This window comes from Clytia hemisphaerica, unplaced genomic scaffold, assembly GCF_902728285.1.
Source record: "Clytia hemisphaerica strain Z4C2 unplaced genomic scaffold, Clytia hemisphaerica genome assembly, whole genome shotgun sequence".
In the NCBI taxonomy this organism is placed as follows: domain Eukaryota; kingdom Metazoa; phylum Cnidaria; class Hydrozoa; order Leptothecata; family Clytiidae; genus Clytia; species Clytia hemisphaerica.
In genome coordinates this window covers 59,378-122,627 of record NW_027103394.1, presented here as the reverse complement: position 1 = coordinate 122,627, position 63,250 = coordinate 59,378, and the positions used below count along the sequence as shown (strand labels likewise).

Sequence of the window (63,250 nt, the reverse complement as noted above, 5' to 3'; positions counted from 1 at the left end):
CCATGTTTAAAAATTTTCAAAGGAATTAATTGTTTGAAACATCTAAACATGATTCAAATTAAACAATAGATTCAATAACAAAGGATTGTTAAGATATGACAAGATTAGAGATCATATGGTCCAAAGGCGATTCCAAAGCTATTATCATCGAATTACAGCTTCACGGAAATAACAATTAAAAACATAAATAAAATCTAAATCTAAAATATTGAAAACTGTTTTGTATATATTTTTTATTCGGATCTGTAAATTTTCAAACGAAGCCAAGAAGGAAGATTAAATGGCGCCAGTTCTCTTGAGAAGTAACAAAGTTCAGTACCTTTGGAAAAAAGGCTATTGTGGCTGAAGTTCGAAAGGAATCTTAAATTTTATTACATGGAATCGTTGACAAGATGTTGTAATAGTCATTTCCACATGAAAACAGGTTTCAGATTTCAAAAGTTTAGGCAAAAAGAGGTACCCCATAACCTAGTCCAATTGGCTATCCCATTGGCTACCCTGCTTTTTAGACTAACCCCTTCACAAGTTATGAATGAATATAATATATTATATTATCTGGTGTGGTGTCGAAGGTTCCACATACCTTAATATTACGATACGCTTTTTTCATATTTAGAAATTCTCTATTATGTTTGAACTTTGGCATTTCTTGAAAGTTAAACTTAATTTTTTTGGTAGACCATTAAATCAATTCAGACACAAAGAACTTGTTTTCTCTTCACAGTACCAACAGACTCAGGCTTGAACGAGGAACTTTCAAAATCTTCTGCTCCGGTTTGGTGGGAGGACGTGGAGGATAGAAACAGTGCCTTTGAAATCACAACAATGTGGGGTATGACAAGGTGAACTTATTGTTTGAAGTTGAAAAAGAATAGAATTAATACTTTTTGTGCTTTTTTATACTTTTTTAGCACCCATTTATGTAGCCCCACAGTGGGTTTTTTTTTAAGCTTTCCGTGTGAGGATTTGTAACGTCGAGACGACTTTCTTGTTCATTAGAAACCCCAGAACTTCATTGGTTTCATCACTTAGACACGTTTGTTAAAAATCATTGACGATTGTCCAAATGAAAATGGACAGGCTATGACCTTTAGCAGAATAAAGTATTTGGTTAAATTATTTGAAAAATTGAAAATTGAGGCGTGGATGTTCTTCACTAAATTGGATTTTGATATAAATATTCATGTTTAAACCCGTTGACGCCGTTGAACTTGGTAAATTTTAATCCGATACATAACAAGAGAGATTCAATCTTTAACTTTATCTCAATAAACAACGATAAAAACAATTTTGTGTCTTATCTACAGAGTGCCAAGAAGAAGAAGAACTCCCACGAAACGGCGAACACTGCACCCATTTGCTTTTCAAACGGAATTTTCTTTAAAGATTACGAGGGTGTTAGACTGAAAAGGTAATGAAATTACAAAGACCGAGCGATGTGTATAATTACTTCGCAGCAACACAAGCTTTCCCAAGAGATGATGTTCTCTTAATCAAAATGTTCATCTTCGCGGCTTAGGCAATCCATGGTTTTATAAAACAAGAGGTATATTCATCTTTCTTCACTTGTGTTAATTATCTATTCAATTTGTTTCGGTCTGTTTTATTTTCTTCTTCGATAAAAACCAGAGGTATATTCATCTTTCTTCACTTGTTTTGGACATCGACCAAAGGTTAGCCCCGACGGAATCGGCAAAACCTACCAACTTAAGAACAAAATACATTATTTGTCTCGATTCCCGGCGAACTTTCCTTCTTTATATGTTTTTAACCTTCAACCTTGCAGACCTGTCTGTAAAATTATAGTCCGTATTTCAATTGTTAACGGCGTGTCACATGATCAAAAACTAATCTTATCAATTTTGTTATTCTCAAAGAAAAAGTTAATAAAAAGTTTACAATTGACTTTTTATTATGGGCTATGGTAAAAATGTAAATACTCTTGGAACCCCCTCCAGAACTCAGGAAGAACTGAAGCTTTTGAATTAAGATTTTGACCAGTGCATTGAGCCATTAAGCATTGAGTACTGAGCATCTAAGAAAGTGTGCGAAATTTCAGTTCTGCATGGTTAATATTTTACAGACTGGTCAGTGTTTTACCCGAAATGCTCACTTTATGCATAACAGTTCTTCAAATTGTGCTGAAAATTTAACAGGGGGTAAAAAAGCTGTTTTGCTTGTTACTTTAAGTATCCATATAGCTTTAGGTAAGGTCACCAGATGGAAAATTGGAGCAATAAAAAAAATATCCTAATTATATTGTTCCGCAGCAATATAAAAGTTTTAAATGTGATTTCTAAGCTTTTAAAACTTCATGCTTATAAAAAAGTTGATCGTGTAAAAGGCAGTTTAAAACACTATACACACTACCATATAGAGAAATGCGTAATTTGTCGTTCTTTAACCACATGTAGTTAAATAGCGTGTGGTACACGGGTGGTCACTTTCGGTCGGGGTTGTGGATAACGAAATTTGTAGTTCTTTTTTTTTTTTTTTTTTAATGTTGCGAAGTAGACACTATCCTCCTATCCTTCCCATTCCTCATCACTTCTATCCTCGGCTTCGAAAAAACTTTTGTGATTATTAGAAAAAGTTTACATTTCGTAAAATTTCTTACTTGGCAGAAACTTTCGCGAAAAAGAGCAAAAATTGCGAAAGTATCTGCCCTAAAAGTATGCAAAAATTTTTCTATCTTTGAATAGAGTAAACCAAACAATAAGATGGATACCATACCAGAAATCAATCACATGTAAAAAATTAAAAAGTAAACATACGAAAAAGCACAAGGGTCTTCTCTTGTATATGCCGTGCAAGAGTGAATTTGTTGTTAGACTGGAGTCGTTTATAATGCGTGTAATACTAATAATACCAATACTACTAATAATAATACGGGATTTAGTTTGTATAAACGACTGGAAGAATCCGGTGTTCCAGCCTTATAGATACAGGGGCTAGCTACGCAGAAACTTGCGTAGCGAGAAAACAATTTATCAAGCAATAACAAACTCTCAAAACAAAATCAACTCAAATGAAAAACTTTCAATGCCAAATCCACATACATGTTTTTCTCAAGAATTATTTTGAGCGGGAAAAAATTATAATTGCAAATATTGACACTTTTCTTTTGTTTGGAGTGCACAAAGGTTTCTAGACGACTAAAATTGTTCACTTTATTACTTTTTGCTTTATTTCTACTATGTATGAATTAGTCGTCTAGCTTGCTAGACTAATTTGTTGTTCTTTTAGGTTGAAGAAACTTATCATTTTTTATATCAAATTTGATGAAGACCAGCAACAAAGTCCAGAAACAATATAGTTGACCTCGTAGTTGACGGTAAATTTTCCACCGGACAATTTCCACCGTCGGGGTGAGTATTCTGGCGGCCGATTTTCTGGCAGCAGGATGACTTTTTCACTGACTAAACACCATTTTGGCGGTCAATTTTCCCGCGGCCGGAAAATTATTCCGCCAGCCGAACAACCATTTCGCCGACCAAACACCATTTTGACGGCCAAATAAGTTTACTTACCTTATATTTTATGATTCCGTCAATATTTTTGTCATCAGGTGTCAATCTATTGCATGTCAATTTACCTGGTCATTTGCAATTTTAAAGAGTTTTTTCTGCTGTCTGTTCAGTTTTTTTTCCCGCGATTTATTCCCTTAATTCTGTCATCATTACCCTTAATGCATTGGGTGAATTGCCCAAAATGCATTTCCCGCCATTTTCCAGGTCCGTATGGGGGTCTATATTGGGGGTCTATATTGGGGGTCCACATGGGGTCCAACGTTTGTTTTCTCCCCGCGGTCTCAATCCCTAAGAATAATGAACTCCCTACTTTCAAAATATTTTAGTGGGATAAATTTCCACGGGAAATAAAGTTCACGGATTTTAACCCCCGAAAACAAGTTCTGGAAAGGACCACCCGCGAAAATAAATCACCGTGAAATTTTGGAAAAATGTCCTTTTTTAAAAGAAAAATATATTCAGAAACGTTACGTATATTACTTTTCAAAATATAAGTAAAGAATTGTTCATCCACGAAAATAAATCCCGCGATATTTCAAAATAGCTCATCATTCGAAAATTAGTTTCTCCCTGCGAAATTCTCAAAGATAATACCTGCAAATAATTATGCTGTTAAAGTATCTCATAAACTGTCTAAAATCTTATTCCATGCGACTCACAAACAACGCCACTAAACACCATATTCAATGTTATAGAACACACAGGTTGCTTTTGCAGTCCCATGTGGTTTGAGAAAAAAATTTAAAATTTGGTAACAGGGGGTTGTTTTTGGATACTTTTACTGTATTTGAAGAATTAGAATAGCACCTTTATTCCACAATTAAACATAAAATTCATTCATCTTTTGCCAACTAAATAGGCTACGTGACCCCCTAAATAGGCTGAAAATATTCGTTTCCAATCTCCCGTCTTTGACCTTTGATTACAATATTTCATTTTTAACGATTTTATTAACCTGAGAACAGATTGTGTATCTTGCTCAAAAATGTGGCTCGTTGGAAGAGTAAACAGAAAGCATGTGTCCCGATAAATTAAAAAGAAAACCAATTCAAACGTAATAGCGTAGCTCTATTTTTTTAAATTAAAATAGCTATAATATTATTTTCTAAACTCAGAAATCCAACAACACACTGCACAAAACTTCTAAAATTATAAAAAATACCGGATGCATTTCTGAAACGTTATATAGCGTTATAAAAGAAGTTCTTATATATTTTCGATTCATTAAAAAAACGCATGCCACAGAAAGAGAGAAAGAACCGCTGACCAAACGCACGCTGACCGCTCAGAAAAATCGACAAAGAAGATTGTGAGGGAAAAATAGCTTAAAAAAAAACAACCGCTGGCCAACGCACGCTGACCGCTCAGAAGCGGTCTGTGAAATCAAATTCACGGTCCATGTTTTGTATGGATTTTTGTTCGTTTTTTGCTACATAAGGTTGATTTTGTTTTTTTTGTTTTTTTCGATAAGTAAGTATAGGTTTGAAATTTTTTTTACACCACTTTAATCACCAAGACTTGCTCTTCGGATCATGCTAATTATTTTTCCAAATTTCGACCTACAACCTGTAACCTGTAACCTGGACCTGTAACCTGAAACCTGAACCTGCGTTTCATACTAGCCGTGGATTTGTTTCGTTCAATATAATGTCAGCGACAACAAAACTTTTCAGAAATCTTGAATGTGAACACGCAATTCTGGAAGCGTTCTTAGGGTGCTCTTCTATCAACGAAGACCAATTTCTCAATGCCCTTCTCGAAGGGAAGGTGTCCATTACACTGGAAGAAAATATAGTCAGTAATATTGAATCATTTGTTTCAACAACTAATGTTGCTTCTTCAAATGCATAACATGTTTTCAGATGCTTATATTTGCCTAGAACAAAGTTTTGAATTTCTTTTTGAAGCATGAATTTTTTGTTGGATATTACTTTAGTTTGTATTGCTTAAAATTGTTTTCAAGATTTCGTTATTTGCTTTTAGAGAACTTTTGACATTACCTTGTTTGGGTGACTGATTGCCTTTATTTTAGTGTTTGATTGCCAATGTCAGTTATTTATATTCAAAAAAAAAAGAAAGTGAACTTATTTTGACCAGTTAAGTTTTGGATTTCAAAAAACATTTTCAGCATTATCTTATTTTGCTATAATCTTCCTAGAAAATTGATCTTAAAAGCCACAAAACCTGACTTTCTGGTAGATCACTGTCTTCATACGTGTACATACACCGTGAAAAGCACAGGTCGAAATCATATATCGACGCTGTGCCGACGAATAGAGATTCTATTCAGCGCGCCATCAACGAAGACAAAAGTAACCATGACGACCATCCAAGATCTTGAATGAAGCTCAAAGTTGATATTTTTATTCCCGTCGTTGAAAACACAACTAGAAAATGTTATGCTTTTTAAAAAGAGTCAGTGATAGAGAATCATAAGGGGGGTTTCACTTTTACGGTATGACGGTATTGGGCCTTTTTACCCCCGGTAAATCGGTATTACGAGAAAAAAACGACGGGATTACAGTATTTCATTTTCTACCGGTATCGGTAAATTGTTTTTTTGTCGGTATTTCGATATTTTTATCAATAAAAAACGGTAATCCGGTATAAACCTTTTAGTTTCTTCATGAGTTTCATGCAGAAAAGTTTTCAAAAAAGATAAGTCTATTCCGCTATTTTAACCAGTAAAATTTTCTTGCTCGCTTCGCTCGTACAATCTTGGATGTCCTATTGACTTATTGTCATGGTGAGGTTATTCAAAATAAGCAAAACTTCACGATATCTAAACAAATATTTTCTTCTTTTTTCTGCGGGCGCATTTTTTTAATGACAACTTTTGTGATGCAAATACTGCATCCAACGAATGAGTCTAGATAAAATTTCCTCCGTCAGCACTAAATGATATTGTTGTCTATCCGTATTCACTTATATTGCTACTACAATACAATACACTGATACTGTAGTAACTCAGAGACAGTAAAGGCGGTATTTACTCCTTCAATGATTAGTAAAAGTAGGCAGTTCTAAAAACATCTTGTGCAGCATCGAACGATTAAAAAGTAATTCACATCATGATCCATATTTTTGCCAACAAATGGTCAGTGTTAAATAAAATCAAAAATTGTGTGACCAAACAAGGCATACTGGGCTAACAATAGCGTATTAGGGTCGTTTTTCAATAACAAAAGAGAGCGGAAATTGTCGAAAATTTTTCGTTAATTTTTCGGGTTAAACGTTAGAATTCGCGTCCTCTAGTTGCACCACAGCACCACCTCTATGAGTGTTGAAATCTACGGCTTCTCAGACCATGATTGGCCTCGATAAAACCTCGATTTTGAATTAATTCTCAATATAAAAGACATCTTACGGGTCTGCGAGGAAGAAATTATTGGGGAAAGGCTTAATTTTGCATTTGCCTCCCGTAACAAGCAAGTAATTTTGGCGCGGCAGACCTAAAATATTGCTTTATGAAAGCTCAAATTGCTGTAAAAGAGGCCTTAAAAAGTCGACGATATCGAGAATAAGGTTAGAAAACTAGCAACAAACTTTATATATTGGTGAAAATGTTTGGTATAAGAATAGGTCAATCTGTTTAAAAGAGACCATAAAAAGGTTAAATTTAGCCCAATAAGGTCACAATCGTTTAACCAAAGATGTAAAAGCAAAATTGGTGCGTGAACGTGAAAATGGTTTTTTTCGCGCGTGAATACATGAATTGGCAAAAATTTGTGCGTGAATACCTGAATTGAGGGTTGACTGGGGGGTCCTCATAAAGTACAAGACTTGTTTGTACAGTTTCTAATTTGTTACTACACAATAGATTTGATAACTGAAAATTCATTATTTTCGAGAAAAAAAACATAAATATAATATCGGTATCGGTATTAGGCTTCCTTCACCGACGGTATTACGGTATTTGACCCAAAATTTTGTCGGTATGACGGTATTTAAGACCCCTGCTAGACATTAATAAGGTAATATTTGCTCTTCATCTTTGATTCTTTCTACAGTGATTAGATTGACACATGCGTGATAAAATTTCTTTTATTGGTCTTCGGAGGTTAATATATTCTTTGAAAACTTAACCTCTGATACTCAGGGTAACGTGTATACGTCTTTTATTACATTCTGATAAATAACGAGATTGCTCACGGGAATTTCTAACCCGCGTGAGCAAACCCGCACCTGTCAATTTTTTAGACCTGCCAATCATTTTTTAGCACCATATTTAGTCAGTTTCGCTTTTCTTTTCGCTTGTGGTTCTAAAAAAAGTGTTTGTAAGATAACAAACGAACAATGATTAATCATACAATACTTTTATTTGCCATGACCTGTATAATTTCACCCAAAGTATTAACTTCTTAAAGACGTTATTTTAGATTATTTCCAACATGCGAGAGCCGATCAATCATCGAGATTTTCAGGACTCTTTAGTTGTCGAGTGACTCGACTCTTATTCCAATTCAGTAAGAGAACTGCAGCTGTAAAGCTAGCCAGGAATAACTGACTAAAATTTTCCTATCTTCAAACAGACAAGGAAAATAGTAGCCAGGTCCAATTGACATATTTGAATTTTTTAACTGTCACTTTTTTTAACACTTCAGTGATTTTCAAAAACAATAAGAAAACTTAATTCGCATAAATCAAGGATTGCAGAAAAAATCAAAACAAAAATCGAAATGGCTGACTTTAAAGTTCAAAAGCAAAAATTGCAATATTCTGTTTCGTATCATGTTTTCAAAAAGAAAATAATGCTGATTCTTAGCTTATTAAATGTTTTCTTGTTGAAAAAACATATCTCAGCTCTAATCTAGGCGCAAGAAATATTAAACAAGTGAAAACTAGTAAAATATTACGCGCTTTTGAGAGTAAACAAACCTTATGAAGATCAAAAACTGAAAGTATCTTTACTTGAACTTCTACTTTTCCTTTCGGCCATCTTGTATTCCCCATCGTCCTCTACTTTCGTTTTGAAAGAATGTTTACATACCCTTGGTTGTCTTGCCTTAAAAGTTTATTAGGTTGTAAACAACAAATTTTTTTTTCAGAAAGTTTGAACAATGTTCCCGATCTAGACTGGAAATCCTTGGGAAATTAAAGCCGAGGCGAGGCTACCTTTGTTTTGCTCTTTGAAGCGATGGAATAAATTTTTATATAACAAAGTACATTTTTTTAAATGCCAATTATTATTATAATGATCGTTCTCTTATGGAAATTACTCGTTAATTAACTGAAAAAAGTTTTTATTTCTGTTTTGATTCAAATAACATGTTTTAAGAGTTATTGTGGAGCAAGATCAAATCTTTTCTATCAAAAATAATTTAGAGTATCGTATCTGCTATGACGATGTCATTTTCGCGGGAAATTTTTTCTATCCACTTTCGTTTTCATAAAAAAATTACAATCACACAACATGAAACCACAAATCGCATTATGATGTCATCATGGCTTCAAATTTCCATTACATTGAGCGTCCTGTAGACAATAGTAATTATTGTAGATTTTGTGATAAACCCTATAAGATATATAAAAATGATAAAACAAAGAAAACAACTCACGAATCAAGAACAAACCTTTTTAAGCAGAAAAGTAGTGATAAACCGTCCTTAAATCAAAGGCTCTTAAATGTTAATCTTATGATCGAAGATGACCCAGGACTCTCGAGCACAATATGTAAAAACTGTGAATCAAAAATTAAAAAGTTAGAGGAAGCAAAGGAAATTAAAGATGGATGGTCCGGAATCAAAAGGAAAATACAAGCAATAGACAGTGAAGAAGAAAACGAAGATGAGCCAGATAAGAAGAAAGCAAGAACTGAAGGGAATATTAAGGTTTGAAATTCTTTTCTGCCTCTAATGAGAACAGGCTCCCTCCCAGTGGTTTGCGTGAATGCGTGAATGGGCTTTTTTGGTTGCTGCATGAATGGATAAACTTTTCAATTTTTCGTTCTGGACAGGGTCATATTTTTGAACTCGTGAATTTTCCCTTTTCACCCAAATTTGTGAAAATTTCCCCTATTTTTGACAATTTCCTAAGAAATCCAAAATTCGCTGATCGGATATTTTTCATAATTTTCGCGGATGGCCCTTTATTCCAAATATTCGCGGTCAAAGTCCTTGAAATTTAATCCCCGCGAAAGTTTATCTTATTAAAGTATAGAAGTTTGAAATTTCTCTTCTTAGAGAATTGCAGTCCAGCTAAACGATTTAAACGACATATCCAAATCATGTTATGACGAATTTGCGAAAATGAAAGAGCTAGATGCAAACGATGTACAGGCTGTCGTAAATTTCGATGACGTAGAGGCATGCAAGAAAATTGATACGCTTTGTCCTGTTTTGTCAACTGCTTTAAAGGGAGCCATGCGGGGAAAACATTGTCAGCCGGATGGAGAGTCACCTTCGGATCATGCTGTTCGCACGTTATGCCACGGTGCTATTCTGAAGGCTAGGTATGTATAATATGTTATTTCCGTAACTTTGTAATAAAGCATATCGAGATTGCGATCTGCGGAATGGTCAAATTCAAATTACTATTACTTATTAATTAGTACTTGTTGACCTTTTTTCATGTCCTTAGCTGGTTATATGCTATTTGGATTATAAAACGTTATTGATGAATATTTTCTAAAAAAGTTTATTTTAATTAAAATATAGACATCCAAAGCAAAAGAACACGGTTGCAACACGAAACGACCAGCTATTGGTTTCAGCAGGAGCAAGCAAAAATTCATTTGCTTGGTTCAATAAAATGGGAGTATCGAATAGCTACAGTACTTTGGAGCGAATTTTAATGCAGAAGCCTTACGTTGGAAACGTGAAATCGAGATCGACTACAGTAAAATCAAGAGTATACAAAAAGAAAATGATTGTTCGTTCAAAGAGGCAACAGAAATACGGAGGTTGAAAAATCCTTTACCATTTCTTTACAAGGTAACTTATTTTTATAAGCCACGTGTACTTAAAATGTACAAGATTACTTTTGCTTTGGTATGTAAAGGGGAATGAAATTCCCTGTTATATTTTTCCTGATCTATATATCCTAATGTATTCCCTAATCTAAAAAAGTCTCTCATGGTAATTTATATTTCTCACTAGATCATTGGCGATAATCTAGACAGAGAAAAGACAGCCAGACACCAGGGAATCAAAAACAGAAACACGAGTCTGCACTGGTTTCACTATATGGCAATTCTACATAGATTACATTCTTCGCAAGGTAAAAATTTATTCAGTTAATACTTAAGCAGGGTTCAATTTTTTTAACCTAATTTACAAAAACGACTTTTTCATTATTTAGCTAACAGAACACTTGTAGAATACAGTAACATACCAATATTTCCAAACCTTCAAACACAAGACGTACTGTCAAAAACCTTCAAAATATTGATTGCACGAAGTATTGTGACATATCTACCAGCCTTCGGATTCCTCAGAAAAAATGTTTGCTGGCATATACCACATCCCTTCACGAAAGAAATGTCGCAAAAGTCACGAGTTGTAAGTTTTATTGTGACCCTTATATAAAAATAGGGCTTTTGAAAACACAATTTTCTTTCGTATATGTTTCTAACAAATTAAAAAATATTACATTTAGTTAACAAATACTTTCATAATTTACCTCAGGTACCACTTGGATTACTATTTCATGCGGAAAATTCCACTTCAGAAATCATACAAATTTTACGGAAGATTCAGGATGCTTATGTACCTATGGCAGACGAGGAAGATGATTTAGGAGTGATCATCAAGCACATAATCCAAGCAATTGCATTTGGTGGTGATCAGTTAACTGAGGAAAGAATCTTCAATGCGCAGCTAGGATTTAGAGATGGCCACAATGATTATGAGATGCTAAAAGGACTCGAACCTGCCTATGAAGACTGGCACTTAAAACGTACCCTGTACGAGGTAAAAACAAAAATGTAGGAGAAATTTACAAAATCTAAGTAGTAAATAAAGCTAATAAAACATTCAAAACTAAAAAAGTTGTCCTCAAAATCAAATACTATTGAATATAGATAAAAACCCAAATACAAAGAACCTACCAAACTATATTAGAAACACTCAAAAATAATCCTAAAATCAAATACAAAATCTTTATAAAATCAATTATATATCTTATTTTTCAGGTTAAAGAAATTATTTTCCGGAAATGAGACTCTGGGGCCCAGCATGGTACGACCGAGTGGAATATGAACGTCACACATTCCACAAACGCAAAGAAAGGAGCAAAATAGGATTTTAATGCTTCTAAAGAATTTACAGACATCGAAACAGACTCGCTGGTTGTCTCGGCTTCAATGACTCACTTTGGAATGAGCAAAACTGATGGTAGGGTTTTGAAAAATACAGTAATTAACCTATATGTACACATAATATAGAACGAGTAATATAAAAACATAAAAACTATATTTTTAGTATAAAAAATATTTTTAGTATAAAAACTATGCTGTTTCTACGTTTTTATATTGTTACTTCACCATTGATTGTTTTAGCTTTGATTCACTTTTTTTACAGATGATATCATCCCAAACGATATTAGAAAAGGGACTGACAAGGAAAAGTTTGAATGGTTGGAACAAAATGTAGATGAAATCTTCGATAAGTAAGTGTTTTGCCCAGTAGGAAAAGTAGTATGCTGTATATACAAATATGTAGGGGAAATGAAAATTTATTGTATTCCCATCCAAATTATGCCTTAAATTTCAAAAATAGATCAAAGCAAGAAAAATATTCAATAGCTCAGCTCCTACAAACATTCAATATCTACATTATGCATTATTTATAAAAGGCACTGGTTACCTTTTCAGATTTACTGCAACATACGATATCAATATGGCAGCTGGAAAAAAAATTAAAGAACCTGATAATCAGCCTGATGAAATTAAAAAGATGACACTTTATTTCTGTTCAATATGTCCAGAGGACCAAAAGTTCAAGAAACCGTTCAAAACTTCAAATGGACGAAATAGCCATGAAGAAAAGAAGCACGCATACAAAAGGTATATTGCTTTTTAAATTCTAGATAGAGTAAAATATGTTTCAAGACTCAAAACTGCTAAAAAGTAGCTGGTATGAAGATATCAAATTCAAAAATATATAGAACACATTTTCAATAAAAATATCAAATAAATAAATTCTATTTAATTTAGGTGTGATGACGAACCAATGGAAACTGATGTAATCGAAGAAGAGCCTATCAACCACAGGCTCCAGTATCAAAAGGCCCTGTTCACCTTCAATTTACTACTTCGGGCAATCAATGACGCTATTAGAGAGGGAGATGGTGAAAGTTTGTTTGAATTTTATCAATTTACTACTTCGGGCAATCAATGACGCTATTAGAGAGGGAGATGGTGAAAGTTTGTTTGAATTTTATCGTGTGGCATTACTGTACTTTAAATGTTATGGCCGAACAAAGTATCGGTATCATATCAATATCAGAAAGTTCACTTTCTGTCTCACATTTATCTTTACTTGAAAAGAAATTTGAGATGAGTTGAAAAATACTTTCTGCCAAGTTAAATTCCAATATGGATACATTGTTCATTAAATAAGCTGGTGAATCAATAAACTCAAGTTGATTCACAATATCATTCACAATGGATTCAGTCAAACCAGTTACAGATGATGAAGGTAAGTGCAAATTCTCAGTGCATCTATCATGGTGGTATTTAAAGATCATAGACGAAATAGCTTCCTTGTCTCCAGTAGAAACATCCCGTATGGCTACTTTTGGTGTGTCTTCACAGAAATCATTTTCTTTTTCAAAATCAAAAAGAGGCTGATGATCGATACCACAGTCACACGAAGTTGTACAAAAACTACAGCAGTTGTGCCCAACAGTAAGTGAGGGAACATGATTTGTTTCACTGAAAGGTGAAAACAACTTAGTACGAAGGCATTGACCATCAAGAACGGTATAGTCTTTCATTTTTATGTTGACTACTTTTTTTGATGCAGCATATGAATACAGGATGGCATGGCAATCAGATTCGTTATCTCGACCAGCACGGCCAATTTGCTGGCAATAGTCAACCAGAGAATGGGCAAGTCCAAAGTGACATACATACTTCAATCCCTTAACATTAATACCACAACCGATAGCACTCGTGGCTATGACAACTCTGGGTGATTGAATTTCATGACTTGTTAAGGAATCCAAACATCGAGATTTCACGGAATCAGGGCTGTCACAGTGAAACATATTAACTAGAAGGTTTTATGGATTCGTAAGATTGTTATTGTACATAGCATCACCTAAAACTGCCTCAAACTGCCCAAAAAGCCAAGACACAAGAGTTTGGGACTTGCAATATATCAGGACTTTAGGACAGTTGATTTGATCTTCAACAATGGATTTAAAAAGCCAATTAAAACATTGAGCTGATTTATTTTTCATTGAAACAAGTGACAACCGAATGTTTTGACGGTCGCTGCAAGAATGAATCAATTTTACATACTTTGATAACCCACAACAGGCTTTAAAAATGTCTGAAAAATCTATATCAATAGTGACACTAAGTGCTAGTATGGGTACTTTTTCTGCACAGAATGATCTTATTTCCCCAATGCGCCCAAATGCCTCACGAAAAATCTTCTCCGTTGATGACGATGAACCAGAAACACCCCTGAAAAAAACAAAACAAATTTATTAGTCTATGTTAGCCAATCTACATTTGATGAATTAAACTATAAAACTCCCAATCTCCTTATTATTATTACAACACTGGAGAAAGAAAAGAGAATATGACATATGAAACTCTTTGAAAGAAAGAATTTTTCCTGTTTTTTATTCCTTTAAAAGTCTCTGCGATACATTATAAAAAAGATTAATGTACAACAATTCAAAAATATATACCAGGATACTTTATGAGCTTCATCAACAACAACACACACCAAGTTTTGTCTGAAGAAACTAGAAGACAACAATTCTTTTACGGTCGTAGACAACCAGATTTCAGGAATTCCAAAAATTATGTTGAACTTTCCGTTCTTGATCGACTTGACAGTAGAATGATCATCCAAACTGCAACCTTTTAGGTGAAAATATAATTCAAGTTCCTTCACTTCATCTAACTGGTTTTTGATTAAGGCTTTCAATGGTGAAATGACAATAATGATTGGATTAGATATTTTTTTTCAGTTCACGAAACAGTGATGGTAGCATTTGATATATCAAACTTTTACCATAGGAGGTAGGTAAAATTGCCAGTGTGTCCTTCCCATTTATAATATTTTCGATGGCTTGAAGTTGTTTTGGCTTGACTCTATACTCTGTATTCAATTGTTGAATAATTTTATTTGAAAGTTTCTCAAGACTTGTTTCTTCTTTCTGTTTCTGCAAGTCAACTTGAGCAGCGGCCATTTTGTTTTGATTTGATTTGTTTTGATCGCACAAAAATAATTAATTTTATGCGGTGTCACACTCACCATAACAAAAGAGAAGTGTTTTCCCGATTTTTTTCATTTAGGGAAGTTGCGCACGGATATTGCGAGAACGAATACACTTGTTCAATCGGACCCGTCTATCTGCTGAACAAGGAATTCGACATTTGGAGATTGCCGCAGTGAAGCGATAGACGGGTTTCCGGTCTACTGTAAAGCCTGCTAGTACCTATGAAATTAGAAATTTCTATCTGAGGGGTTAGGTTATGAAACTCTCCAATATCCTTTAAATTCTCAAAAGACTGAAGTCTGCATACAGTACCCATATACATTATCTGGCACCCAGATGGTGAAATTTTCTTCCGACACGCTAAAGCTCTGACGGTCGGGACAATTTTCAACATCTGGAAGGTTTACATTACGGACTTTTGCGAGACCGCTTTTGAAAATTTATATGGAGCTTGGAAACGATCAATCGCCGCAAGCTAGAACCAGATGCAGAATCGCTTTGGATGCTTCTCTGAAAAAATAACAAATCTGGTGCAAGTTATGTAAACAAATACAAAAAACCCTAGTGTACCCTAATTCACATAAAATTGCAACTTAAAACATGAGCTTCTTGCTAATTCATACTTACCTGGACATGGTGGATAAAGATTACACTTACCTTCATTGTTTTTAGGACCTCAAAAGTGGATTTTCAATGTGTATGAAATTAAAAAATGGCCTGGATGGGGGGGGGGCGTACGGGGGTCGCAGACACCAAGATACCGATGCATATTTCTTGGATTACCGTCAGCACCGACAGGAAAATTTGGTACACGGCGGGAATTTTCGCCCGCGAGAATTGGTCATTTCCGCGTCCGTATTTTGTCGCGTGGTTTTGGCTTGTGGGCAGTCAGTGATTTTATCAAAAACCTTGTTATCTTTCCCTCTCTGGTCTGTAAAATTGATTAATTGTTGCTCCTTCCACTTTCGCTTTTTAGAGAGATCAAAGTTCAGGGTTTCTTTTAAGCTCGTGGTTTGTTCCATTGGTTTGGTATATTTTTTGCTTTGGATTTATGAAATATGAGAAATTCAGTATTTTTAACTTTTCATCAAACTTCAGGCTTTATAGAAATACAGTTAACTGAAATCAATTCTGGTAATGACTGTTTTAGAGACTTTATTGACTTAGAAAACAATCTGTTGTTTTAGATTTTACACTTATTCCCTCTAAAAAAAGTGTAATTGAACCTTCAACCTACCTTACTTTCACTATGCCGTTCTTTCGATGTTTCCTTGCTCTAAGGCTTGTGTTTCCCTTCATGTAATATAATGCTTGTTTATGGTTTATTGTTGGCTTATGTATACATAATTTAATTATGCCAGCACTTTGGTCAACACAAATTTGCAGGCTTTTTTGTCTATCGCAAGCTTTTGCACTTGTAACGCATCATACTTTTCTGGCAATGTGTGAAATAATTTTCGGACAGCAAGTTCTGGAGTTAATTTCTGTCAGATCATTTTATGTATTGTTAATTCTTGATTTTACCTTTTTTATATTTAGCTGTAAAAATATAAATGTCATAACAACAATCATATCAAACATATACAATTAACGAAGATGGCTTTATCTTATGAGCGCCTTGCGACAGTCAAAACCAACGTCAAACCATTGCTGGAACTGGCTTTGAAGGACCTGTTAACAAAGATTTCACGTAGATTGACCCTCAGACAGACTTTGTCAGACCCCTGGGGGATTAAAATCAAATTGCAAACACATACTTCAATTTTGATACCATTTTGGCAAGCAGTCAAGGAATACGGATCTGACTACGGTATAACGATAACCACCGAGCGCAATCGCAAAACGAAACGACTTAATTGGTTTGAGATCAAGTTTACCAAATTTGAGGCACTCAGACTCCATCTCTCCAAAGGTTTGGGGAGTGATCCTTATTGTGCGGCACATTACTTGAAGAAAACATTAAACAAGTGTAAACTGAAAGCGATAGCTACAAAACAAAACCCTGCCGTCATCCATTTCAACTGTAAAAAGAACTTGCTCACCTTCAACGCCAAATACCAAGTGAAAAACCAATACGACAACATTATTTCATTGTTTTAATTTTTTTTTTATCTATTTTCATAATAATGCCCCCTAAAGGATCCAAGGCCTTAAGTGAAAAACGAAAACAAATCGGTCTACTTGCATCTAAAAAGAAAGCCGTTTCCTCAATGGAGCAAAATCTGTCTGACCTAGACAAACTGATTAATAACCTAGAACATAAACTTAGTCGAAAAAGAAAGAGAGTTGAGGAGTTGAACAAATGTGTTAATGAAACTAAAGATGTTTCGCAAAATGTTTTGTTTCCCATTCTGACAACCAATGCTGCTAAGCGAAGAAAAATAAACCCTACAAACCAAAACCTCAACGCAAAATCTAGGCAGAAAAGGAGAAATGAAACATATTGCAGCGAAAGCTATCCACGGTGCTGCAGATGAAAACCCTTTTGCTGCACTAGATGGGATGATCGACACAATGACTTATAAATTTCCACTGAGTGTAGTTGGTAGCAACATCATTAATAACAAGCCAAAGCTGAAAAACACCATCCAACAAAACTTCCATAAAGAATTTAAGAAAAACTACTATAAGTCAGATGAAAATAAAATGCGATCGTTAAACGTTTACTATGGCCACAATGTCTTGGGGAAACGGAAGTATATTAGTCATCGTAAGTCAAATCAATGTCCAGAAATTGCCAATTTTATACCTTATAAAGATTTAGCAGCACTGATAAACAGCATTGACATAGGGACAGTTCACTTTATCAATCCAAAATTAATTGACGGATTACCTGATGATGAAATTGGAGAAGGAATGTTTAGGGATTTAAGAACGTATGCACTTAGACTTGCAAAATTTTACTTACATGTTGACCAACGCAGACTGGACAAACTCAAAGTTTTTGAACATTTTGAGAAGAAAAACCAGGCATCAGTTTTGTTTCTCATGTGTATTGGTGGTGATGAGGCTCCCTCTGCTGGTACTTCTTTTCTTTTTTCATTTCTTAATGTTGGCAAGCGTATTGCCAGCAGTTTTGAAAACTACCTCATTTTTGGAGCAAACGTCAAAGAAAATGGCAGTGTAGTAAGGAGGTATTTGAAAATTTTATTACAAGATATCAAATTTCTTGAAGACGATATCTTTCCTATTGAACTCTCTGGGAAAAAATTCAAGTTGAATTCAAGCTCCAAGGTTTGCCAAATGATATGAAAATGCTAGCATTTTTAGCCGGGGAATTGACAAACGCTTCAACCTTCTTCACAACATTTGCTAATGTTGGGAAACATGATGCTCGTGATTTATCAAAGGAATTTTCGCTGAAAGGTGACAAGCAGTGGAAGCCATTTTCGTATTCAAAAAGGCTAAATGATGCAGAACACGTCTCTAAAAAGAAAGTTCAAATTAAAAAGATAAATTTACAAAAGTCGACAGAGCGCAATGCAATTACTACTTACATTTCTGTTCAACTACAGAGTCGTCAGGAAGAAATTCCATTAGTTGAGGAGTACAACCACTCCATTTGAAAAATAACTGCAGTGCTGCAAATAACGGCCGGTGACCAGTAATTACCGGTCATTTCGTAGTTTCTACCGGCCATTCTGAAGCTCAGTTTTTCATTTTGTCCGGTTAAAATTTGAAGATTAGAGGCTTAGATAAATACTTAATAGCGCTTCAAATTAAAAGAGGAACAGTTTTTAAATTAAAATAGGTGTTTAGCCAATCTAATAATCCAATAAGTCAATCTGTAATAACAGACTACAAAGATGGTTCCGCCAGACCCCCTCGTTACACTCAAAAAATTACCGGCCAACTGAAGTTTCCCTATTTGCAGCACTGTAACTGTACAAAGGAACTGTTTATGAAAGTATTGGATATAGTTATTTTTGAATCAAAGTTACCGAAAACCGTTAAATCATTCAATGATGTTGCAGAGAATAATTTGTTTTGTAAGTTCACAACGTTCGTAAAAAGTGACATGAATAGCAATTTCTTGGCTAAGAAGTTAATTGCCTGGTTCAACGAGAATAAGGAATCAGCTAAAGAGCGCCCATTTGGTTTTCGATTCCGTGGGAAGGAAAGTTTTAACTCTTTGAAAGGTTTTCCTCATTTATTTGATATGCTGCGCTGTAACATTAATTCAGACTCTGCTCTGAAACGACTTTATGAAATTTTTTTATCAATCGTTGCACCTACGCCAAGTTGTTTCATATTCTGTTCGCATAGAGGACACAGGTTTTGCCATAAAAGATATGATTGATGCTGGTAAGAAACTTTTTTTGAGTATTGTATTACATGAAAGCAGTATAAGTCCAAGTATGTGGTGTTTTTCCGTGGTTGCCCCTGAACATTGTGCTGATACCATAACTAAATTGAAACTCGGATTAGGATTATTCACAATGGAAGGGCGAGAACGAAAAACATCAACAAATAAAAAAATACGCTCATAATTCAACAGTCCAGAATCGTTGGCCGTCCATTTTCCGACACGAGTTCATACAGCTAATTTATCTCAGAGAAAACTCATTTGATCAAATTCGATATCGTAAAAGGAACACAACATATTTGCCAGTGTTCGCACAAGGAAAATATTCATGCTCCTTACAATTGGTTGGTGATAAATGTTTAATCTGCGATTCCAATCACATGATGGAAATTGACAAAAATGTGATGCAAAAATTTTCTAATATAGGCAAAAATTAGATCGATTTGTTTCGTTTTTTGATTGCATTTATTACAAATTCTTTTCCGCTTGAAAAAATCTGCCTGAATGAAGTTTTACAGAAAGTTTATCCTTATTTTTGGTTATAGTATTTTTCTTTGCGTGAGTGATTTTAAGCGTCATTGTGAAAGCTGTTATTCTTAGTATTAACTAAATCAATTTTTTAAGCTGTTTGTCCTGACTACAGTTGATGCTCTCTAGTTCAATCTTCAAAGGGAATTGAATTTTCGTCGAAAAAGGGAGCTTATAGAATAATAGAGCGTGGTTTATGAGAGTTTCTTGTTGATGGGGACTTTAAATTTCATAAAATAAGAGAGCGTTTTCAATAGTAGAACGTCAAATAAGAGAGCGTCAACTGTAGTACTTTTAAATCTTCCTATTGTTACCAGTTACTAGAAAGACATATCTTCAAAGGCCTTGTAAAGCCAGTGTATTTTTATCATTTTGTTTTAGTTATTTTTATTTACAGTGGGTAGATTAGGGGATATTTCTTCAGTTTCATGGCTTTGCGATTCTATTTTTTGTTTACCATCAAAATTGGACCATATTTTTTAATTCTTGTGAGATACATGATTTTAAACAACTTTCTTAGAGAAAAAAAAACAGCTATTATAAAGCATTTTCTTCTAAAGCTCTCAATGGATGAAATGGTAAACTTCATTGTTTTTTTGTTTTTTGGGTCCCTTAAACCGCATCATAGTATATCAGTATTTTCTTTTCTTTTCATAAATCGTCATTAATGTAGGAGCCTTCCTTTTGAACACGTATAACTCCAAGAAGTGTCCTTTTTGATGATTTGTGGTTAACATTTTTAGCATTAGTTAATATTTTATTTACAACAAACATTTTTAGATGTATATAATTAAAGTTAGAGAGAAAACAGAAAACATTTTTTTTGTCATTAGGGTTTCAAATGTATATAATAGTTTAACAAAGCATATTTTATTTAGAGATGCAATCTTATTTCGATTGATTTTTAATTTGAAAGAATGATAAATATCCTGAATAGGGTAAAACAATGTCTCAGATTTCGTTCACGCAGGTTCACGGGTTGATTTCTTACAGAGTAATTCTTCTAAATCTTTTACATTCTATTCATTCAATTTCAATAGGGAGGTTTAATAATGATATTTTTTTTAAAGTTACAGTGTGAACAAAAACAGTCATTTTCAAATATTAATCCGTTTCTACCTTCCTTGTCATTGTATAAGAATTTTAAATTCTTTACTATGGCATTGAGGTTGAAATAATATAGGAATCTAATTTCTCAACTTTCACGAATAATACCTTCGGGGAATAACTTCTTTTCACTGAATTTTTTATATTCTTGTTAAATTGGAGCGTTGAACTATGGCATTGAGGTTGAAATAATATAGGAATCTAATTTCTCAACTTTCACGAATATACCTTCGGGGAATAACTTCCTTTCACTGAATTTTTAATATTCTTCTTCAGCCTGTCGTGCATTTATTTTTTATATTGTCTGGGATTTTCATTGCTACTATTTTCAAAAGAAGGAAAAAGTTTATAATTTTAGGTTTACAAATTTTTTTAATGTATGTTCACGAAAAAAGATTATCTAGCGATGCTCTTCCCGAGGATGTGATACTGTCCCAGTTGCTTACTAAAAAAATTCTGCTAACAACAACCATTTGTCACTTAGGATTTCTCAAAAATAGACGCAAAAGCAAAACGTATGAAATATACATCCAACTTTCACATTCAGTTTTTGATTTATATCTCTAATATGGCTGCAAACTTACTGATCTTTCACATCACTTTTTAAACTTCTCTATAATGAACTTAACTTTCCATCTTCTTTATATCATTAAAAAGAAATTAAAATAACTCATAGCTCTTTCTCCTGGCAGTGTACGAAATTAATCTGAGCGCTTTTCTGAAAAAAGATATTTTAGGGACAAAATTTTAATCATATTTTCACCCGAGAAATTTTCGACAATAAAATTTGAATTTTGATTTTGAAAAGGTACAGTGTGAGCTGCAGATCGAATCTGTGTGCGGCTGGACGTACCAAACCCTAGGGTTACAGCCAGATGTTTATTAACACCAAAAATTATAATTCAGATTATCTCGTTCAAAATCCAAAAAACAAAATTGAAAGAAATTTAGCATCGTACAGTTGACTTGTTTTCCTGAAAAATAAAAAGAATCATTATCAGACAATAGAAATATAAATTTAGATATAAAAGCAAGAAGACAATGGACTGTTATGCTAATAGAATTTAGTCACCATTCAAAACATTTTGATTGTCCCCACTGAGAATCGAACTCAGGTTTACCACACATTGTGAGCTTGTTCTACCACTATACTATAGGGACATTGTTTTGTTTTGTTTGGCTTCTTTTCTATTAAAATCAGTGTGATAAAGAAAGTTAATCTCTTTTAAGCTGGCTCAAAAATATAAATGAATGATAGAATAATAACAACTTACCTTGGGAAATCTTTCATTTCATTTGAGAAAAACAGACACATAGTCAGATTACACAAAGTGCTTGATACATCATTTTCAAATAGTCCAATATCCATTAAAAGTCTAAAAGAACTGGCGTTCAATTTAATTATAAAACCTGATGGTACGTACGTATGGTACGTACTGTTGAATGTACATATGGTACGTACTGCCGTACGTAGTATGGTACGTCGGTACTGTCAATATGAGTTATGAGTTGACGTTTTTTTAGCTTTTTTCCTGTCTGTCAGGATGGGTGCCCTGGTGAGCAGAGATACCTTTGAGATGGTTTAAAAACGATGCCATCTGAAAACAGTTTCAAAAGTGTCAGAACACAATTTAGAGAAGGAGTAAAAACCACATCCACAAACTATCCAGCGATTATTCGAAAGCAATTCAATTATGGCTTTTAGATTGCTTTCTTTGAAAGCAGGTTACCATCCCGTCTTTTGAGTTTTCAATGTTGACTCCCTTCAGTGTTCAATGGAAATAGAATTAAAGTAAAACCGAAGGTCTTTTCAGAAACAAATTAAGAGTAACTTACTCTTTGTTTGCGTTTGGTGGTTCTTAGTGACACTAAGTGCTGTCTTCTCTTTTTTCATTGAAAGAAATATAATTTTCAAACTATTAATGTTCTTATGCAGCTATTTTCGCTATTTTCTCTAAGAGCTGGAACTGGACTTTGTTTTGTTTTTATTTTTTAGAGATTCTAATTTCGAATGTTCGAATCAAAGTTAGACGGTGTCTGAATAGCTTTTCTACTAGTGTATATGTATAAGAATTGCGAAGCGATCCAGGCAAGTCACTCGATTCGCAAGTTGCAAGCAAAATATTTATAGGGTCACACACTAGAAATTGCAAGTTAAAATAGATTGATAATCAATTCGTAAATGTAAACCCCGCGAAATCCCGACAACTGCTCAGGTTCAGGAAGACCGAGCCTCTTTAGAGATACACTCAAACACTTCAGGTGTACAAACTTACGACGTTTACTTCTACGGATTTGAGGAAAATTATATGATTTCTTTCATGAATCGTTGTGAGAAGTTCAATAATCATTTGTCCGCCCTGAGCCTTTTTATTTCTTAGTTTTTGTTTTTTTAAACTCGTTTTACTTCCGGTTTCGAGCTCCTTGCGTTCAAAATCGAACTTTTGAATCTTTCTAATTTTAAATTTCGAACGTTCAAATAAAAATAACATTCGAAACCTTTTTACCTAACATAAACACCCCTGTGTCATAGACCCGCTGGAAAACATGGCAAAAATTTCGTCCCGGGAGGGAAAATACCTCTCTAGCCTCTTCAAAAGGTCTTCCTTGCAAAGAGCCCAGAGAATAAAAAAAAGTCACTCGGTTTATTGAGACAGAGATGTGAAATACAGAGGATTTCAAGACTAGAATTTAATAGAAATAAGTTGTCTTATGTATATAGTTTTAAAATTCAATAACCATATTAATTAGGAATATTGTATCATTACATTGCATCGTAAATTCTGAAAAATTTAACAAAGTTCTAAAATTATATCTACTGTAAACTATTATCGCTGTAAAATCCTGAGATAAAAATAAAGAAAAACCAGATAAAAAAACTGACATATAGAAATTATTCTTCAACGATTCTACAAAGTAAAACCTCTAAATTTTACTGGCTGTGATTTTTTTCAAAGTTGGGAAACTCTTAGCTTAAGTTTGCTGTGGAGGCAAGTACATGTTTTTTTTTTATAAGCATTGCACTTATAAGCATATCTAGGCTCAGATATGGGGAAAAATTAAGCATATGGCAAGCATTACCTCGAGCCTACGAAAAATGTTTTTTTCCTGATTTTGGCTTGTTTTGGCTGGAATTTTATGGATTTTCAGTATTTCCCTAAATTTATGCTTTAGATTTTAGCATCCCCTCAAGCATTTTTCAGCCTTATTAAGCTTTTGACTTAAGCATCTCTGAGCCTGTTTTCGGATTTTTGTATGCTTATAAAAAAAACATGTACTTGACAGACTTTTACCCTCTTACTCGAGTTTTTGACAAACAGGAGCAAACTCTTCACATAAGAAGTAAAAAATCTGTGACTTTTTTCTCGGCTGTAGCACAGGAATTTAAAACAGTTAAAATGCATCCATAAACATATAATGTCATGTTTTGTCGTTGTATTTCGACATTTTACAAGTCATTACCATTAATTACCATTACCAACAATAAAATCTTTTAATACAATCACATGTCAATGTTCTATTTCTCTGACCATCGATGCGTATTCCCAGTATTCATTAAACAACAAAAAACAACCAAAGATCCCACATCATCGAGGGTCGGTCAAGCCAAAATTTCATAAACAACGACAAACAAACATTTCTCCTTCCACTGAATAAGGGGAGGAATAAATTCTTCCAGGTTAGCCATATCCAAAAGCGCATAATATTTTTGTTCCCATACCACCAAGATTCAATCTAAACCAAAAGCCAAAAGGAATGGCTTTCCCACCATATGTATACAGTTCATTTCTTCAGCTTTTAGATCCTCTTCTTGCAATGAAGCAACAACTCTGTTGAGCCTTGCCCGTCGATGAAAGAATAAAAGTTCCATCTTCTTTCTTCTCATTCCGCAAGTTCAGCTGCTTTCTTCGTTTCTTTTCATCAAGCACCATCTCTTTTCAAAACACCGATTTCTCTTTTCAAAACAATGTTGTTTTTAGTCAACATTCGAATTTGGAAAAATTCGAAAGCCCTTCGAAAGTCTTGGCTCGAGTCAATGCAATGACTTCTTTAAAAATGAGCGCCATTTGAACGCTTCTTGAACGCTTCCAGCCCGCGCTGATTTTCCGACCTCTTCTTTAGATTTCCTAATTTAAACCTGAAGGAGATAAAAACAAGGCTTATCTAGTACCGGTAACCGCGTGTATTATCTCCGTAGCTTTTAAGAATTGGTATATCTAAACGCATGAGGCGACACTTTTTGAAAAAAACGAATTTAACCATCCGTAATTCCAGGTCTCTCCGCCGCGATTCTAGGTTTGATCTAAGGAAGGGCGGACGGCTTTCTCAATCATTTCTACGTTTGAAAGATTGGATATATATAGTGATTTTTCATTTGCGCTCCCCAGCGTAGGTGAGATTTAAAGGTACATATACACGATAGCAAAACTGCTTCGCTCATGTATATTCGCTTCGCAAAAAACATCTTGAAGACAAAACACATCCATAAAGCATCCAAACTTGATATTCCAAAAGCCATCTGAATCGATGGCTTTGAAATGGTTTTTTGTAATCTGAAAGGTATTTGAGCTAAACCATCGATAAACCATCTCCCTGGATAGCTTTTCAATTGCTTCAGGATAGTGTTTTGCTAATAAAGTTTTCCAGATGTCTTTCTAATACCTTTCAAATTGTTTTCATATAAAATCAAGTTTATGAGGGTGACAGGATTTAAAAAACAGGGGACAATAGCAAATTTGATTTTAACCAAAAACAATTTATTGGCGTGATTTTTAAATGGGATCCACCAAATTCAGATAAGAAATTTGAATATATGGCGTCAATCAAAAATATGTTCAGTTCGTATCCTTGTTTGCTTGCTTGCTTGATGAAAACTCCTGACAATTTTCCAACTCACCTGACTTGGGATTTTAGTCTCACAAGTTGAAGTTGGTCAGTTGGCTCATGCAAACTATTGCCGCAGACTATTTATTTTGTCCATGACCCACCTGTACTGAACTGACTCAAACTGTAAAAGATTTTAATAATAAGAATTTCAGTAGTCAATTGATGTTGACGGTATGAAAAAAAAGCTTTTAAGGAATAAATACAGGTAAAGTGTGCATCCAGATTCAACCATAACCATAACTAATACATTGAAAATTTATTAATGTGCTATCAATAAACAAAATAGTTAATTAAAAAGACTGAAAATGAATAACAGTCAAGGCTGTCACGAGCAGAAAAATTTACATTCTTTTCTCAGCGCCTAAACCGTTTGCCGCTGTCGCATCTGCCATTTTTAATTTTTTTTTAAAAAAAACGTTTTTGCAGACGTCAGCATTATTTCCCGGGATATTCATTTGGCCACTTTTCATAGCGAAATTTGCCCGCAGTGTAATATCCTTATTTTTGTCACCGCATGGCATGTTTGACACCGAAATACCGTCACATTTTTCTTCAAACACCGAAACACCAACAGAAAAAAGGGTTAATACCGTCACACCGTCAAACCCGTACGCCCCCCCTGGATGGCACACAAAGTGATGTTTCATCAACAAATCGTAAATATGATACAAAATACTTCTCCAGAACCTTAACCAAGATTATACTGGTTGATATTAATCTTCTTGTGTTTCTCTGCACAATTAAGAGTGCTCAATACATAAGTAGAGCTTGATACATAAAAATTAAGAAACGTTGTATTTCTTTTCAATACTTAAAGTTTCTTGCTTACGCATTCATCAGTTGATTAGAAATAACTATCAAAACAAAATTCCACGTTTATTTAAAAAATTCAATACAGCGTCTTCATATAAAAAAATTGACGTCAATCTTTAGAATCGAAGTTGGACAAAAGTCATTCGTTGATTACTTTTTAGTGATTTTATTGTAATTTTTAGAATGTTTTGATCTAAAATATACAAGGATAAAACTATAAAATATGAAGGGAACAATGATGCCATAAACCATGGCTAATGGACAACGGTCCAAGAAAGTTCATGTTTCTGTAGCATCATACAGTTCATAAGAATACTAATGGGCATTTCATAATGTCTCATACAGTTGATTACTCTCCATCCCCCTCCAGTTCGACGAAGGCGAATTAAACCCATTTACCAGATTCAGGTTCATAATTCATGGGGGGGGGTCGTCTGACACGAGTTCGACGAGAAGGCGTTTCATCAGCTTGAGGAGATGACACGTTGTTCAGCTGATCCCGTCCCGGTTGGCTGGGGGGAATTCTCGGGGCTGGTACAGTCTCGATCACCGCCGGATCTTTGGCATCTTCAGTGATGGGGTCATCATGGTAGTTGGTTGGCTCAGCAGATCTGGACGATTGTGTTGGTATTGATGGACGCGGTGCGGCGGAGGGTGATGGCGCTGGAGCTAGCAACGGTGGAGGAGCTGGCATCGATGGTGGGGTTGTCTTGCGACTCGAACCCTGATCGACTGGCGAAAATTGACGAAGGTGCTTACGATTTCGCTTTGTGAGCCGGCCAGATCCATCAACCTTTAGGGTGTAGCTCTCGAATCCGTGAACTTCGACAACTGTTCCAGAGCGGTAGTTGGGGTAGTTGCCTGATTGATTCTGGATGTAGCAACGATTGCCGAGTTGGAGTGATGGAAGTTTGCGAGTCTTTTCGTCCAGTTTATCGATCGAATGAAAGAATCGTTCCTTCATAGCTGATTCCTTCTGTGCCCATGCATCCCGCCACAAGGGACGTATGTGCTGGTTGTTGAACTTAACAAGACGATTCGAGAAGGCAAAGGCATCTCTGATTGGTCTGCCGAAGACAATTTGGGCTGGAGAGATGTTGCAATCTGGGTCTGGCGTGTTTCTCATCTGCATCATAGCGCGTAGAAACTTGTCTGTGTCGAGTGATCCTGAGGGACCTGTGTTGGCCCGAAGGAGACGCTTGGTAGATTTAACTGCTACTTCGGCACGTCCGTTTGATTGAGGGAAGTAGGCAGAAGACAATCTGTGAGAATCGGAAGTAGCAGAGGCGATAAACTCAGGTCCACCGTCGCTGGTGATTTCTTCGGGAACTCCAAATCGAGAGAAGTAGTTTCTTAGGCACGATATCAGACCAGCAGCGCCTGATTGCGGTGAGCCATGCGGGGAGGTGAAAACGTCGCACCACGCAGACAAACGATCTCCAACGACGAGGTAATGTTGGCCCGCACTTTGGAAGAAGTCAGCAAACACCTTCTCGAACGGTGTTGATGCTGGTGAAGAAGGCACGACAGTTAAAGCTGGTTGTGATGGGGCGTTGACGATGCATTCCCGACAATTCTTTCTCGTTCGTTCAATGTCAGCTGTCATTCCTGGGCAGAACACGATTGCACGAGCGCGAGATCCTATCATTGTTACACCTTGGTGGGCAGCGTGAAGTGCGTCGAGGACAGCAGGGCGAAGGGAGGATGGGATGACTGCACGATCATCGTAAATGACTACGCCATCTGACACGTGGAGACTTTCGCGGTATTGCCAAAACTGTGAGATGGTAGGAGAATCGTGGCACTCTGGTGGGAATCCGTCATGGATGGCTTCAATCAGGGACCGCATGGCATTGTCTTGCTGGGTCTCCTCGACAAGTTGATCCCAGGTGATGGAGGTGACTGTATTGGTTTGGCGTTGAATGGCAGCAAGAACCAACGATTCAGTTAGGTCTTCTTGGTCGTCTGATGGGGATGGGTAGCGGGATGTTGCGTCACAAGCTGGGTTGGTTTTTCCCGGAAGATGAATGATTTTGAAATACCAGGGAAGTGTTCTTTGTTACAACCGAAGGAGTCTAGTGTTCCTGATCTCGTCAAGCCTCTTGTCACCATATATCTTCACGAGAGGTTTGTGATCGGTAATGACTGTCAAGTCGGGACATCCGAGGGTGAAGAATTTGGATTGCTCAAGACCCCACGTTATGGCAAGGGCCTCCCCTTCAATTGCGACGTAATGTTTCTCAGCCGGGGAGAGAAATCTTGAACTTGCAAGTGTGATACGCCAGCCACTTGGACAACAGTCGGGATCGGTGACCTGACAAGAACAGTGTTTCTGCAGCAGGAGGTATCCAATTCCTTTCTTTGACCAGTCTGTTCGGAGACCAGTGGGGCGTCCAAAGTCAAATATTTCAACACCCTCTTTGATTGCATCGATAATTGCTTCTTTGGACAATTTGAAGGCTGTGTCAAGCCCGTCATTCCACTCAAACGGTGTTCGTGGGGAGAGGAACTTTCGGAATGGTTCCATGTGGTCTCGGAGTTGGGCGTAGTTGGACACCTGATTCACTAACCCAAACCAGCTACGAATGTCAGTTGTCGATGAAGGTGTTGGAAAATTGCGAATGGCGTTGAAATATTTTGGAAGAGGATCAATCCTGTCTTGCGTAATACGAAAGCCAGCAAAATCAACCTGCTTCTGTGCGAATTGGAATTTATCAGGATTAGCGACAATACCCGAGTTTCCAATGAGAGTCAATAAGTCTATGGTTCTCGCCACCAATGTTCAGTTAAATCCTCGTCATGGTGAAGGGTGTCGTCAACAATACGTTCTTTGCGATGGAAGTCTGTCAGGATGGTGTCGAAACGTCTGTTGTAGCCATCTCCTGAAGATAAGAAGCCTTGTGGTGCACGCTTGTAACGAAACCGGCGTGATAAATAGGTGTGATAAATGTTGTTAAGTGGCGGTCAGATTGGCGCAAAGGAAGGCTGTGATAGCCATTCCAAGCATCTATGACGGTTTTCCAGGTATTTCGAGGAATGCGTCGTACTATATGAAAAGGTTGTTCTGAATTGTGGGTCTCCCTCTTACAAAACTTATTCAGTGGTGATAGGTCGACGGTTCTACGAGGGGAGCCATCGTGTTTTCTTGCGACGACCATGTGGTGACACCAGTCCGATGGTTCTCCCAATGGCACCGGCTCGATTACGTCAAGGGCAACATCACGATCAAGGTCTGCGTATACTTTGTCTTTCCAGTGGATTGGTACAGGTATGGCTTTGTGATGGGCGACTGGTACCGCATCATCTTTGATGTGGATCTCGACGGGAGGACCGTCCATGCAAGGAAGCTGTTGGTGTGGACAGGTGTTGAATGTAGAGCTCCCAGAGTAGTCGAGGAGCCAATCACGCATGCGAGTGCTGTTCTCAGGGATGCAGGGAAAGGGCAGTTCTTTAGGGCGGGAAGGTGGTGCAGTTCGCATGGGGCAGTCACAAATGCCCCCATCGCTCTTGGTTGCACCACAGATTGATCCAACAGGCATGTTTGCGTTTGCCTGAGGGGAAGAAGATGATTCTTTGCTGGTTGGATTGTTATTAAATGCTCCAACAGTTGGAAAGTCACGATTAATTATACCGAGCTGAAGCATGGAGTCGTATGAAAGGTATAAATGCTTAACATCGCGACTGACGTAAACCATCGAGCGGCAAGATACTTTGTTCCTGCTTTCCACTGCACCTGTCATTCTGGCACGGAAGACTCCATCGATCCTAATCGGTGATTTGTTGGCTGCGTCCAGGGAGAGGGCGGCAGGTGATAGATCTGACATCTCGAATCCAGCCTTCAGGAAGAGTTCTAGGGACCAGATATCGGATTGTGCGCCAGAGTCGGCTACAGCTTCGATATCGACACATGTAGCTTTCTGGTTGTCTAAGGTAATGCGAAGGTTGACCGTTGGATGGAACATTACACGAGCTCGTCTCCATGCTCCTTTGGTGAATATTTGATGGTCGAGTAGTATTGATGGCTTCGAACGGGAGGTGGACGCAACCTTGGGTGGCGCTGGTAAGGGACCGTAGGTGATCGAAGAGATCTGGCCAAGTGGGTCGAAGGTACCGCTGATGGCGTTGGACTGACTGGTCTGGCGTCGTTGCTCATCTCTGTTTTTCTTCCAGCACAACTCACACCGTGTGTGAGGTTTTTGGTTCTATCCTCTTGGTTTCTTTGTGAATATGTTGAAGACTTTGTGGCAATCAGGGCAGCTAGCAGTCTTTACTTTGTCGATCTCGCTTGGAGAGGGCATACGGTTGCGACGACGTCCGTCAGTTGCTCGTCTGTGGTCAGGTTGATTGCCTCGCCGATACGCTCATAACCCTGTGACTGATGATATCGGGTTGGCGTTACGCGCGGTCTCTTTGTTCTCCACGAATGCCATCACATCAGTTACAGGTTTCTCCTGGATGTCATCAGCATTCAGGGCGTCGCGACGAATGTCAACATCTGCGATTCCGTTCAGCAGAACGTCCCTGATAACCTCGTCTGTGTAATATACTTCACCATTATAGGCGGTCTCACAGTTATTACATGAACCGTCGAATACTGTCTTAAATTCGCATGTCTCTGTTTCTCCTTGAACCCTAGCGGCGAAGGTTCGGAAGGGCTCATCTGGATCCTGGCGCATAGCTAACAGTTCAGAACGTACAACACCGAGTGCTACAGGAATCACTGCTAGCTTCTTCAATGTCACGAGCGTATCATCAAGCGCAAGGGTGGTAAAGTTAGGTTTAGCTCTGAGCACAATGTTACCAAGCTGTTCCTCTGTGCATTCAAGGAGCTGACCAGATGCAACTACATTAGGTATGGAGGAACCAGTGCGATAAGTCTCCCAACGTCGGGTGAATGCATTCCAGTCCTCAGTGGTGGCGTTCATTTGAAGCTTCGGACGCTCAAGCCTGGGAGCACGCATTGGTGCGGCACGGCCTTGGAAGGCGTTGGTAGCGTGTGTATGGAAGTGCACATTCAATATAGCAGCTGCACCAATCACGTCTACATCATCAGTCATGAAACCACAGTCAGGGATGGGACACGAGAGTACAGTCATTGTGTCAATGATACAAAACACTCATCCAATAATGTGATGTTGATCCAAACATGGACAAAAGTCATTCGTTGATTACTTTTTAGTGATTTTATTGTAATTTTTAGAATGTTTGGATCTAAAATATACAAGGATAAAACTATAAAATATGAAGGGAACAATGATGCCATAAACCATGGCTAATGGACAACGGTCCAAGACAGTTCATGTTTCTGTAGCATCATACAGTTCATAAGAATACTAATGGGCATTTCATAATGTCTCATACAGTTGATTACATTTTCAAGTAGGTGTTTGTTTATGTGCCGGCATTTTGAGATAAGTTCAGATCTAGAGTTCAGTAAATTGTCTTTACGCAAAGAGATTTCAAATTTTTCGTTCAAACAAGGGTCACATTTCAGGCTGCTTCTGTTGAACGGTTTGCACTTTCTTACAATTCGCCATGTAACTTTAGGGTTTGTCTGGTTACGAGAATGCCGCCAAAATTCGTTCGAGAGCTCGGTTTCATTTTCGTATTTGGCGTGGTTGAACGATTTCTTGTGGTTCGCATATCGCTTTTTGAAGGTTATTTCTGCGAGACCGATGTAAATTTTTGGTGGTAAATTCTCGTCGTCTGTTGTCAGTGTGGCTTCGTAAACAGTGTTTTTAGCTAAGCAGTTACCGTTCATGGGGCATTGATTTTTGACGATGCAGTTGCATGTTTTGGTTGGTTGTACGATGTCTTGCTTTTTGAGTACTGCTTTGTTATGCCCATCGATGATGGCTTTCATGTTGGTCGTGCAGCTATAGCTAACTTTGACTGTATTTCGATTGAACAGCTTGTGGTATTTATGATGACGAGGAAAGTGTTTGTCGATCAACTTCAAGAACTTTTGTGCGATATTTGTTTAGACTGATTTGCTGAAGGGAGGGTTAAACCAAATGACGTTGCGTTTTCTTTGGTGTGTTTGTGGTCTGTTCACTGTTGGTGTGAAGGTTAAATTGGCTTCATAGCCGGCGTCTTTCAAAGCCTTTTCGTAAATGGGCTTTGCTTCATTGAAGATTTGTTCATTGGACGAATGCTCCGATAAGCGTTTTTCAATCGTTTTTGGCAGTTGTTGGATGATATTTGGTGGGTGGTTGGATTGGGTGTTGATGTACTGTAAGTTGTTATCTGGTTTATGGTAAGGTCGGAATGTACCATCGTTTAAATTGAACGTAACATCAAGGTAATCGACAACCTTTTTATTGCATTCGATCACAATGTCTAAACCGAAGTCTTTGAAAGTTTTTGTTATTTTCTTTTTGATTCTTTCGGATTTTGAACCATTTTTGCCGGTTTCGAAAACGCCTAATCCATCGTCGCGGTAGAGGCCAATATCGTTTTTGTCATGTTGATATTAATCCATATTTGTACAGCTGCTAGAGACCCTTGACTGTTGTCGGTCGTCTGGCGGTCTCAATAGCCAATTTGAGGACAGTACAAGATTATACCCACAAGAAAGTAACTGAAAAAGGTATAATAGACTTACCTAATATAGTTTCTTTAAGTTCTTTGATTTTGCCTTTGAGAAAATATCAGTAACAAAAATAAACAAAAACAAACTTCTTTTCTGTGTGTAAAAAACACTCTTCTAAGTTGGTGCATATTACAGAAAATACCCTAAATACTGAAAGTAATGACAAGAAAGTATAAAGAAATTCAAATTGCAAAAGAAATCCAGCAAAACAAACCAAAAACAACCAAAATCTATACATGAAAGTGCCTCCATAACTTCCCCTCCTTGAAGTCGTAATTTGTTTTGTTATTGAGGCTATGAAACTATAAAAAAAAGTTTTTAGTTTTTGACTGCCGGCGCAGCACTCATTTTAGGGGATTGTCAACTTGAGCGACAATTTTCTCAACCTATACAGGTGAGAGCAGTTGAACCCGACTAAGGATGCGGCTCATCAAAGGCCGACTATCATTCCTCTCCGATGGGAAATTGGCCTGCTCCTTTAGAGTTTTAGTGTGGGCGGCCGCCAATTCCCCATCGGTGTATCAGATAACCATATACATGATATACAGCAGACAGAGCGTACACGCGCGGGCGATTAAATATGATCGCGCGGGATGCGAATCAAAAAATTCCCGTGAGCAATCTCTTTATTTATCAAAAAGTCTTTTGTTATTCACCCTCATGCCAACAATATCTCTCACAACAAAAGTTGTTCGTTTTTTAATTTTATGCTTTCTTTTTATTAGATGGACGTGAAAACACCAGCATTGGTTACATCCACTCTGTCAAAAAGTTGACAAACCAAAATACAAACAACCCGAATTACTTCACATATATACTACAAACAGCAACAGAACGCAAGGTCACCGTATGTTTCAATCCAAATAAGAGGAAGTTGTTTTCAGAAGTTCAATCATCTTGCACTCCTGTTAAAATCAGCAAGATAAATGTATCGAATGGGGATTTGGTCGTCAACCGCTGGTCTATGGTAACCTTACTAAAATCCGTTCTATTTAAACATGATCCAGCAACTACTCAAGATACCGTAGTTTCCATTGCCCAACTTCCACGTTTTGCACAGAATGAGTTTGTCGAGTTGAACGTGGCAGCTATCGATGATCCAACTGAAATCTCCATTCGTAGTGGTCAACCCCTTGAAAAACAAGTCGCAATAATAAGAAATTTGTATGGTGACTATTTGGACAGTTGGAGCTTAATAAAAATTATAAGTTAATGCAACCTTTATTTGTTTCAAGTACAAATTTGATTGGATGCTACTTTTAAAACAATCACATTGCACGATATGATATTGTGATATTTGGTGCTTCCGTTAGTGTTTGCTGAGATTAAACAAACTAAAACAATTCACATATTTTCCAGCAGGTGAATTTTTAGCTTTCAAATGATACAAATGATAAATAATAGTATCAACCTTCCAAGATTTTAATATAAAAGTTTGCAGATATTGGTAGGATGAGAAAAGGCTAAAAAAAGTACAATCTGAACTATTTTTCTTGGAACTTGTTTGAAAGTCCAAGATTGTTGGTCATTGAAAAGGGACTGGTCTGTGACTACATGTTTTTTTCTAGTACTTTTCTCAATGTTTATTTTCTTTCCTTTAGATACAAACAGCATTGTTCAATAAGTAAAATGTTAATGAAACAAAACAAATAAGTTGTTTGTGTTGTTGGTATTTCTATCTGGAAGAATAGAATGCCCTCCATTGTAGGTTGCCAATTTATTCAACCTATTATTATTATTCAGTCCCTAATCTTCACAGCAAGGATTTTACTATTACGACCTTTCCAGCCAACGATAGCTAACATGGCGCACAAACTTGGATGACAAATTAAACCTGGAACACTTTACAAGTCTGGAACCTGTTCAAAAGTGGAACACAACAATTAACTGCGACATTGGAAGTGGAATGTTGCTGGTTTAAGGTTTATAATCCTAGACACTAGAAAACATACCAAACCTCAGACGTCGTTTTGAGATGAAATTATTAAGCTCTTGCCCAGACTGTCTCACTCATTGACTGTGGGTATTTCATTTGCTGTGCTTCAATGCACTGACTATGAACAGAAGACAGCTATGAACATTGCTAATTTACATTCATTTTGCTATAATCCATTTGAGATGTTGAGATACTTTGCAAGTAAGTCTCGGGATTGTTTTCCTATTTCGTAGATTATTCTTACTTTGCTATCATTTAAACATCCAGGAATGTTTTTAATTGGAGGCATTTGCAATATTTGTTTTATTTCGTTTAAAATACAAATAACATTATGGTTACAGATAAAATTGTAGCAGTGATTATATTATCTGAAAACATACTTCCTCAAAAGACCAGCACACCGCATGATTAAAGGGGAAACCCTGGAATGCTTTTTTATATTCCTAGATGAAGCAATTTGATATCCTGGATTCCTAAACGGGGGGGGGGGGTTTGTACTTTTAGGGTGTGACGGGATTGGCCCTTTTTTAGTACAGTATTACGGGATTTGACGAAAAAAGAGACGGGAAAATGCTATTTTAAAATCAGACGGTGACGGTATTTAGGTACATTTTTGCCTTGTACAAGCCGGTGTGACGGTGCTATTATTATTTCCAATTTTCGGGATTCCGGGATTCAGCAAAAAATTTGACGGGAAAACGGTATTTCGAACCCCTACAACCCCCCCCCCCTAAACTAAATTAATCAATTTTTTGGATTTTCGGTCAGTAAAGAAACAAGTGATACTTTTATGGACCTACCTGGTTGTGCATTTAACACATATATAATTGATATCTACGTGAGCATGCCCGTTAAACAATCATTCAGAACACAAATAGTGACAATCTATTAAAATTAGTCGTTTGTTTCGCATAAAAAAACGTTTAGAAACCAAAATTTCATACTGAAATATTCTTTCATATTCAAGACTTCGTGAAAAAAAAAACATCCACGATCTCATCAAAAAATTTAGAGAATTTGTCTAAGAACATTGATGTATGCTTATTAATAGTGATTCTTATAGATAAAGATGCGTTTTTTGAGCTGAAAATATCTTTTTTTACGAAAGTCTGTCTGAGCCATCTTTTAACTACTTTCATGTAAAAAGATCTGAAAAAAACAATGATCCAATATTTCACAAAGGCCAAAAAACCCGTTTTTTAGCCGTTTTTTGGCCCAAATTTGCCCAAAAACATTTCTTTTCGAAAATCGGGCTCCGTCATATTTCAGGGTTCATAGTTATGCATCTTTGTGCAAAAAAATCATAAAGAATGAAAGAGCCAATCTTGAGAAAAGTTAATACCAAAGTAATTGATAATGTGCTTATAAAAAAATATCGAATTTGGCCAGTTTCTCTATTAAAACACGCCAAGGAACCAAATTCTTCAGAAGTAAGCACTCATGAGCAAAAAAAAATATATCTCATAAATAATTCGAGTAATTTGACTAATTACATTGATGTATGCTTATAAATTAGAGATTCTTATAGATAAACATGTTTTTTGAGCAAACAAATTTTCTTTGAAAAAATCTTCTTGAGCCATCTTTTACCTATGATGGTACCCTACTTTCATGCTAAAAATCTGAAAAAATTAATGATTCAATTTTTCACAAAGTCAAAAAAACCCGTTTTTCAGCCGTTTTTTGGCCCAAATTTACCCAAAAGATTTTTTTTTCGTAAATCAAGCTCCGTCACATTTTGGCCATCACCATTTTGCACCTTTGTACCAAAAATCAAAAGATTCCTATGATTCAATCCTGAGAAAAGTTAGTAACAGACGAACTGACGGACGAACGGACGAACGAACACAGGTTAGTTTATAGGACCTCCACCCCACCGGGGTAGGTCCAATAAAAAATTCTACTTTGAACTCTCTCTCTTCTCTTAGAAACTTTTTATAAAAATAGGAACGTAGAGAAATAGCTGCTTTAGAATTTTTTTTCCTTTTCTTTCAACAAACCGAATTGAGAACATTATTTTGTCACGCATTCCGACAAATAATCTGTGCAGTTATTCAGTTGCCTGGAATTTCACTAAAATTTGAAGTTTAGACCTAAGAAAGTTTTTCGATTTCATCAACTAATAATTAATTCTCGTTTTTATTCGAAGAAAGATCACTTTGCAGAGGAATATAATATATAAATCATCATGGAAGTGGAGGAGACGCTAAGTCAATCATCAGACCAACAACCAGGAAAGCGACAGGGTAGTCACGGATCGTTTGAACCCTATTTTTATCAGGGAGGGTTTTTTCCACCGGGCTGGTACTCCTTTGCTAATAGCTCACTGAAATTTTTTTTTAATACTTTGAAAGTTTTTGACTGTTCCTATAATCTTATTAGCAGCATGTATACCAAATTTTACAATTAAAAACTGACCAGATCAGGATTTATGACTTTTTTTGCGCAGGAATATCATAAAATCCAGCTAAAACCCTGCAAAATCCCAAAATCTTAAATTTAGCATAACTTTTGTTTTAGGCATCCAATTGAATTCAAATTTTGACAGGTTTTAGGTATCAATAATAAAATTTTAAATATATGTATAGAATTTTTGACTGAAGATCGTGACGAAAAGTTGCGTGAAAGTTTAAGTATCAAACAATTCTTATCTCAACTTCAATTTATTGTGTAAATATATTTTAAAAATTTTCAAAAACGACGTCATTGTTTCTTGAAAAAATTTACCCATTTTCTGCATGGATTTTAAACGTGAATTTTAATAATGTGTTAAAAACTGGCAAATATGTTAAAGATATTATTTCTTGCTTTTAGAAAATCAAAAGAATTGAAAAATCTCCATTCGTTCAACTTTAATTACTATTTTATTGAATAGTACTTTTTCATTTGTCAGCGATAATTGTGAAATTTTGTGATGACGTCATCAACCCAAATTTTTTTCTATGAATTCCTTTTATGGTAGAGAACATTTCTGCCAAGTTTCAAGTCGATATCTTTTCTAGATCAAAAGTTATGCAAGGCTGGTGGAAAACACTCCCCCCCCCTTGAGAATACAAAACCCGAAAAAGCCTGATAATAATAGGGTAAGCGTAAGTGTATTTTTTATTTATAGGTACCTAAGTTGTAGCTGTATAATTACATAATTGTAACAAGTTATTTCATATTTGATATTCTGTAAAAATGCTTGGTCAATTATTTACATTCCTTTTTTATCATAATTTTAGGATAAGTACATAACCGATCCTGTCTCTCGCCAAAACAAAGAAAAAGCGAAAATAGCATCAATTCGAAGAAATGTAAGTTAAATCTTGGCATTTATGTAAGGAAACAGTATATGATTCCAATTTGTTGTTGTAAAACCAATTTCTTTGATTTTATAACTACAAAATGACTCCTCTAATGAACATTTTATTTGGTGAGGATTGGCAGATTTAACTCTTGATCGAGACTTCATTTTCTGCTATCTGTAGAGGATATTTTGAATCGTTGGAAAAGTAAAAGAAAAGTAAAAGAAAATATTATGATATTCTACATAATGCATTTATTTGCTCTATTTTAAGATACGCGATGTGGCTGTATTAACCAAGATGCCGGGTGCATTTTTTGCCTTCTCTGAAAACATGTATAATAATATGTGTAACTATAAAATAAAATTTGTTTTTTAGAAATATATTATGTTTTTGGGCGTGTTCTTGCTTTTGACCTGACAATCAATATTATTGAAATGGAAGGGGTAGGAAGCAAGATTGCAAGGAAGACTTCACTTCCCACTAGTACAACGATAACCATACTGAAATCTGAATCGGGTTATTGTGGTCTGATGAAGATTAAAGAGTCCATCAACAATGGTCCATGTGGGGAGAACCCGTATTGTTGGGCCTCTCTAGCCTGGGTATCAAGACCTCCAGGGGATTAAGGCGGGTTCGTGGAGGTCAAAATCCTTGCAACGTTACAAATCATTTTCAGAAGCTCGTTTTGGGCTCAAACGAAGCGTATAACTAATTAGAATAAGATTCAGTCTAGGCAGATGTTTTTTCATTTTGAAATTTTGCGTAATTCGCAATAATCCTCAATTTTGCGCTATTTTGATGACGTCATAAAAATTGAAATTCCAATAACTTTTGATAGAATCATCAAAATAATTTCAAACTTTCACCAAAGATGCATTTCAATGCAAATCTTCAAAAAATTTCAAAAAATTTTCAAAATCTTGATGATGTCAGCATCTTTTAAGGATTTTAGTTTTTTAGCTGAAAAGTGATGACGTCATCAAATTTTATTAAATTTTTTTTCTAATCCTAAAGACATTAATAATATGCATCTTTGGTCAAAATTTGAAATTATTTTGATAATTCTATCAAAAGTTATTTGGATTTCAATTTTCATGACGTCATCAAAATAGCGCAAAATTGAGGATTTTTGCGAATTACGCAAAATTTCAAAATGAAAAAACATCTGCCTAGACTGAATCCTATTCTACTTCGTCATACGCTTCGCTTGAGCCCAAAATGAGCTTCTGAAAATGATTTGTAACGTTGCAAGCATTTTGACCCCGCCTTAATCCCCTTGAGACTCAAAATTTCAGAAAAAAAACTCTTACCTAAACATACAAAGTTTCTAAAATTTTAGAGTCTGGTGCAACTAAAACAGTATGGTACAGTTTGTTTGATACTGCCTGTGAGTGAACCCTTGTTGACAGACTATCAAAACTTTGGAAACCCAGGCAGACACACATAATTACTTACCATAAAACCTCTTTTACAAACTCAGTAAACTTTCAAAACTACTTTAAACTATATCCAAACGTCAGCCACATTCATAAAGGCTCCTTTCCATCAGCCATTTTGTTTAGAAATGAACCTGTGTTTTCATTTTCATTTGTTTATCTTTTTTTGCCATGTCAGCTTTTTCCATAAATTATGCGCGCGCTCGAGAAATATCGAAAAGCCTGTGAAAATTCTGCTCAGTGACTAGGCGCGTACTGACCAATTAGAGATACTCGCATATGCAGGGACAGATATCCCTGCAGACGAGTTACTTGGACCAGACAGTAAAACAAAGACAAGATTATAAAAAACTAGACGGTGAAATAGTTTACGGTCTGGATATCCAGGCTAGGGCCTCTCCTATTTCAAGTCACGCTGTCATGAAATGCAAGCATTGTAGATTGATATACCATAAATTTTGTGTGGCTTGGAATGAGGAATTCTGTGGATGCGATAACCTGGTTCCTCTGGCACAAAGGTCTGTATCAAACTGGATGTCTTTCTTTTCATCTTTTGTCGGCAGGCACGTCCCTTGAAAGTATCTATGTTCATACTAGCTCGAATAGTTTATGCTTTTGGAGTTAATGGGTCTAAGTTTTGTCTCAAAATTGTAAAAAGAGCTGGTTTTAGATTTTATTTAATGCCAGCTTATCAGATATTTTATGTTTGGTCTACCAGAAACATTTCCAGGATTTTGAGCTGCTACCGTTTTCATTTCAAAGATTAAGTTTGAAATCAGTTCGAAGAACAAAATAATCAACCCAGGCTAATCAACTATTAAAACACAAAGAATTAACCTCAGAATGGGCTTTTTCTGTTAATAAGGGCCTAGGACATCAAATTTTTTCATGATTCTCATGGCCAATGTACAAGAATTAGGATTGAGTTTCAAAATTCAAGCAAAGATTGAGTTTCTGCCACCGTTATCCGGTAGCAGAAAAGTTCTGGAAATTTGCCTGTCTACAGATTATTTATTAGATTCTCAGAAATCTTTGAATTTCTTCTTACAAAAGGCTGGTGAATATGAACAGGAAGGGGTGACAGCGGAGATGGTAATTGAGAAAGACGTATTAGACTATCCAGGAGGAGACGATTTAGACAATCCAGGAGGAGACGATTTAGACAATCCAGGAGGAGACGATTTATACAATGCAGGAGGAGACGATTTACACAATGCAGGAGGAGACGATTTATACAATGCAGGAGGAGACGATTTACACAATGCAGGAGGAGACGATTTACACAATGCAGGAGGAGACGATTTACACAATGCAGGAGGAGACGATTTAGACAATGCAGGAGGAGACGATTTAGACAATCCAGGAGGAGACGATTTAGACAATCCTAACCTGAGATCAGATTGTGGTTGTTTTCTGCCCACCACGCTGAAGCTCTAAAGGGATGGGTGAAAACATACACAATCTGACGAATATGCAATCTCGAAATCGTAAGGACCGCGTTCGTCTAAAAGGACTGGGAATGACAACAAAGTTGCGTGATTGTGTTTATGAATAGGGCGCCGTATCAGTTTTTGACTTTCTGGCGCACAACAAGATTCTTGTTGTAAAATTTTCCGCGGGAGGACTATTTTCCTCAGATGTATAATTTTCAAGTGTCTTTAGAGGTTTACCGTGCACGTAAGAAAATTATGAACATCTGTTATCAGGTTAGACAATCCAGGAGGAGACGATTTAGACAATCCAGGAGGAGACAATTTAGACAATCCAGGAGAAGAAGATGATGAAATAGGAGGTGGCAATCCGCAGGTCGGAAGAGGTGGCAATCCGGAGGTCGGAAGAGGACACCCTTATGCTAGACGAGGGCGAGGTCGTGGTCGTGGAGGGCGAGGGCGTGGGCGTGGTCGTGGTGGTAGAGGAAACTGACAAGGAAATGGGCGTGTTGGTATGATGGGAGAGCAGCTGCTTGCTCTCTTCCATCTCCAGCTGCAGACCTTCAACAATCTGTAATAATTTTTTTCTGTTCTGTTTGTTTCTGTTCATTTGTTCATTTTACTGTACTTAATTTGATGATTGATAAGCCAAAAGGATAGAGAAGTCTCTTAATAATTTTTGAACTTTGCAAAAAAATATTTTCTGAAGATGACCTTTCAAGGGATTTTAAGTGGTATTTTTGTACTTTCTATGTTCAGTTTAAAAATGAAAATCTTGAGTTATGCATTGTGCCTTTGCCTACTTAAATAACTGAGTCGTTTTACTATATATAAAGTTTTAGTTTTTATATTATTATTATACATTACATATTATTATCCAGCTGCAGACATTCATTCAACAACCTGCAATTCTGTTTTTTCTGTCTGTTTGTTTCTTCGTTAATTTTATTGTACCTAATTTGATTACATGTTCTTTTAGCTCAAAGGGATGGAGAAGTCCTTAATAATTTTTGAACTTTCTAAAAAAAAAATTTCTGAAGATGACATTTCAAGGGATTTTAAGTGGTATTTTTGTACTTTCTATGTACAGTTTAAAATGAAAATCTTAAAAGTTATGTATTATGTCTTAGCCTACTTGACACTTTACTATGTCATTTTACTTTATAACATAAAGTTTTAAATTTTATATATTATATTTTGTTATATTTTGTTACATTATTTATTGATATTTCAAGAGATTTTTAGAAAATATTTTTTGCAGCAATACATTCACATATCGTAATGCTAATGTTTCTTTCTGTCTTTTACTCATAAGATGCTTTTTGAATAGGACAAAATGTTTATGTTTATGTTTATGCTTTTTCACAAAAATAAACAATTGATTCTACAAGTTCTTTATTGATATGTTATATAGCCTGGATATCCAGACCGTAAACTATTTCACTGTCTAGTTTTTTTTAATATTTTGTCTCTGGTTTACGGTCTGGTCGAAGTAACTCGTCTACAGGGATATCTGTCCCTGCATATGCGAGTGTCTCTAATTTGTCAGTACGCGCCCAGTCACTGAGCAGAATTTTCGCGGGGTTTGTGATATTTTTTGATGCGCGCGCATAATTTATGGAAAAAGCTGACCTTGCAAAAAAAGATAAACAAATGAAAATGAAAACGCAGGTTCATTTCTAAACAAAATGGCTGATGGAAAGGAACCTTTATGAATGTGGCTGACGTTTGGATATAGTTTAAAGTAGTTTTGAAAGTTTATTGAGTTTGTAAAAGAGGTTTTATGGTAAGTAATTATGTGTGTCTGGCTGGGTTTCCACAGTTTTGAGATTCTGTCAACAAGGGTTTACTCACAGACTGTGTCATTCAAAACTGTATCAGAATTTTTTAGTTGCACCAGACTCAAAACTTTTAGAAACTTTGTATATTGAGGTAAGAGTGTTTTTTCTGAAATTTTGAGTCTGGATATTATATAGTCTAGAAGTATAAAACCTTCAACTACTCAAAATGGAAACAATAAAGACAAAAACCCACAAAACAAAAAGACAATACAAATACAACAAAAATCTAGAATGAACATTCACAGAAAATCAATCAGGTTGGAGTAGAAAAGGAAAATATGATGACATAGAAATCCGTCAATGTAAAACTAGTGATCTAAAATGACTTTAAGGAAGACAGTAACTCAATATGAGTCAAAAAATATTTCAAAAAAACACATTATCTGTTCCTCAGTTTTCGACCTACACAGGATTTCGGCCATTTGTGAAAATATCCTCCTATATGATGGAAATAGGGTTGTGTAGGTAGGCCAAGCAGTGTTAGCTAGACACCACCACGGATAAAAAGATGTAAAAAGATGTGTTTAGTGAAAGTATGAAACGCGCGCAAATATAAAATAAACTAAAACTTAAACTCCACGGAACCAGCCGAAGAAACTAAAATAACAATGAAAAAAGAAGTGTACTTTCTACTAGACAAAGTGTGGAATTATCGGACACAGGTGTTCGTAACGTTATGAATTGATTGAATGTATGTTCAAACTGAAAAATAAATTTGATACAAATTGATCTAAGTTGATAAATTACAAATTTGATTGAAAAACTTACTTTAGAAAATTTGAGTTGACAAAGCCTTGATATAAAATAAAGTTTAGAAAATATTAGCTTACCAGCCTGCCAAATGTGAATTGATATGTGAAAATAATTCCAAATGGTTCAATGTAAATGTAAATGTAAATGTTCAAATGATCAGTGCAAATGTTCAAAATGAATATAGAAAACTTGATTCAAATTTATTCACTGAGTTCTTGAAAACATTCTGATCTCTTCATACCACACTCACGCCTTATGATATGTGATTGAATGAGAGTGAAAAAAGCTGAAAAGTGAGATCTGATATGCGAGCTCTCGAATGCTCACGGGAGACATTAATTGATAAATATAAAAAACTAATTGACAAATGACGTCATAATGACCTATGCGTATAATAAATTTTTTTTTAATTGCTTTTCTTATAAATAAATAATATCTTTTGCACGTTCGTGCTACATTCCCCCAACGTGGAAAAGTGAAATGTCCATCCAGATACAGTTCAGTTCTTGAACATTTTATTGAGTTCTTGCAAAATGTCCATTTCATCAACATGATGAATTACAACTAAATCTCTGACACATCTGGTAGTTTTACGTTTTGCAGTTTCATTTGAATTGACATACTCAACATCAACTTTACGAATTTTACCATCTTTACTAAAATGAACAGTTTTTATTCTTCCAAGATGATATGTCTTGGCAATGGAAGAATCATTCTTAAGGAAAAGGACAATGTCACCCTTTTTCAAGTGCTTGTCGTTCTTAAACCACTTTGGTTGTGAAATAAGCTTTGGAACATGTGAGATCAACCAATTTTCAAACCACGTGTTGAAGATGTCGATATTCGTTTGGATGATCTTGTTGAATGTTGATGGAACGTTGACTGGACCAATGGGACCTCTCTCGTTGTTGCGTCCAAGAAGAAGTCTGTTGGGTGTAATAAGGTCCATGCTTTCGAAATCAGATGTGATGGAACCAAGTGCGAGAGGCATGTTATTGAGACTGTTCGAAATCTCTGATGCCACCGTTTCCCATTGAAGGATTGATAGTCGTGATTGAGAAATCGTCCTCTCGATCGATCTTGAAATCTCCTTGATTTTGCGTTCAACCTTTCCTTGGTAGTTGTGTGCACCAACTGGACTGATGTCGAATTCAATGGAGTAGTTGCGATGAAGCCTGGCTCGTAAGTCGTGGAAGTCGATTTTGACGTCTTCACATCCTTTGATGAGTTGGCTACCAGAGTCGATGAAGAGCTTCTGAGGATAACCATGGTGAGATGCAAATCGTACGAACGCTTGGATGAAGGCGACAGTGCTGTAGTCGTCCATGATCTTGATTGATGTAGCTGAAGTGGTCATGCAGCAGAAGACCGTCAACCAAAGCTTGATTGTTGATCGTCTGTGGTGATTGCAGTATGCCTTTACAGGCCCTGCAAGATCAATCTGAGAATAATAAAATGCAGGGGCAATTGTTAATTGAGGAGACGAGAGCTTGCCCATTTCAATGCTCACAGTCTTCTTCTCGATGTACCGACATCGAGTACAGTTTCGTTTGATACGTTTGACAATTTCACGTCCTTCAAGAACGTAAGCTCTCTTAAGGACAAAACGTAGAATTGATTCGTTACCACTGTGTTTCACTGTTTCGTCATAACAGTGAACCTCGTTGATGATGCTGTATGCTAAAGGCGAGTGTTTGTCGACGAGTGGAACGAAGAAGCTTGTTGATTGCAAGTCGTGCATTGATGATGCCATTGGAGTGACGATGTTGATGGCTTCTGTTGGTAGAAACCGTCCTGAGTAGTAAAGGATGCCACTGACTTCTTGGCTGATTTTGTTGTAGACAGATGGCTTGTTGAAATGTTTGACCTCCATCGTTGCTTTGCGAAAGAAATAATCTTCCGCTTGCTTGATGTCGTCTTTGGATGGACCATTGCTTGATTGATCGAACTTTGCTGTGGCTGATCTCGTCTTTTTCTTGTTGTTTCTCATCCATCTCATCTTCCTGATGCTCTTGATAACTATTGCTAAAACTCTAACAACAGTCTTGAATCGAAATTTGTTTGGATCAATTAAATAATCCGAGAAGGTGTATCTTGCTTTTACTTCCGATGGAACAACAAAGTTGACGTTGCATGTAACATCAAGAGGTGCCTTTAAGTCTATTGACTTTAATGCCTGTGTTTCTTTGTGAAACTCTTGAAGATCTTTAGAGGTAAGAATAATTTCGCTTACCTTTTTAACAGGAAACTTGGATTCATCTTGGTGCATCCAGTCTTGGCCGACGAACCATTCTGAGTTTGGCTGGACCTCTGATAACTGGACACCTCTCCTTGTTGCTAAGTCAGCCATCATTTGATTGGAGTCGATGAATCGCCAGTCTTCGATGTTTGTGAGTCGATGGACTTCGATTACTCTGTTTCGAACCCACTGCTTGAGTTGAAGCTCAGTGTTTGATATCCAATGAAGCACGATGGTGTTGTCTGTGATTTTCAAGCATCCCTTGTGATGTTGTTGGAATGCTCTCTTGACAACTTCACCAGTGTGTACGTTTATCAATGCTGCAAACATCTCTGCTCGAGGTTGTGTTGATGGTTGAGGAACGAGTTTTGATCGTGCAAATACAAGTTGTGACGAATACGTACCATTTCTCCTTTGAATACGAGTGTAGATGGCAGCACAAGCTAGTGATGGGCTTGCATCACCGAAGTCGAGGGTTGAGATGTCGAGATTGAGTGCATCTTCAGGAATGATTGTGCGGTGAAATTTGATGTCCTTGATTTCTTGGATCATGTCGAAGTGGGATGTCCATAGTGAGCGAAGTGAGTCTGGAAGGACGTCATCCCATTGAAGTTTGTGATTGACTAGTTCATGCAGATCGAGTTTGAGACCAGCAGTGATTGGAGTCATCTTTCCAGTTGGGTCGAAGATTTCAGATACTTTGGAAACGCAGTGTCTTCTTGTGAGTCGAGATGGAATTGTACCTGATGATTCTGTCGGTTTCTTCCCCCTTTGCTTTCGAGCAAAATTCATTTCGGAGATGTCAAGTGATAGTTTGTCGATCTTTGGGTACCAGACCATTCCCCCAACAGAAATAGACTTGCCATCATGTGAGAGAGCTTCAGGTGGGTCACTGCCACTGAAGGTAAATCCTTTGAGTCGAAACCCACCTTTGTTGACGACGATTTCTAAGCTGTCGGCGGTTTCCATGGCTTCCTGTAATGAATCTTCACCTGAAATGCAGTCGTCGACGTAAACGTCCTTGTTGACAACTTCGTTGACGCGAGGGTACTTGTCCTTTGAGTGGTCAGCTGTCTTTCGTAGGGCAAGTTCAGCCTGGTTTCCACTTGACTTTACCCCATAGATCAAGGTTTTGATGATCTTCTCTTGAGGTGGTTGGTTTGGATTGAGATCGGTTGACCACAAATACCTCTGGAGGCACCAATGGTCTTCGTTCAATTTAACCGTATTATACATTTTACTTACATCTGTATGATAACCAATGCGTCTGATACTCCAACGGATGAGGATTTCGATCATCTTATTCATGTTGTTGCGACCCTTGGCACAGATGTTGTTGAGGCTATATCCACTGCTAGTAGGCTGGGAGGCGTCAAACACTACTCGACAGGGTGTTGAGATGGAATTGGTCTTCCAAACTGCCCTCCATGGAATGAAGTTCTGGACTTGGTTGTTACATAATTTGATTTGTTGTTCGTTAGATAGATTTTTGACAAAATCGACATGTCCTAAGTCGTGGAGCTTTTGCTCGGAGGCGATGACGTCATTCTTGTCGATTGGAAATTTTGACAACTTCTTCACTTGTTGCTCGTAGACTTTGAGTGCTTTCCATCGATTGGGATTGAGTTTGACTGTCGGGTCGTGCAACAAAGGAAGAGATGCGATGGTCTGATGCTTTTCGAAGTCGACTTTGACGGATCGATCGATAAGATTTTGTTCGACTTCCTCTTGGATGCTTATGGATTCGATCGATGGTTTCATGATTTTTGCAATCTTTGCACGATCGACATTTGATGCAACGATAACTCACTTCGGAACCGGCAGATTCGACCTCGTGGAATCTCTTCTCTGCCTTGGAGACGAAGATTTGATCATTGTGGACGTGGTAGGTGTCTATCACCGAGTCTTTAAAGCCGAATAATGATACATCTGGGTTGATTCGATAGCCAGCTTGATACGCTCTGAGCTGACTGGAGATGAAGCTTGTTCGATTTGTGATACCAACGTGGGCAGCAATTTGATTGAAGACACGATGTGGACCACCGATTACACCACGAGATCCATCACTGTTTTTGAAGAATGAACGATAGATTGTTAAACCTGATGGAAGTTGGAAGATTATCTCTGGGTGGTAACGTAGATACTTGATTCCGATGATAAAATCGACATCACCTCCAATGGATCTTGGAAGTTTTGGTAGTAAGCTGGCGTCTTGGTTGGTTTTTCTAAATTCGTCTTGGATATCTTTTTCGACTTCTTCCAATTGATGAGTTGGGAAGGTAGCTGTTAGTCGTTCCAAGCAGACGCCAGTGAATGATGCAACGGTTTGGTTGTCGAACGTTGGGATGGATACGGTATACATACCATGAGGAGATTCAGTAGTGCTGTCACCGATTCCACCAAGTTGAATTGGACCAGCGTATTCTTGTGTACAGTTGCTTGGGGGTAGTCGTTGGATGGCGTTGAATTTTGAGACGAAGTCACTACATCCTGAATCGTAGAAGAGCAGGAATTGTTGGTTGTTGATTGTGATCGTTTGAAGTTGATAGATGGCATTGTCATTGTTGGTGGACGAATGATGGCCTTCTTGTCGATTGAAGTGAAGTCCCATGTCTTTGACGAATGGTGGAAGCTGTTCTCGTTTTCTCAAGAGCATATCCTTGTATTGAGTGAGAAGTTGGTCGTTTTCATGCTTGTGATCCTCACATACGAGTACGTGCTTTCTGGTTGGGTACCTGCTATTGTTGTGAACTGGATTTTGACATGTAAAATTTCGTTGACAACGACCTTCCTTATGCTTGGGATGGGACAAAGACGCTCCAGGGAACAAACATTGGTAGCAAAGTCCTTTAGCCTTTAACTCGTTGAATCTTTCACGGGGGGTGAGATTGACAAATTTTTCACAAACGAAGTACTGGATGAGTCTAGAACCTCCTGGGCCACTTGTAACGACGTGGTCGGTGGCACCACAGATATAACATAAATTTGGATCTCTTACCCCTCCTCCTGAGTGGTGTCCACTTTGACGATTTTTAGGTGGATCATTCTTGGGTTGGTCGTTCTTTTGATCGTCAGTTCGATTCTTGATCAACACTTTTCCTTGGGTGATACGAATCTCCTTCTCCAGGAAACTGGTGAATTTTCCCCAGAGATCTTCTCCTTCCAGGTCTTCTTCACAAGTGATTGATAACCAACGATTTTGTCTGTGTTCACCGATCACCTTGCATAACTTCTCGAGACTGTTGCTGTAGTACAATCTTCCTTCAACATTGTGTAGTTTGGCGAGTTTCATGGTGTCTTTGATGAGGCTGATGAGTTCACCAAGTGATTCGATTGTCTTCTCAAGGTTTTTGGATTTGAGCGTGAGGTTAAGTTTGTCGAATTGTTGGAGCTTCTTGTCAAGCATCACTTGTGGGTCACCAAATGATTTCTTAAGCCTCTTCCATATCTCGTCAATATCATTTGAATCCTTGACTAACAACAATGCAGTATGTTCAAGATAATTCATTTTTAACAAGTCTGGTAACAAGTGTTTAGGAGTATTTCGAAGATGGAATTTCTCAAATTTCTCTTTGAAGGTGAAGATGTCATAAGTTGAGTCGTATCCCCCAAATTTCTTAAGTTCGATCGTTAAACTACTGTCAAGCATCATTTTGTGTTTATCAACTTCCCTTTTCTCAAGTTCAGAGTCTAGTTTAGTTTTGTAGAGTTGGAATTTCTGAAGAAAAGTTTCATACCCTCCTCTTTGGTCCTGACCACCATATTGAACAAGTAGAGTGATTTTGGTGTCAAGGTCTGTGAGACGTCTTTCGAGGTGAGGGATATTGGTACTGCGTTTTGTGATGTCTGCGTCACTTAGCTCTGGAAGTTTGTCTGAGAGTTCATTCTCCAGTGATGATTTGAGGGAGGTTATGCTTGAGCTGATGTCTTTGACCAAACGAGTGTCTTGATTCGTTTCTTTCTCTCTTTTTACTTTCAACGTCTTGATGATTTCAGCTAGTAGAAGTTTGGCACCTTGCTTCATTTGAAGAAAATCATTTCGGAATTCTTCTTCGATCGGGGACAACTCTTCTAGACGAATGAATAAATCTCGAAGGGTGTTCCTTAATTTCTCTAATGATGTGAAATCTTTATCCAGGGATTTGATGCTTGCTGATGGATCAACTTGATGCTCGTCTATGAAGTCTGCAAGCTCAGCGTGAACGATCTTGTAATCGATGGCTAACGATGCAATTTCAGCAGCCATTGCGTGTGGGATAGCTACTTCTGATGTAGGAGGTTGTTCTTTCACGATTTTACAAAAGGTCTTATAATTGATTTGGTCTTTTGTCTTCAAACGATCACTCCTTCTCATTGATTTGATATATGGGTGTGTCAAATTGATTGGATGACGTGAACGTCAGCTTGAGTCTGTGTGCGACGGTTTGTTGAGCGTCAGCAACGATTGGTTAAATGTCGGACGACAGTTTGTTGAGTGTCGGCGACGATTGGTTTGATGTCGGACGATGGTTTGTTGAGCATCGGCGACAATTGACTTGATGTCGGATGACGGTTTGTTGAGCGTCGGCGACAATTGATATTTGTGCTGTTTGAATGTGGAATTATCGGACACAGGTGTTCGTAACGTTATGAATTGATTGAATGTATGTTCAAACTGAAAAATAAATTTGATACAAATTGATCTAAGTTGATAAATTACAAATTTGATTGAAAAACTTACTTTAGAAAATTTGAGTTGACAAAGCCTTGATATAAAATAAAGTTTAGAAAATATTAGCTTACCAGCCTGCCAAATGTGAATTGATATGTGAAAATAATTCCAAATGGTTCAATGTAAATGTAAATGTAAATGTTCAAATGATCAATGCAAATGTTCAAAATGAATGTAGAAAACTTGATTCAAATTTATTCACTGAGTTCTTGAAAACATTCTGATCTCTTCATACCACACTCACGCCTTATGATATGTGATTGAATGAGAGTGAAAAAAGCTGAAAAGTGAGATCTGATATGCGAGCTCTCGAATGCTCACGGGAGACATTAATTGATAAATATAAAAAACTAATTGACAAATGACGTCATAATGACCTATGCGTATAATAAATTTTTTTTTAATTGCTTTTCTTATAAATAAATAATATCTTTTGCACGTTCGTGCTACACAAAGTTGCCACACCTTTGACACGTTTCTGCCACAACGTTGTAGAAAGCATACTAGATGGGAAGGAACTGGGATTGGATCGCCACTATCCAACCCTGTGGCTCTCACACACATTTTACAGTTCAAAGAAGAAGATGGAAAGAGTGGGAAAAGAATGAGAATTTAAAAAAAGTCGGACTATAACCCGGTTCGAAGCCCCGTACATCGTGACCGCTCACCGCAAGAGCTGGCGAACGAGTGAATCTTGAGAGAGTTGAAATCTTGAAAATTCTGAAAAATGACGAACTATAACCCGTCGAAGACTGTAATTTAACTTTGCGTTTTCAGCACCTTGACATCGCATTCTTTGTATAAAAACTTTGGCTTTAACTTTCAAGTCCTCGAAAAGTAACGTAGAACGAGCAATCCTCAGAAGTTCACCAACAAAAGAAGAATAAAAAATCGATTCTGGCAAGTTGCTATCTTTATGTGGCATTCGGACTATGGAAAAAGGAAATGCATCCCGTTTATCAAACAACTTATAAACAAATAAATATCCCGTCTTTGATGGTAATATCCAGGTTTAAAAAAGAAGCATGATTACCAGAGTGCTCAATTTTGAGTTCAAGCTCATCTGGATAGATATAAGATTTTACTATTCCCTATTCCTAGGTCGAATAGGGTGTGAATCCGTCCCGGTGATCTTCACACCGAACTCTCGTCAAATAAATAGAATAAAAACCTGGGTAACCCAGTCTTTCATAAATAATATTAAATAATATTAATCCATCACATTTTCCATTAACGTTTTCTTTGCAACGCAAGATTGCAAAATCTATCAAGAGTGACATTTTCATTTTCAATAACCAAATCAACCAACGATTTAACGGGACGCCCTCTCCTTGTATATATATCATCATTGAACGTGAGCTTTTTCACATTTCTGTGAACATTCATGCGAATAATATGTGCCAAATAACTACGTTGCTGATTTCTAATAAAAACACTAACATCTTTCGTACCACATATTTCATGTGAACGAACATTGCTCAAAACCATGCGAAAATCATTCTCCGTTTCGTTAACATGCTTCATACCATTACGAACCATACGCCTCAAAAACGTGCGATATGTTGCATCAATGCGATCGAGTTGGTTCTGAGTTGTGTTCCAATTTTGACATGCATATGTCAATCGACTACGAACAAAACTGTCGAGAAATTTAACACGAGTTTTCAGATTGATCTGAAAATTTTGCAAGAGATTTGAAAGTTCACTAAACTTGGCTGAAGCCATTTGAATTTTATGGTTAATTTCGGCATCACCTGAGTTCGGTTCAAGGTAATTGACATAACAGCCAAGATATTTGAATTTTTGAACGTTGTTGAGTGGAGTTCCATCAATAGAGACTATGGACTTTGGATATTCATTTGTTACATCGTTATTGATTATCATCGATTCGGTCTTGGATGAGTTGATTGTGAGGCCAAAGTTTTTAAAGACAGTGTTCAGAATATTGGTAGCATTCTGTAAACTGTCCAGACTGGTTAGGAACAAAACTAGATCGTCCGCATAACCGCACCATGGTAGGGGAGATGAACCATTGAGATCGATTTCTTGTTCTCTCAACACGTAACGATCATCCCTGGAAACACTTCGTGGGCTGATACGGTATTTTTGCTGAAAGAATTGGATATTATTTGACTTTTCGAGGAAGACGCGCATGACGAAGTCGATGAAGAGGTTGAACAGAAATGGACTTTCAGGACCACCCTGACGTACGCCTGATGTAGTCGGAAATGTCTCTTTTTCAAATGTTAGACTTGTGTCTGAGTACAACTTTTCAAGGATGTTGAGGATTTGGGGACAACGATTATCAGAGAAACGTAGTTTGATAGAGTCAAATAACCATTTTCTGGGGATGTGGTCAAAAGCCGCGGTGAGATCCACAAAGAGGAGAAAAAGAGGTTGCTTCTTGCGGTGAGTGATCTGTTGAACTCGTTTTATGGTATAGATACCATCGGTGGTACCCCTATCTTGGCGAAAACCATTTTGCTCCTCTGAAAGCTGGGCTTCGTACCAAGGACGAAGGCGACCCAGAATGAGATTGATGACCAACTTACAAACAGTTGATCCGATGCTAAGTCCACGGTACTTTGTAGGGTCACTTTTGGATCCTTTACCTTTCCAAAGAGTACGGAGTCGAGAGTTACCCCAAGCGTGGGGTACGTCCAGGTTTTGCCAAAGGTTTGTGGTCATGCGATGCAATACTTCTAATATAATTGGGTGGTGCAGCTTTTTGAGAAACTCAGCATCAATGTCATTAGCTGCTTTATTGGATTTAAGCTTTTTAAGATAAAGTTCGATCTCGTTCAGGGTTGGTGGCTGATCGTTTATGAGGACAGTCTGCGATATGCGTTGGAGGTTTTCGACAAATTCTGGGATATTCGAATCAATTTCTTCAGGGGTCCTTGTCGAGGAAGGATCAGGAGGGTTGAAGTGTGATTTAAAATGCTTCATAAGTTTATCTGTTGGGCATGAGCTAGGTATATGTTTCAGAGCCGTCACTTGCTGTTTAGCTCGTTGAAACAATCTTTGAAGTTCTCTATTGATGGCAAGTTGGTTAATTTTGTCAGCCTCAGCTTTAAAGTGTTCATTTTTCAGGAGACGAGCCCTTAGGCGAATCTTTTTTCTGATTTTGGCAATGTCCTTAAATTCAGCATTTCTAGTAATAAGTGAAGTTTTCTGTTCATAGAGTTCAGCCAATTTTTTATCATAGTGCCAGGGCTGAGTAGGAAACGGGTTGTTTGTTTTGGGGACAGTGCGGTCGGCTGCTACGGTTATCGAGCGAATTAAGTGTTGATTGAGCAACTCGTTATTATCGTTGTCTACTGGTAATGAATCCAAATTTGTTATAGCAGAGTTCATGAAGTGATTTTGGATATCTTGGTCATTACGAAATCGATTCATATCAAACTTTAAATTAGATTTGTTCATTGGTTGTCTCTTTTTAAAGCGAGCTTTCTTGGTACACGGCGTGCAGAGCGTTGCAATGACAAGGCGATGATCGCTATCAAAATCGAAACTACGTTACACTCGGCAGTTTTGGGAATATTGACGTAGCCAACTATTAACGAGAATAAAATCGTAAACTTTTTGGGTGACACCATCAGGGGAATACCAAGTAACGCGCCGACAACGTTTGTGATTGTACCAAGGATACCCAGGCTATATGTTATAATGCACTTTTTTCATAATTTGTTTTTACAATGTATAGCAATGTGCCCTCCCGGTTATTACCATAATGGCTTTATGGCAACTCCTGAACTTGGACACAGGATGTACGGTTACACATTTTGTGGATTGCATTGTGGAGTCACAAGAGTGCGCAAACTGTGAGCAGCGAGCAATGAATAATGCAAATAGTGAGCGTCTTAAATGAAGACTCTCCACCCAATCCAAGAGTGCTCAAACAACAAAAGCAGTGAGCCAATATACAATGTATAGAAATGTGCCCTAATGTGCCCTCCTGGGCACATTTTGCATTTGCATTTGCATTGTTTTTAGAGAAAAAAACATAACTAAAATGGAATACATGATGGATGTGTTGAATTAAATTCATTCAATCATTGCTGGAGAAATGGTTTATCAGTATTGCATGAACACTTGGTATTCCTATTATTGTGCTGGACCAGGATCCTGAAAATTAAATAAAGAGGTGATTAGAATATAGAAAATACAAATTAACGGGAGCTTTCTTACAAAATGTTTGTTTCATTCATTTTGCTTTTGTAGAGCTATTCTGGAATTTTAAGAGAAAAAGCAGTCACTAGAGCAAAGGTTTTGGTAATTTTTTGTTTTTTGCCTAAGTTACACATAATTTAACAAGATGTCCTAGAATATGAGTGTAAAGCGGGCAGCAGAACTGAAATTAACTTCATTTTCTTATATCTTGCATAAATTATCTCCTAGAATGTCGTTTTGCATTAATTAATGGTGATTTTTTGTGTGGAAATGTTTATGTAAGAAACCTTTCAGGTATGTGAAACATCTCTGAAAATTTATACAAGAAATAGTCATCTTAAATGAAGTTATAGCCATGATTTTTTGCATTAATTTTTTGAATAATGGAACTCATTATTCCATAATTTATGCACTTTAAATATGCTTTGAATAGGTATTGATTACAGGTGAAATAGTTAAAAAGCTCAAAAGCTTCATTGAATGGAAAGTTATATTAATTTTTGTATTGAATTCAATTTGTAGAAAGCTTCTTTTGGTGCCGTTCTATATTTGGGGTTTGGCTTATAAAAGGTTGTAGACTTATTCCTAAATTGTACCAAAATAGCAAATTTTAGGCAACTTTGAACAAGCATATCTTGAGAACCGCTTGAACTATGAAGTTGGGGGTGACCCCTCATTGTTTTTCTAACGGAAAGGGCTTTTAGAAAACCCTGGTTTCATTTGGATCAAACAAATTTAAAATATAAAAGTTACTTTCTGAAATTGTTAAAAAACGTTTAAAGTCGACCTATCTGTTTAAAGCATAATTACATGATACATCATTATCCTTTGTTTCAGTCATTAAAAATGATAATTAGCCGTCTAAATGACCTTTTGTTATGTAAAGGAAAGTTGATTTTCAATAAAAGGCAGAAAATTCGTCGAAAAAGGCAAAAAAATCCGACGGGTACAAAATGCATAAAACATAATGCATAATAGTATTGTGTAATTTACAGAACGATTTTATATTTTCTAAAACTCTCCTTTGTAGAGGCTAAAACCGCGAAATCCTCTTTATAGAGTTTCTTAAGTAAATATTCCAATCAGAGGGATTTCCCCAGACATGATATTTACTTTTCGAATCCGAACGAAAGAGAAAACATTCGAATCATAACAACAAGGGGTTTTCCTAAGCATAAATAATAAGAAGATGCAACAGATCAGAAAAGTTTTCCCCCTTCTCCTTTCTCAAACAAAGGTAGACACATAAACATTCAAATGTAAACAGGTTCGAAGTTTATTTTCTTTGATCTAGCTTTTGCATGAAGCTTTAATTCATATTGGCTGGTTATTGGCTTATCTTACAAAAAGCATTCACGTGGTTTATGCTTTGTAAGAGGGAAAACCCGTTGAAATTTATTAGCAATTGTTCTAAAAGATCTCTGAGAAAACCCAGAAGAAAGAACTTGCTATGAAATTTACGTTTTCGATTAGAAAAGTAAAATACGGAGGAGACATTTTCGTGTTTTTCTACACTATACTACGTTCTGTAAAATACAACTATGAAAATCAAAATGGCGACAAGCATTTTCAGTCGATCATGGATTCTCTTCATCATCCAAAATTCAAATTTACAGCTTTCTAACCTTTATTTTCTGGTAGAAAATGGTATATTTGTTTTGTTGAAAGTATTATCTTTCAAATCCTCATTATAGCCTCTAAAATTGACATTTTTCAAATATTATGCATTATGCATTTTGCAATATGCATTATGTTTTATGCATTATGTACCCGTTGCAAAAAAATCTGGTAAAATTCATGAAAATACATAAAATATTGGTTTTGAGGTAGATCCAGCCTTACATAGACTTTATCCAATCTAAAACCGAAAATCGGAGGAAAATTTGGTTAAAAGTAAATTAAAGTGATTTTGATGAAGATTTTAAACCCTTTTGGCCTTTTAGTTTCGAAATCTTATGTGTTAAATCACTGAAAAATGCTTTTAATCATGTAAAGGTTATTGCGATTGCCAATTTTGATATAAAAATTTGATAGGTCGATTTTCAACGTTTTCAAGCACTTTCAGAAAGTAACTTTTTCATTCAATTGAGCATAAGTTTTGATCTAATGAATCGAATTTAATAAATGACCCATTAAATTTAAGTTTATCTTTCTTCTTTCCAGTAAAAATAGGAATGGTTCTTTTAAAATCTTTAGATTTCTAGAAAATTAGTTTTAAAGAGAGAAACTTTTTTGTGGCGCACCTGGTACATTTTGAAATTTCTTCGCATGATTATTACTTCTCTCGTTTGACCGAAATTCAGTCCCACAATCCTTTTCGTCTTAATTCAAAAGTCGTGAAAGTTATTACTTTTTCTTTGTAATTGAGTGTAATTTGCGTGCAAGCGTAATAAACGCAAAGGGTGATGGGATTGAATTTCAGTCAAACATAAAAATCAATGTCTATTTTTAGATTCGCGACGGTATGCTATACAGAACGCTCGTTCCGCAAGCCCTCTTATGTTGATTGCACCACTATCAAAATATCAATCGCTTGGCTTCAAATCCAAAATATCAAGGGCGCGTTCATAGCGCCAGCTACTTCCAAGTCATTTCCTTGTTCTATTTCAGTCACACGGGCACTCGGATACGGCACACTGAACCGGGCTCTAGGCCAACTTTTTAAACTTTTCAATATTGCGTCTTTCTTTCTTTCCTTATAAAGTCAGATCGGTGTCAAAATCAAAACGTCGGGTCGTGATGTCAAAGGGTCGGGTCGTGATGTCGAAGGGTCGGGTCGTGATGTCGAAGGGTCGGGTCGTGATGTCAAAGGGCTGGGTCGTGATGTCAAAGGGTCGGGTCGTGATGTCAAAGGGTCGGGTCGTGATGTCGAAGGGTCGGGTCGTGATGTCAAAGGGTCGGGTCGTGATGTCAAAGGGTCGGGTCGTAATATTAAACCGTCGGGTCGCAATATCAAACCATCGGGTCGTAATATCAAACTGTCGGGTCGTAGTATCGAGCCAGACTGCCGGGTTACAATGCCGGTTTATCGGAATATTCGATTATTGCTTTGCGTCGTTCCAGTGGCGTAGCCAGGATTTTCAAGGGGTGTCGCAAATTTCAATTTTCAAATGGGCGGTTAGAGGGCGGTTGTTAATTTCATTAGGGCGGTGTTTAAGTATAACGCCCAAATACTTCCAAACAACCGGGGGGCGTTATGGGCTGCAGATCCCAATACCTGTGAACCCCAAACACAGGCCACGTTGCACGTGGTTAACCGGCAACTCACCATTAAACGAGTTTACCATTTGTTGAATGGGTGGCAGAGCCACACATAGGATCGAAAATATTCAAAGAGTGAGTGTCTCGTTCGTAATAATAGCTTGTTGTTTCTAAAAGAATGATATTGCCCTTTGGGAAATTCCTTTTGTCCTAGGGAAATTCCCGGATAAACAAACTCTCCGTCTTACAGTTTATGCGCTCCTTTTGTAAAATATAAAATGAAATTCTATTGTAAAGTGTGCCGATGGAGAGTGAAGAAAAAATTTGTTCATTTTTTTCAAAAAGTTATGTTATGTTCGTGTTATATAGAAAAGTCAATCAACATAAAAGGGGTTACGGAACGAGCGTTCTGTTTTCGCAAAGCGAAGAAATCTCAAAATGTACAAGAAATCGACTCCATTATTAATATGCAGAATTTAAAGAACAAACTAATAAGACCTTACATTTCACCTAGAATATATTAGCGAGTCATAACAATAATGCCAAAAAAGAGGATGTTGGAAAATTAGAAGACAAAAAGTCATTTGTGCTCGATTTTGTAATACTTGTAGCTTTGAATAAATTTCCCTGATTAAAAGTGCAAGAATATCATTCTGTTCAATACAACTTTCCACAAAAGTAAATAACAGAAATAAAAAATTAAAACTCTAAAGAGTATAGCATTGTAACATGGACGTAATAACATAGGGGTATTACAGTTTAGACTAAGAAACTCACGGAATGCAAAAATTCACATACCTTAAAGGAAGAAATTTTGGCAGGAATTTAATTTGGCGGATGCCCGAAAAGTTTTTTAGATGGAATTTAATTTGGCGGATGGATGAAAAAACTAAATTTGGCGGGAATTTAATTTGGCGTTTGCTGAAAATTTTATCCTTAAAATGGCGTAAAAACAGCAAAAAAAATGCAAAAACACCTTAAAAGAGATCATATTTTCAAAAAGTTTAATTTGGCGGGAATTTAATTTGGCGGATGGCGGAAAAAAGAAATTTTGGCAGGAACTTAATTTGGCGGATTCTGGCAATTTTATGAAATTGATCTATCTATCGTCAAATTAGCTAAATCCCCGTCAAAAAATTGTATCCACTTAAAGTATATTCTAAGGCGGCGATCACAACCATCTTCATTTCAATTCACCAAAAACACGCTCAAGAGTTTTGAGGAAAATGCTTCAAAAGTGCTTATTTTATTTGGGAATTATTTAAAGTGTTTGAGCTGAATAATAATGATCACCAGCACCAGAGAATTTGAAATTTTCTACTACTGACTGAAAAAGATTCAAATAAAATGGAAGTGTATTAGTGATTGCTGCCTTAGTATATGTAAAAGTTATAAATGTCATTGAACATCACATGTCACAAAACATGATCACAAATTGACCCCCTTCTTGTGTTGCATTAATACGTACATAATAAGCGTTTGCTTGATCTCAAACCACAACAAAGTCTTTCTAATGCCATGATGAATAATTAAGCAACTCCCGCAAATATTTTGTCTGTTCTTCACAGCAGCGTACCTCCTCAATCAGCCTCAAGGAATGTTACTGACCACAATCACTCAATATTCGATATGGCGTATGATCTTTTTCGTGTTACTCGAATAGTCGAACAGTATTGGCTGACAATGTGACAAAAAAAATCATTGTTTGGCAACAATACCCGCTGAATGTTAAGTTTAACCATGACATAATTCCAATAAAATCATAGGGTCTAAAAAGTTAAAATATTTCGAAATCCGAATGTTGTTTTATAAATCTGACTTGGCTGTTGCAGATATTTGGTTTGATCAAGCAATAAAAATAGTTTTCCATGAGATTAATTGATGTAATAGTAATGGTTACTCCAATCAATTATCACAAAAATGTGCCATGAAGTTTGAATGCCACAAAGTAAACAACCATCATCACACCATTTATGGAAAATTTCAGCAGTTGACGCATGACAGCCACCACCATCAGCAAGTGGAGGATAGGACAGCTTTCACCTCTCCCAGAGGAAGTGGTTAAAAAACCTCAAGAATGATACTCGTTTAAAATTTCCAATAAGTGTGAACAGCAGCAACGTCATTTTACAAGCAAAAGATGCCTTCCAGCTTAAAAAATCAGCAGGATCCTGCCTTGACAAAAATCGCCATCTTTGTTTATTTTTCGCAAGTGTGAAAAAGTGAAAGTAGCAGCAACGACACAAAAACAGACATCTCGCACTTGATTGGATAGTCAAACTCGATATAATTTTAGTACCACTTTTACTTTTTTCAAAAGTATGCATATTAAAAACAAAAAACGACAAAATCAGAACCAAAGTTTTACTAAATTTAATTTTCAATAAAATTTACGAGGTAAATGCTTCTTTTCGCTAGCTAAACAGGTACCATTCTTCAATTCAGAGCAAAGTCGATATTTTTCATTTTGGAGGTAGCAGTTTTGGGGACATTTTTTTGAACATATACAAATTTACGTCCCGCGTACGCAGATCTTGCCAAAGGATGCGGAACGCGCGTTTGAGCGCGCTGCGCGCGCTCAAACGCACGTTCCGCAAACAAGAGAAAAATTCGTTTCTTGAGTGATAATTTTGTGATTTGACATAAAACACGGTGATCTGGTGTTGGAAGTATGAAAAATCTGGGAAACTTTTACTCGTTTTTTTTAATAACTCGAGTTTTAATAGCCGAATGAAGATGGAAATTTGTGTATATAGTGCAATTGATGTACGAAATATACTAAAATCTAAATATTCCGAAAAGTATAATCAGGTTTCTTGAAACAGAGCACTTTCGTTTTCTCAGATCCCTCAAAATCCCTAGAAATCCCCTCTCAGATCCCGCAAATCGGAATTCACATAATTCCGACTGTAGTGGTGCTACAGACCTAAAATTTTGACCATAGGACCAGATCATAAATACAATAAGGATAAAACAAAAAGTTTTCGTTGATTGATAAATTTTTCGACAAAAATTAAAATTAATCGATATTTTGAATCCGATAGCAGATCGCTGTGAAAGTATTTCGTATGATTTTTACAAAGCTCATCATAAAAATAACCTTCAACAAAATAAATTAAAATTACTTTAGACTAGCAGGCTAAAATACCGTATACAAAACAATGTAATCAATCCCCCCCAAAAAAAACATTTTCTTGAGTCTTGAGTCTTGATCTCGTATAGCTGTCAACTGAAAATAAGCACCGACAATTTTATCTTCTTCGAAAACGAAAGATGTCATTGTCTGTAAAATCGAGCATAAAGTCTCAAATTCATAAAACAACAAGAAACCACAACCAGTCAAAAACCAAGAACTGTCTATCATCTATCCATTACAGTATAATACAATATCATGTCATGCAATCCAATCAGAATACAGAACTACAGCATAGGATCTGTACAAGTACTCTCTCTTATATATTGCCACATACGATAGTCAATGTTCAATCACAAATCTTTACTTTATTATTTGCCATTCTGGAAACAAGCAACTTTTGCTGTCTTTTACGACGAATAGCATTCTTTTTTCTTCATCAGTACAATTCTTCCCAAAAACAAGAGAAGCACTATCAGGTCGGGATCAGGTCTTGAAAACTTTTTTCTGATACAGTATTCCAAATATTCCTCTCGGCTCTCTCATGGTAATAGTCTCACATCATAATATAATCGAAGAAAGATCTTGCATTCAATGAGTCCCCTCCTCTTCTACTCGTTTTCTGATAAAATAATTATAATTTACGGTCACCGACGAGACCTCTTTTGTTCTGCTAACAATTTAACAAAGAGGATAACAATAAATATTAAAGTCGGTAGCCGTGTCATTGTTTTTGTGCAGACGATGAAGGCCAAAGTGAAGAAAAATTTCTTATTTTACGGTCCCAGAGCTGTCTTCATTTCTACCGAGCTCTACTAAGCTAAGGAATCGCAATACTGAATTTTGATTCGGTGCCGTAAATTTATTAAAATCTAAATATCCCCGCCAATTTAAAACATCGCCGCCAATTGAAAACCGCCCATTGAAGGCGACGTGATTTTCTAAAAAAGCCGCACGCCGCGCGTGTCCGTACGAGCGCTAGTCGCCGCGCGTCGTCCTCTTACCAGCGCTTTTTATTTCTTGTCTTTCAAAAATTTTTGTTTGTCAAAAAAGGGTGTCGCTGAGTCTTCAGGAGCGACACCCTAGTGACGCCACTGTGACGTTCTGCAAAATATTATTAGTACAATCTCTTTTTAAGGCCCGGTGCACATCTAATTAGCTAGTTTCTATGAGACTGTTAGCCCGGGGGCCACTTTTAGCTTTTTGATAGACTGGATGGCGCTGATAAGTGGCCCGGTGTAGTTTTACATAAAAAAATCTTTCAAAATTTTATGGTGCAACCATGGCTCCGAAAAGTGGCCAAACGGCCGCGTTCGGCCAATGCCCTTCCTAGTTCAAAGCTCATTTTAGCATTTTCTGTTGAGCCTGCTCTAAATTAGAGAGAATAGGTTTATGATAAAAAGATTGCCAAGTTAAGGCACTGTTCCAATTCCCACAATCCATTATTTCGGAAACTGAGGCTCCTAGTGTTTTTAGCTTAGATGAAGCCGCTGACCTTGTAGAATGGGCAGAAAATTTTGTGGTGTCCACCCCAACGTTCCCAAGGACTGTCTTTAACCATCTACCTATTGTACTAAAGGTAACCCCCTTATGTGGATTGACATAACTAAGAAAAAATTTTGTCTCATCATTATTCTGTCTCCACACTTTCGTTCTCTCAACATAAATCTTGATTATAGACACTGGACAAAATCACTTCCTGAAGCTTTATACTCAATCGGTTTTGGGGTTCCCCCTTCTTTCTGAACCCCTTGGGTTTCTCACTCAACTTGAAGATTACTTTATCTTCCCCAATTGCCATGTATCTTGTGTCGAAAATGTGTAAATCTGAGCATCTTTTGATGGCAGTTAAGGCCTGTAACAGACTCACATCCGTTCGCGCACATGCATTTAATCTTGGGGACATACGCGTAACAGTGTGGGGACATTGGAAATGTGGATTTA

The 63,250-nt window shown here is 36.7% G+C and overlaps 3 protein-coding genes across 3 annotated transcripts; 1 reads left to right on the top strand and 2 right to left on the bottom strand.

The window, feature by feature from the left end:
• Positions 1 to 12,920: 12,920 nt before the first annotated feature.
• Positions 12,921 to 13,739, bottom strand: LOC136824940 (ATP-dependent DNA helicase Q1-like). The gene has a single exon (XM_067080925.1). It carries the CDS (start codon positions 13,737 to 13,739, stop codon positions 12,921 to 12,923), a length of 819 nt encoding a protein of 272 aa, XP_066937026.1.
• A 26,983-nt stretch (positions 13,740 to 40,722) lies between these two features.
• On the top strand, positions 40,723 to 41,748 carry LOC136824939 (circumsporozoite protein-like). Its single transcript, XM_067080924.1, has 2 exons — positions 40,723 to 41,249; positions 41,532 to 41,748. The coding sequence occupies exons 1-2, from the start codon at positions 40,723 to 40,725 to the stop codon at positions 41,746 to 41,748; spliced, it is 744 nt and encodes a 247-aa protein (XP_066937025.1).
• A 2,600-nt stretch (positions 41,749 to 44,348) lies between these two features.
• On the bottom strand, positions 44,349 to 47,396 carry LOC136824937 (uncharacterized). The gene has a single exon (XM_067080923.1). It carries the CDS (start codon positions 47,394 to 47,396, stop codon positions 44,349 to 44,351), a length of 3,048 nt encoding a protein of 1,015 aa, XP_066937024.1.
• Positions 47,397 to 63,250: the final 15,854 nt, after the last annotated feature.

What these genes read in the sequence shown, in the direction of transcription:
- LOC136824940 (XM_067080925.1), bottom strand. Translation starts at nt 13,739, where the DNA reads ATGTTTCACTGTGACAGCCCTGATTCCGTGAAATCTCGATGTTTGGAT.
- LOC136824939 (XM_067080924.1), top strand. Translation starts at nt 40,723, where the DNA reads ATGGCCAATGTACAAGAATTAGGATTGAGTTTCAAAATTCAAGCAAAG. An exon ending in GGTTGTTTTCTGCCCACCAC is followed by an intron (nt 41,250 to 41,531) that starts GCTGAAGCTCTA and finishes ATCTGTTATCAG; the next exon opens with GTTAGACAATCCAGGAGGAG.
- LOC136824937 (XM_067080923.1), bottom strand. Translation starts at nt 47,396, where the DNA reads ATGAATAAGATGATCGAAATCCTCATCCGTTGGAGTATCAGACGCATT.